This window comes from Eublepharis macularius, chromosome 6, assembly GCF_028583425.1.
Source record: "Eublepharis macularius isolate TG4126 chromosome 6, MPM_Emac_v1.0, whole genome shotgun sequence".
Classification (NCBI taxonomy): Eukaryota; Metazoa; Chordata; class Lepidosauria; order Squamata; family Eublepharidae; genus Eublepharis; species Eublepharis macularius.
This window is the reverse complement of record NC_072795.1, coordinates 49,764,749-49,836,837: the sequence shown is the minus strand read 5'-3', so window position 1 is coordinate 49,836,837 and position 72,089 is coordinate 49,764,749. Positions and strand designations below refer to the sequence as shown.

At 42.6% G+C, this 72,089-nt stretch overlaps 1 protein-coding gene across 1 annotated transcript; it reads left to right on the top strand.

Annotated features, from left to right (window-relative positions):
- The first annotated feature begins 28,567 nt into the window (after positions 1-28,567).
- On the top strand, positions 28,568-51,641 carry TRIM42 (tripartite motif containing 42). The gene is made up of 5 exons (XM_054983896.1): positions 28,568-28,968; positions 34,339-35,021; positions 38,392-39,206; positions 45,740-45,967; positions 51,561-51,641. The coding sequence occupies exons 1-5, from the start codon at positions 28,568-28,570 to the stop codon at positions 51,639-51,641; spliced, it is 2,208 nt and encodes a 735-aa protein (XP_054839871.1).
- The last annotated feature ends 20,448 nt before the right edge of the window (positions 51,642-72,089 follow it).

The window sequence follows — 72,089 nt, the reverse complement described above, 5'->3', positions numbered from 1 at the left end:
ATTGGATTGGCTAAATTCATTCATTCCCCACCTTTCTTCCCAGCAGGGACCCAAAGTGGCTTACATCAGAAAGACTGTGACATGGTGGAGGGAAAGAAGGCTGACTGGTGGGGAAGGATGTTTGGGAGAGGGGAAAGGAACAAAGATCTTTAGGATGGGGGGAGGGGAGAAAGGAACAGGGAAGCATCTTTGGGAGAGAGAAGGAAAGGCAGGGGGACTGGGATTCTGCCTTCCTGCAATTTCCCTGCTCCTACCATCACCATCACTACCCCTGGCCGGGACTCCCACAGCTCTCACTTTCCCCAGAATCTCCCCAGCTCCCCCTATAGGGATGCCAGACCCCTGGCGGGGGTGGGAGATCCCCTGCCCCCACTGCCCATCCCCACTTACCTGGCCAGTGGGGGGGGGTGCACCTTCTGTGTTCACTCCCTTGTGGTGCTCCGTGATCCTGTGCGCAGCAGCCACCAGGATCGGGCCCATTTTGGCCCGGATTGGGGCTGCTGCAGAGTGCAGTGGCCCAAAACAGGCCTGATCCATGCCAAAACGGGCACAGATTGGACCTATTTTCCATGGATTGGGCCCATTTTGGGCTGCTGTGGAGCACAGGAGTGCTCCTGCACTCCACAGCAGCTCAAAATGGGCCTGATTCACACCCAAATGGGCCTGTTTCAGGTGCTGTGGAGCGCAGGAGTGCTCCGATCCACAGCAGCCCCCAACCCAAGCCCCTGTGGAGCATGGGTGCGCTCCCAGGGCTGCGTGATGATGTCACTTCCTGGAAGTGATGTCATCACGCTTGCAGGAGTGCTCACTCCCCCCTTCTCAAAGGTAAGAGCCAGGCCCCAATCCCCCACTGAGAGATTCAAGGGGCCTGGCAACCCTATCCCCCTAACATCACCACAACACCATCCACAACATTTTGACACCCATCTTCTGAATGCTGGAAAGCAAAGCTGTATCTCACCCATCTTTCTGAAATGTCATCAAGGATGTAGAAAGCAACAGCATAGATTTGTAAATATTCTCATGAAGGATAACTAGCAATAGAGACTGGCATTGAGTTGCATGATATAGACCCACTTGTGAACTTCCTTGAGGCAACTGGTCGGGTACTTTCAGTTTACAGATTCATTAGTCTAGTGTGACTCAGCATGACAATAATGGTTACCTCAAGATGGGTACTCTTGTGCCATCCAGGCTTTATTATATAGATATACAACTGTGCAAATGTGTAGCTATAGCTTCATGATTATTTTGGTTCACAAGGTGAATGTCCTGTGACTTAGCAGATCCTTGAAGATAGAGTTCAGAGCTGATTTCTGTAATCTCTGAGCAGAACTACAAGTGACAAAAGGCACAGATTGGACACTTGTCAGCTTCCCTCAAGTTTTGATGTGAAATGTAGGCAGCTTGGCGGAATGTTGGACAAGTGACAGTTGAAAAGTCCATTGGACAGCAGTCAGAGAGCCAAGCTGCAAGACTAGGATGCCTACATTTCCCATCAAAACTTGAGGGAAGTTGACAAGTGTCCGATCTGTGCCTTTTGTCACTTGTAGTTCTGCTCTCTGTCTCTCTATTTCTATACTACATTTCCTTTAAAAAAAATCAGACAGAGTAGCATTTGGTTCCTTCCTGCTTGGATATCAGGATATTAAAGACCTCTCATCCTGGGAGCAGAGGCTAGACTTTCAGTCAGCAACAAGAATTAATATAATTTGGAATGTAAAATAGAAATCATGTAGCACCTTTACAACTAACCAAGTTTATTCCAGCATGAATGTTCATGAGTCAGATTTCACTTCTTCAGATGCAAATGAAATGAAAATTTTACACCAACATTTATAACCAGAATCTCAAAGGGGGAGGGGAGGAGTTGGGGCAGTAAGAGACCTGCTGTAAACCATTCAGGTGTGAGTCCAGTCACAGGTTCCTGCTTCCCATGGGGTTCAGATACAGAGGCAGAAACCAAATTGAAGAAAGGTAAACAAAATCTGTAAACAAAGTGTGAAGGAAGGTTCCTGTGAAGCACAAGAAAAGGAAATCAGTGTGATACATCACGATAGTATGATTATCATGAAAAGAAAAAGCAATTAACATTTCTAAAGGGAGGGTCATGCTGAACAGCTTCCCAATGATAGTGAGTAAGGAAACCCAAGCCAAGATGGGATGTGGTGGTTAATCTCTTGAGTTCTAATTCAGCAGCTCTTCCTATAATAGGAAAACAGTGATTTTAATATCTGCAACAGAATGCCTGGTTTCCACTGATTTCTGAATACTGCATGTTAAATGTTTGATTTATTAGATTATGTAGGGACTGACCAATGTAGATAGTACAAAGGAATTGCTGGTACATGATGGCATATATTAAATTGGATGATGAGCAAGAGAATAAGCCCAATATGGTATAGCTGTGTGGAAGAGAAGAAGTCAGATATATTAATGGATATTTTTAAAGCTACTTTAAGGATTTTATAGTTGAAAAGTGGGATAAAAACATAGTAAATAGATTTTTTAAAGCTCAGAGCAGTTTAAACTGTAGCAGATTTCCCCCCTGCACTATGTTAGTTGTGTGTGTGTTGGGATGTCTGCTTTCCTTCATGTTGCAACTCTACAAGGTGTTAAGCATTATTGGCAGTAATGTCCTCCTTCCTTTTAGCTGAATATTGAGTATGATTTCAGATTGTATGAGATGGATGGGGTAGTTATGAGAACGTGATCTGCTTAGATAAAAGAAATCTCTACCCTCTGGTGAGTGAGCAGCAGCTGTTCCAGCCTGCAAGGTAAAACTAATTAAAATATTTTTACAAGATGTGAACCTCTGCATATAATTAATAGTGTTTACAAAAATAAAGGTGCATTAATGAATTCCTGATGGTGTTATGTTTAGGTAAATTTGCTTTTTTTAATGGAAAAAATTAACAAGAAAAAGGTGACTACAGATCCATAGTTACAGGTTATTAGTGCTCATTCTGAAGCCATTCATCTGTGATTTCTATATGCGGAACACTGATGCAGGGAAGTCTAATGCTAGACATTTCCTGGTTGGGTTGTTACTCACTAATGTGGAAATCAAGGCAGGATTTTTACCCATGTATTCTGCTTGTCTTTTACATCTGGCTGTAAAGAACTGGGGTGCAGGTCCTGACTGTCCGCAAGCAACTGCTTGGGTCACATGGTAATTTGAAATAATGAGGTTATACTAGAGTACAGGATATGGTGGCTAAACACATGATCTTTAGGGATATATGCTTGGATATATCTGATCTAAATGTATTCCCCTCAAATTTTGGTATTTTGGAGGTGTATTTTGGTATCTGGAGATAGTTCAGAATACTGGTATCCAGGTCTTGTATATTTCCAGAAAAATTTGGGAATATCCAGGGCCAGCATTTTAAGGATCCCAGGCCTGATTTTTTTTTGCCTTTAACAGGTTTCCTGGGCACAGGGGGTATCTATTCTGGCCCAGCAAAGATGGCTCCCTACTGGTACAAGTCTCACCCAGCCTGGGGAAGGCAGCTTCTGGCCAGCATGAACCAGGCACAGGGCATGGCAGAGCTGTGGGTCTGGTGGGGTCTTTCTCCCTCCCTTCTTCCCTCCCATCCCTGTCTCTCCCATCTGCTTGATGCAGGGATGTGCCTAGCAACCCTATAGGGCAGGGATCAGGATCGGTAGCAGAAGCACAAGCTGCAAGGCTGGTACTTCTTCACCATTGTGCTGCCTCTTCATGGGCCTACTACCTTCTGTGCTCTTGCTGGTGGGGGCAGAACTTGTAGAGTCCGAATCCAGTCCAGGAGGAGTACTGATAGGTAGCTAGGGGAGAAAGCTCTTCTTAGACCGGAACAGAGCTACATGATCATCAAACTATGGCTTCCTTTCCCCTTTAGTCTCCCTGCTTTCACCATGTCTGTTTACCCAAACACTGCTGAGACAACTGGTACAGCTGCCACCAACCAAGTGAATGGGGACCAGGGAATTTACTGGGACAGGCCACTTGATAAACCCACCCTTTCTCATTACCAACCCTCCTCAATGGACAGAGGAAACAAACAAGGAAGTCAGGAAACAGTAACCCACTGAAGCTAAATCAAATGAACACTTAAATAAGATCTGCTAAAATTCAGTTTCCCTGCTTTGATTGAGCAGCCCCAAGCATCATGTTAATATCTGTGGCTTTGAAAGTCTGTTTGTCCCACCATGAAACACAGATATAATTTTGGCTTTTTAGCCCAGCCCAGGAACTTGATGGGGAAAAGCAGAAGCCCTCTTCCTTTTTGTTGGAAATGACACTGGAGACTGTATAACATTTAAAAAGAAATAACTTTATTTAACAGGCAGGGATTGAATAAGTGTAGTCAGGAGATGGAAATGCAGAGGTAAAACTTTGTTGGTATTACAGAATACATTTCATGTAACAGGCAAAATAGTATCCTTGAAACTTATTTTCTTATATTCTTGGTTCTTAACAGTGGGAGTGTTTTACTTAGTAATTTAGGTACAGCAACAATGTTTCTTCAGGAAGTTTCCTATGACAGTTCAGAGTTTCTGGAGTTAATCACTTTCTTTGTGCACCTAACTCCCTTATTTCTTGAATCTAGAGGGTATTTCTATCTCCTGAGTAGTCTAATACTGTTTTCTCTTCACAACAGGCCAGGGATCCTCCTCAGAACCCGCCCCCCCTGAAACTGGGCCAGAATTAATCTTTTTCTTCTCAGAAGATATAACCTCCTCTTCTTTTTGGCTTGAAAGGGAGTCTTAACCCACTACCCAATTACTCTTGCCAAAACACACTCCCAGTTCCCTAGTGTCTTTGTAATGTATGCTTCAGATTATGCTGACAGACTTTGAATTCTTAGATAGAATTCTTCCTCAGGACAGTAATACTACAGTTAAGACAAAAGAGTGTGAATCTGTCTGACTTTTCTTGTCAGATTCCCTGACTCCAAAATCCTGTTAGAAACCAACTGACTGCTGTCAGACTGCCTCTAACTGACCAATCACAGAAGAGGGAGCTGTCTGTCATTCAAGCTCTCCATTCTAGGGAATAGTTAACCCTTCCCTCCGCGCTCTCTAATTTTGCTGCACTTTGGAATCCTGCTGTTAAGTGCAATCCGTCACAGATGCACATATTGAAAAAGATAAGGGATGGGAGGGAAACTGGGCAAAAGCTGGCACCAAAAGTGAGAGAATACTGGCAAGGCAAAAGACGACTTTAAATCTAGCCTGTCCAGATATACCGTCCCCTAGAAATTTATACTACATTTCCAAAAAGGTCTTGGTTAACAGCTCTCCGGCAGATACTAGAAAAAAGGTCAGAATATTCCCAGATCTCAGTGTTCAGGTTCCCAAAATGAATTTACTTTTTTTAAAAAAAATCAAATTGGCCAACTGGAGGACTTTCTTCCATCAGTCCTTCCATAAACTCCACTTATTTTGACCCTAGAAAATAGCACCAGTTTGAGATCTGACATTGTTAAATGATCTCACTTCAGCTCATAGACACATTGCCTGCTACACAGTGCCAAAGTTTCGTACAGTTTGTTAACTTGCACTGGTTATAGTTCCTGTAGGCTTTTCCAGATTTGAATGCATGCAGTCATACAGTGAAGGTTTATTCATTTTTAAAATATCACTCCAGGCTAATGCAGGACTCCCCAAGATTCACTACATCAGCACTGACTCCATTGAAAACTCCATCTGCAATCTGAGGGTAATTTCTGCCCTTTGGTATTATAATAATAACTAGCTGTACTTCAATATTATAAACTCAAATGTTGCAAAAAGTGTGTATTTTGAAAGTTACGTGCATTTTAGGCTCCATTATGTTAATAACAGCTATTCTCTGACTGCTGGGACAGCACATACTGCTGTGCTGAGCACCTGCCTTTTTCCTTTAAAAAAAATCACATTAAAACAATTGCGTTACTCATAATTCAGAAAGATTTTTTTGCAGTAAATACAAATTAGGTCACCCAAATCACTCTTTAATAGCCTTTCTAGAATAAAAAATACCTTTAAAAACACTATATTGTTATTTTAATATACTGAACATCACTGTATGTGGTGTTTTACAGAGTAAAATGGGCGAGTAAATTTCAATAGTGAGGGAGATAACAAAGGAAAGTGTAACAAGTTATACCGGCAATAGCTTTGATTCAGCATTATATTCCTAGTCAATATAATATTGAGAAATAACACATAATATTTCCTAGATAATGCATGTCAATGTTTTCTTTTAATCTTTGTGTTTCATTATTATATGATCTCAGGACAGCATATATGATCTCCCCATTTTAACCTCATAAAACCTTTGTGAATTTGGTTATGCTAAAAAAGGGACTAAATCAATTCTACCTAGTTTGGTTATTGACTGAGAAGAGATATGAAACTGGGTACCCTTAATCCTAGTATTATGGTTTGTTCACTACACTTTACTGATAGCAAACAAGCAAAAAAAGGAAAATAATGAAATGGTGAATCAATCATTCATTTAGGGAGAAATAGTCACCACTGGTGAGCCAGTGTGGTGTTGAGGGATATTTAAGGTAATTTGTCACCTCAAGCAAAGTGTGCCCTCCTATGACAGCAGCAATCAAAAGCAAGACAAACCTCAATAGTACTGCTTGAACGCAGTGGCACAGGTCCGGGAGGCAATGAGAGGCATAGGCCATAATGCAGTAGTCAGAGTGGTGGATTGAGAACAAAGAAACCCATGCTTAAGTTTTCATTCAGCCATAAAATTCACTTGGTGACCTTGGAGCAGTTACTTATTCAGTCTAACCTTACTGGGTGATTCTGAGAGCAGAACTACATGAGATGAGTTACTAGATTTCTACATGTGTCTGCTTACATCAAGGTTTGATGGGAAGTGTAGGAAGTGTAGGCGTTCTTGCAGCTTTAAGTTTAACATTTACAGAGCGGCAGGGAGGGGAGTGCAGCCATTGGGCTCTTGCTGGGTGCCCCCTTTCACCTTCACTGGGTGTGTGTGGGGGTTTTGGGGCCCCTCTACTGCCCCCCCTTCTCTCGCCATTGCTAGTTGCTAGCGTGGCTTCGAGCGGGGGCCTGGCGAAGAGGTCAGCAGACAGGGTGCCCAAAGCATTGCTACATCTCCCCCCCACTCACCCTGCCTCTGGAGATCGCCACCGGGCTATGCAGCTCTGGGCCATACGGCACAGCTTTGGGTGGGGCCAGGTGAGCAGGGGGAAAGGCAGTGATGCTATGGCCTGACACCATGCCAGCCCAGGTGCACATGCTGCATTGCTGCATCTCCCCCCGCCCTGCTTGCCTGGTCCTCACACAGCGCCGCCAGGCTATGCAGCTCTGGGCCGCATGGTGCGGCTTCGGGCAGGGGCTGGGCAAGTGGGGGGGGGGAGATGCAGCGATGCTCCAGTGCCTTGTCTGCTGACCTATTTGCCTGCCCCCCCCAAAGCCGCACTGTGCGACCCAGAGCTGCATAGTCTGGTGGTGCTCTGCAGGGGCTGGGCAAGAGGGGGTGGGGGAGATGCAGCAATGATCCAGGCACCCAGTCTGCTGTGTGGGGAAGGGAAGCAGGAGGGGGCCCTGAACTCCCCCCCACACACCCAGCAGAGGGGAAGGGGGGTACTCGGCAAGAGCCCAACGGCTGCATTCCCCTCCCTGCCACTCTGTAAATGTTAAACTGCTTAAGGCAACTTTCCATGCTAAACTTTGCATAAGTAGCCTCCTGCTGCCTCTGCAGCTGCTGCAGGGTCTTGGGAGTGTGAGGCCCCACAGGGGCAATGGAAGAGCCTGGCCAAGAGGCATGGCCTGGGAAGCCACTTGCCACCAAGAGGGGGCCCGCTGAATGTTTTCTAGTGCCTGTTGTATTTGTTCACACAATGGGCTCTGTTGCTAGTTCAAACATATAATCCTTGAACTGTTTTTTTTAAACTGTATAACCTAAGAACACTGATCATATGTATCCCTTCCACTTCCACCCATATGAATGCAGAAATGTATAAGAACTTCAGCAAGAACAGCATGTGACTCCTCAATAACACATTACTGTATTGTTGTTGTTATTTTTTGAGAAGTTTGCCCCAGGATGGCACAACAGCCTTCTTTTTCTTAGACTACTCATTTTCAGCCTGACACAAGCTTTATTATGGGAAAAGAAATGCTAAAAAAGTAATGAGGAGAGAAACTGCTAGCATATCTTTGGACTCTTGCTTACATGCCAAAGGTTAGCTTTGCTGTTCAAGATGGTTTATTCTTGAAAGTGACTTTATGAATTTTATAACATGCCGCCAAAACACTGTTATAGCTGTGAATTAGTGGACCTGGTCAAAATAACCAATAAATATTTCAGACAATTACATATACCATTGCTTCCTCATCCAGGAGTTAGCTGTTACAAAGCCTTTTCCAGCCCTTCTCCTTACCTACAGCATATATTTAAAATTCAGTTTGGTAGAAAGTAAGAGGCTATCAATATTCAAGAAGGAGGTTAGCAAGTAGGTTATAAAAAAGAAAACAGCCATCCATAAATAAGCTTTCAGACAAGACAAAGAAATTTGATAGGCAGTTGATAGCAAACAGAATAAACAGACCTTCCCGGCCAGTAGCGTGGAGGATTACAATAACTGATAGGCATTAAATGGGCTCCCCTTGGCAATCTGAGATGCAGCTGTTGGTTGTATAATGCTTGGGAAGATGAAAACTGGCATTTAACTAAATATTGGGATTCTCTTCTATAGTCTCATTGCCAAACAGGAAAGCTTGAACATGAAAAGCTGAGCAAATTATTGGTGTGTTTGCAATTGTTATTATGGGGTGGTGTCTTCAAAAACCTTTCACTCTTTTAATATTAATTTTAGGGTTATTTATTTGAAATGCCATAATGCACTCATATTACCAAGGCATAGATGACAGTGCTCATCCTCTGGTGCCAATGGGAATGCTGTGATGTTATCATACCATTGCTGACACAATGTACAAGTATCTTCCCAAGAACAGAAAAAGCACCTTTCCTATTAGAGCTACCCATGGCTCAGAGGACAGATGGCAATATTTATTTATTTGCTTATTTCATTTATACCTTGCCTTTCTCCCCAGTGATGACCCCAAAGAGCTTACATCATTCTTATCACCTTCATTTTTATCCTCACAACAACCCTGTGAGGTAGGTTAGGCTGAGAGTGTGTGACTGTTCCATGGTAACCCAGCAAGCTTCCATGGATGCAAGGGGATTCAAACTTGGGTGAAAACTGTAAGTTATGCTGATGTGCTAAAGATTTTATAATAATACTATCTATATAAGGAGGATACTTTTTTGCAAAGGAGAAGTATTAGGGCACATGCTACATGAAGAATGTAAATTAGACAGGAGGAATCTTCAGTGTTTTTCATTTTGTGAAGGCTGTGTGCATGTCCTCACAACAGAAGAATTGTTTTTTTAAAAAATGAGAAAATGTACGGACATTTAAATTATGCACAATAAGAGCTTGTTTTAAACTCTATCCAGTTGTCTTTCCATGTAAACAAAGAACTAGAAAAGAGTAACAAAATACACCAGCAATGTATGGCGGGATAGGTAAAAACATCTTCACTCTATAGCTATAGGACACTTTACCCAAATCAATCCCTGTGGAGACCTGCCATCTAAGACCCTCTTTACACGTGAATAGCCAGAACATGTCTGGGGCTAAAAAGGAATTTTTAAGTATGTTGCATACACAACTCCCAGTCTGACACAAAAAAATCTCAGATAAATTAAAGATCAAAATTATACAAATACTTAAGCAGCAAGTAATTTTATTACTATAATCAAGACAGAATAGAAAAATAAGAAATCAGTATGAAAAAGAAACGGAAGGACAAACAATTATATCAAGAAAACTAATAAAAACAGTTATTTTGCAAAAAGCTAATGTGTAGTCATGTTATTTTAAGCTAAATAGCCAATTAAATTTTTACTCCAAATGATGTTATCCCCAGTTGGCTAGTCTAGAGGAAGCCAACCCAGACAAAGAAGTTAAGTGAGTGGTCAGCTGAACTGGGACAAAAGGATGCAATGGGATAAACAGGAATGGAATTTAGGGGAGAATGAAAGGAGGCCTTAAGCATGATGCAATGGGGAAGGGCTGGCAAACAATAAGGCAGACAGTCCTTGATGGGGAATGGAGAGGCTAAGAGAAGGTTAAAGGGTAAACAAGACCTAGAGGATTAATCTCGGGAGGGGAAGCAGAATAGGAGAAGTCACCACTAGACATGGGCACAAACAAAAAAAAATTAATGAATCAGGAGTTCGTGGTTCGGTGCCGACGACAATCCCGAAGTTGCGAACTGCAACAAACATTTTCCATTGCCGAAACGGTTCACAGTTCGGGGTTCGTGGGTGCCAGAACGGCCCCCGTTACACTTAGAGAGCCCATATTCACTGGGAGTGTGTAGCAGACTCTCCTCCAGCCAGCAGCCAAGTTTGGTCAAGATTGCAATAGGGATCTTGGAGTTATACCCTCTCCAATCTGAGGCCCCCAGGAAACCCCGACTCGATACAGTTAGAGCCAACAATTGACATTGGCCCAGTGGACAAGGGGTATACTCGAAGGTGGGCCACCTCCCCTCTAGAGGGCAGTGGGTATGGCCACTTGCTGGTGGCACCCTCCATGTGCCCGCCTGCCAGGCCTCAGAGGAGCGCGCCTTTATTCCTGGCACAGGCTGGAAGGCGGGTGATGTCCCCTCTCTTCCTTTTCTATCTCTATCATTTTCTACATACAATTCTCTAACTATGTAACATTCTCTAACTGTAAACATACATTGTCATGAGTCAGCCCCAGCCTCGACTGGCCACCTTACCTATTGCCTCAGAGTCCTCCTCAGAAGATGAGCAGGAAGGGCCAGCAGGAATTTCTCTAGAGCCAGAAGCCCCTGCAGAAGTGATTGGAGAGGAAGAGCAGTCAGAAACCACTGCTGCTGCTCCAGAGGGAATTCAGCAGGAACAGCCTGGAGCTTCTGCTGAGACTGGCATAGATGAGGAACAGCCAGAAACCTCCACAGAGGCTGTAAGAGATAAAGACTCCCCCAGGGCAAAAGCGAAACCCGAGCACCTGGGGCCAGCTGAAAGGAGGAAACATAGCGATCAGACAGCCCTCTTGCAGAGGCGGAGGAGTGCCTGTTTACAGGCACAGCACTGAACGGAGCTGTTAGAGGGAGAGGCAACAGCTGTTCCTCATTAGGACAGCATAAAAGGAAGACGCCAAGGAAACTACGCGTGGAAGCAACTCAGCTCGCCACTCCCTGCTACCAGAGCTCTACGCCTGGACGCTCTTGCCTTGCCTTGCCTTGTGCCCTGCTCTGCTGCTCGATTGGACTTGGACCCCAGCCTGCTTTCTGACTACCCTTCTGCCTGCTCCTCTCTCTGACTGGCATGTTGGACCTGACACTTGGCCTGACTTCTGGACCCTGGTTTGCTGCCTTCTGGACTACTGACCTCCTGCCTGTTGTGTTCAGCCCTGCAGTACCAGTGGGCCTCCTGCCTGCTGTGCCCAGCCCTGTGCGCGACATACATTCTCTAATGTATGTACACACATTCTAGTGTACGTTCATTATACTTATACATTTTCAAATGTTTGTCTCTTTCTCTGTTTTTGACTTTCAATCCTTTTATCTATGGATGTGTCATGTTCTGTTGGATTCAATATCTCTTGGTTGCATTCACATTCTGTTTCTAGATCTAGAACAATAGACATGTATGTACCCTTTTCTATCAGTTTCTCTGCATCTTTCTTACTGTCTATTTGTAACTTTCTTTCTCTCTCTGTTTCTTCCTATGTGTTTCCACTAATATCTGCACAGCACTGTTTCCCGTGGTGCAACCAGGACAATCTCTGCACTTCCCCCCATGACCACTCTTGTCCCCCACCCGAAGCCTCATAGTGCCCGCAAACAACAATTGAGGAGAGGAAAGGAGATGACACTGTGAGCCCTTAGCCGAGGTGCCCACCGAGCTTGGCCCCAGGGCCTGGCAGCAGCCCTGGCACCAGAGGGAGGGAGAGACTAGAGCCCTAGCCCACCACTCCCACAGACCTGACCTGATCAGGCACTAATGTGAGCCCTCAGCTGAGGTGCCCACTGAGCTTGGCCCCAGGGCCTGGCAGCAGCCCTGGCACCAGAGGGAGGGAGGGACTAGACCCCTAGCCCACCACTCCCACAGACCTGACCTGATCAGGCACTAATGTGTGAGCCCTCAGCCGAGGTGCCCACTGAGCTTGGCCCCAGAGCCAGGCAGCAGCCCTGGAACCAGAGGAGATACTTATCCCAAAAAACCCAGCTCAATTATACTCTCTGTCTCTCTCCCCAAAGGCTAGCAAGTGGCAAGCAAGAGCTCTGTCCCACTCCACTGCTTACTGAAAGTGAAACCAGAACTGGGAGCGCAGTGCTTTTTATAAACTGCTGTCCCATAGAGCAATGCAGGAGGTCTGTGTTTGGCCGTCAGAGCTGCCTATCAGGGTTTGCAGGGATGAGATTGGAGTGCCTGTGACTACAGAACACCCCATCCCTCCCCTGGGTATCTTCTCCCAACCTGTAACCACTTTGCAGCTCCATGGTTGGAAGGAAGACCTGCCGATCAAGGTAAGCTGGCCTTTGATTGAGGTTTCCAGGGCGACAGAAGGAGCGCAGACAGAGTTCAGACATTCCCCCGGCTCCGTTTCCAGGGAAATTGATTGCTGGCGCCTGACAGTCTGGCTTCCTGAACCGTGGCCAAACGCACTGAACCAGGCTTCTTCCGAACACTGGTTCGTTTGCCGCGGACAATCACGATCTGCCGGATCACCATTGTGTGATTGCCAATTTCGTGGGTTTTTGAAGTTTGTAATGCGGTTCATGCCCATTTCTAGTCACCACCTATCTTGAAGTGGAATGTCCAGTGAATACTTAATGATGATATGGAATGGTTTTGGAAGGGAACCAATTACAAAAATTGAGGAGTTGTAAAGACCTTCTTAATGTACCTGAATTAACAGGAAGAGAATGGAGAAGATCTTCTGTTGACCTATTTTAGTGCAGAATTAGGATCTTCTTCCTTCTTAATTACTGTTTTCATGACCAAAGTCATAAGCAGCGAGCCATCACCTTCTAAAAGAGAAACCTAGAGTTTACAGCCAGAGCTACAATGTAATTTTACTACATCTGCCAAAAATTTAGCCACACACAAAGTTCCTTGTTTATCTTCAATAGCTAAGAAGATTTAGCTTCAAGAGAAATAAAATCCTGCTTAAACAGAGGAACAATAAGTTTAGCTCGCCTATCTAAAAATTCAGGACTCTTCAAAAGAATATGATCTATAGTATCAATTCGGTTAGTACTACTCAATAAAAGAAATATTCACTGTTATTCTCCATTACTATGTATGGATGTGAAAGTTGGACAGTGAAGAAAGCTGACAGGAAGAAAATTGATTCATTTGAAATGTGGTACTTGAGAAGAGTTTTGCAGATACCACGGACAGCCAAAAAGACAAGTAAGTGAGTGCTCGATCAAATCAAGTCTTAATTCTCTATAGAAGCTAAAACTAAGGTTATTGTACTTTGGTCATATCATGAGAAGACAAAATTTTCTGGAAAAGTCAATAATGCTAAGAAAAGTGGAAGGTAGTAGGAAAAGAGGAAGACCTAAAACGAAATGGCTGATCCTCTAGTTTGCAGGATCTAAGCAAGTCTGTTAATGATAGGACATTTTGGAGGTCTTTCATTCAAAGGGTTGCCATTGGTTGAAGGTAACTTGACAGCACGTAACTCACATAGTACTACATCCACACAATCTGTTAGAGTATGGAATACAACAAAACCTTCCCAACAATACTGCCAATGGCAAGTCGTTCAAACTCACAAGCAAAAATGCCCTTCTACTGGGCCAGATCTAGGGTTGCCAGCACCCAGGGCAACCCAAGTCCGGCCCCTTGTGCGAGTGTGCAGCGTGAGCATGCTCCTGGTGCTGTGTGATGATGTCACTTCCATGACATCATCACACAGGGCAGAGCGTGCCACCTGCGCAGCAAGCCAGGTGCCCCAGAGCACCATGAGTTGGCAGAGGCAGCGCGGGGCCAGGCTCAGAAGCCAACTGCGCCATTTTCCTGCCCCACAGCACAGGGGACGGCCGGCCACCCCCTGTCCTGCAGGGCAGGCCAATGGCACAGGCAGCCTCCCAGCCCCCCCCCATGCTGCCTTTTGCCTGTCCCGCAGGACAGGGGGCTCGTGGCAAGCCACCTGCCCCCTGTCCTGTGGGGCAGGTGAAAGGCAGTGCGGGGGGCTGGGAGGCCACTCACATGCTCCCAGTGGCTGGCAGCTGTGCCCGGCGCCCCCTCCTTGGCAGCACCGGGGGCAGACTACCCCCCGCCTCCTCTCGATCAGGCCCTGCCCTTCTATACTTTGGGAGAGTTAACTCAAACAAATAATTTGGCATTTTCATCAGATGAGGGATACCAAATAAAAGAGAAGAGCATACTCTGAGAGCTCTAAGCAACATACTATTATAATCAAGCTCCCTCAAACATCTTTTGATTAACTTTTCCAATTCACTACAACTCATAGTTTCTATCATCATCATGAGTGATGTTCAAACATGATAATTTATATTCCAAATATTTACCACAATTACTCATATGATAACCCAGCATAACTAATTCAAGGAGACCTGGTTCTAAGTTTCATTTCAAAACCCTAATTTTTAAGTGAAATGCTCTCCATCAAGCCTTTGCTTCATAAGACATTTTCCCAAGCTCAGTTATCAATGGTATTTGTGACATGCATATTGTAGTTCCCAAGATATTGTGAAGGAACCATAATAATGGTCCATCAATGTTATCTATTACCACACTGATCCATATCCCTATAGCATACAGCAATTGCCCAGAAACTTTAGTGTTGAATGCTTTAACTGCTGCAGGAACATATTGTCCCTCTGAAAATTAATAGAATCTTGAAAGAGCCTTCTGAGTACTCATGGGTCATCTTACAACAAAATTCAAATGCACTTTCCAAGAAAGATTCGCTTGAAAGAGAACTCCTAGATACTTAAAGTGCTCTACTTGCTCTATAGACTGCCCTGCTACTGTCTACTTATACTTGTTCATCCATTGCTTTTTGTTAAAAAGAACCTCTGACTTAGAAACATTAATAGTTAGACCCTCTTTAGAACAATATTTTGAGAAGGATCTTATAAGTTTATGCAAGCCTACTGCAGATCTTGAAAGGAGGGCTGTGTCATCTGTGAAGACACGGCAATTTAATATGAGCTAGATAAAGCAAATGGAATTCATCTCTGGAAATACAGGCGCTTAAACCATTGATATACAAATTAATCACCAACAGAGCAAGTATACATTCTTGCTTCACTCCTTTATTCAATGCTATAGCACTGGTCAGTTAACCAGATGGACCATATGTTAGAACTAGGATCTGTGCTGCCATGGAACAAAACCTCAAGACCTGATTGCCCATTAAACTTTGGGTCATGCTGTGGTTGGTGCATTTTGCATTTGTGATCCTATTGGTGCAAATTTAGGGTATGAGCTGTGATACGATAGTGTAATCCTCCTATAGTATAAGAGCACTTGAATATGCATAGGAAATGGGCTTGTGATAGGTAAGAATATTAACATGGATCTGCAGATAGTAGCCAGTGGATGGGCAAATGATCCTTTCTGGGTTTATGGTTATATCATCTGGGAATTGCATTTACAAAGGAAATTTCTATCACTTTGATTATTTGTCCTGGAAATCTGAGTTGTGATTTATGGCCTGAAAAATCTTAGAAACTGTAAATTTTCAAAAGAGGCTTGATCAATTTATTCTTGATGTATCTGCGAAGTCAAGCTACTCCATGCTAGGAACACTTCTTATCCATTTTGTCTTTGACTGGCATGCTTTACTTTAATGTGAAAGCAGATATATCTCTCTCACTCTAGACATGTATTTCCCATTCTCATGACATCTTAAAGCTATGAGATTTTGGGGGTGCCCTCCTGCATCTCTAATGTAGGCTCTTGGAGGTACAGTCTTTGCCACTCCAGATGGAAAGAAGAGACAGACACAAGTGTTGGGAGCTAATGGGCCATATTTATTTGGCAAAAACATATAACTAAACATATCTACAGGGCAAGGGCCTAACTAGTGGTACAGGTCAGTACCTGGGATCACCCCTGGACCTCCTCCCTGACCTGTTTGGGTAAGTCCCGCTGCCCTGGGCTTGAACCATTCATGTGCATGGCTGGGACCTGGCCGGCCAGGCAAACAATTCCCCCCTCTAAGCCTATAGCATCTCGCCCTAAAGCAGGAGGCCCTTACTTGTACAGGGGAGCCACACAGCAGCCTGCCCTCTCAGCTGGCTGCTGTCAAGCAGTACTAGTGATCCTGATGATCCCTATTCCCCCCCACACCCCCAAATAAGGATGTGCCAAGGATGCTCAGTGGCCTGCTCATTTTCCCCATCCTAATCCTGCCATTTCTGAAATTTTTGCATCACTGATGATATGTCACTGATTTATAGAAATGGGATTCTTTTGTAGAAGTTCTGTTTGGTCTATTAAAGAAATTCTAAAGGTCTCATGAGTAATAACTTTTCATCCTCATAACATTTTCTGTGGGGCGATCTCTCACTCTCTCTTCCTAGTCATTGCCTGTGAGGCTGCTGGGCAAGACCATACAGCATTTTAGAGATGCTATGAGTATGCTGATTATACTTAGCTGTTTCCCACATTTTTAAAATTCAGGTTGAAGCTTCTTTATGCAAGTACTGGCAAAAGTTAAGGAAATGGTTGTACAGACCTGACTTTAGAGGATAACATCCTGTTGGTTTAGAATCTGGAGAGGCTTTGGTTCCAATATCCAGATACAAAATAATAATGTTTAATTAATTATGAAGCTACTAGAAATAAAGCCTGTTGTGGGAAAAAATACAACTGGCTCTAGAAAGGGGAGAGAGGGCAGGCAGGTATTCCCTCCTCATCCCTCACTGATCCCGGCTGGTGAAGGAGGGAGGTGGGCATTACCACCTGCTCCACACCTGATCTCAGCAACATGAAGGGGTGGTGGGCTTTGCTACCTGCTGCACATCTGATACAGGTCGGGTAAAGGGGGGCAGGCATTGCCACCTACTCCAATCCTGATCCCAGCCGGAAGAAGAGAAAATGGGCATTGCCTTCTCCTCTGTGCCTGATTACAGCTGGGTGACGGGGGCAGGCATTGCTGCCTCCTCCAAGCCTGATCTCAGCTGGGTGAAGTGGGTTGGGCATTGCCATCTGTTTCCTGCTGGGTGGAGCGAGCACTACCTCCTGCTCCTCACCTGATACCAACAGGTGAAGGTGGGTGGTGGGCTTTGCTACATGCTCTGCTCCTGATCCCAATTGGGTGAAGGGGGGAAGGCATTGTCACCTTCTCTGCTCCTGATTCTGGTAGGTTGAAGGGGGGCAGAAATTGCTGCCTGCTTGGCACCTGATTCTGACAGAGTAAAGATGGGGTGGGCATTGCTGCCTGCTCGGTGCCTTATTCCAGTAGGTTGAAGGAGGCAGGCATTGCCATCTGCTCCACTTCTTGTCCCAGCTGGGTGAAGAGAAGAAGGGAATTACTTCCTGCTCTGTGCCTGATTCCACCCACGTGATGGCGCTGGGCAGGCATTGGCACCTGTTCCACTCCTGATCCCAGATGGGTAAAGGGGGTGACTATTGTCATCTGATCTGTTCCTAATACCAGCTGGGATGAGGTGGGGGCTGGGCATTGCCACCTTCTCCACTCCTAATACCAGCTGAGTTAAGGTGGGGTGTGTGCATTGCCACTTGCTCCACTCCTAATACCAGCTGGGTTAAGGTGGGGGGTGGGCATTGCCACTTGCTCCACTCCTAATACCTCCTGGGTTAAGTTGAGGGTGGGCATTGCCACCTCCTCTGCTCCTAATATCAGCTGGGTTAAGGTGGGGGTGCGCATTGCCACCTGCTGTGCTCCTAATGCCATTTGTGATAAGGCAGGGGATGGGCGTTGCCACCTGCTTCGCTCCTAATACCAGCTGGGTTAAGGCAGCGGTGGGCATTACCACCTGCTCTGCTCCTAATCCCAGCTGGCTGAAGGAGGGTGGGAATTGTCACCTCCTCCTCTCGTAATACCAGCTGGGTTAAAGTGGGTGTGTTCATTGCCACCTTCTCTAATGCCAGTTGTGATAAGACAGGTGGTACACATTGCCACCTGCTCTGCTCCTAATACTAGCTGAGTTAAGGGGGGATGGGCATTGCCACCTATTATGCTCCTAACATCCGCTGAGTTAAGGTGGGGCATAGGCATTGCCACATGCTCCACTCCTAATACCAGGTGGGTTAAGGCAGGGGGCGGGCATTGCCACTTTCTCTGCTCCTAATATTAGCTGGGTTAAGCCTGGGGATGGGAATTGCCACCTGCTCTGCTCCTAATACCAGCTGGCTGAAAGGTGGCGGGCATTGCCACCTTTTCTGTTTCTAATACCAGTGGGGTTAAGGTGGGGGTGGGCATTACCACCTGCCCCACTCCTCTTATTGGCTGTGTTAAGGTAGGAGGTGGGCATTGCCATCTGCTCCACTCTTAATACCAGCTGGGTTAAGGTGGAGAGTGGGCATATCTATCTGTTCTGCTCCTGATCCCAGCTGAGTGAAGGGGGGAGGGCATTGCCACCTTCTCCGCTCCTAATAACAGCTGAGTTAAAGCAATGAGTGGGCATTGCCACCTGCTCTGCTTCTGATCCCAGCTGGCTGAAGGGGGGGTGGTTATTGCCACCTGCTCTGCTTCTAATATCAGATGGATTAATGCAGGGGGTGGTCATTGCTACCTGCCCTGCTCCTAATACCACTTGGGTTAAGGCAGGGGGTGTACGTTGCCACCTGTTCCACTCCTAATACCCGCTGGCTGAAGGGGGCAGGCATTGCCACCTGCTATGATACTAATACCAGCTGGGTTAAGGTGGTGGTGGGCATTGCCACCTGCTCCACTCCTAATATCAGCTGGGTTAAGGTGGGGGTGGGCATTTCCACCTGCTCTGCACCTAATACCAGCCAGGTTAAGGCATGGGGAGGGAATTGCCACCTGTTCTGTTTCTGTTCCCTGCCTGCACTTCCCACCACGTCATGTTTTCTGGAGCTATATGGTGCTTTTCTCTGCGGCAGCTCCATCTGGTGGTGCAGCAGGGTATAAAGTGAGTTGTCTGAAACATGCTTACTCAGTTATATAGTAAGATTTTCTCTTCAAAGTCTTGTAAGTGCTCTTGACCTGGTCTCTGTGTAGGAAGGGTAGAGGGCATGGTTTACATGCAAAGTCTTCAGAACTAATGTGACTTGCCTACTCTTGTATCAGAACATAAAGGTATCCTAAGAAGCAATCTTTAACTTCCAGCTTTTGGGTGAATGGATCGCGGAGGATTCATTCACGGAGTCTCTAATTCTCCTAGAGGCCAGAAATGCTTTTTACAGACTCCTCTTGGCAAGTAGTTGCAGTCTTTTCTTTCATATTCTAATGTGTAACTTATCAATAATTTGTAAGCCTGCTATCATGCTGATTCTGCCTGCCTCCCCCACCCCCAGCCATATCTGTATTACCTTGATTCCTGAAGGAATAAGTGGTAACATTAATTTCAAATCAATGTGGCATGATTATGATAATTAAACAGAAAAATATTTAAGATACATAAACAAAATACAAATATTTTTATATATTCCACAAATATATGTACTGATCTGTCCATGTCATGTCAGTAAACAAAGGTGGTCACTAACTACTTATATTTTGGAGGACAATGTTTTCAAGGCAAAGCCCAAAATAAAAAAAAATGATCAGTGTGGGCTGGTACCCAATGCTTCAATAGAAGCATTCTGTTGAACATTTTGTATGTTTAGATCTTCTTGTGTTGTTTGCTGGCAATTGACACTTACTGAATTCAAATGACAGTACTAATTAAGCTGACAGCTCCTTCTCAAAATATGAATACATGATCTAGGACATATGGTTGTTCATTGAGAGAGCAGTTTCCAATGATCTCTCCTTGCGTTATGTATGTTTTCAATGTGAACAACATATTTTCTATAACAGCAGGCAGGCCATTTAGTCATAAACAATGATAATTTGTGGTACTGAGGGAGTTTGAAAGGGAAAAAAAACAGGTTAAAGTGACTTATGGAAAATTGGTAGATTCCAGATTAAAGTATACCCCCTGAGCAGGTGTGTTACAGAGGTGAAATTGTTATTTACTTTTCAATTTATAATTTGATTATATGTTAATTTTCCTAGGATAGATGTTGCTTTATGACATCAAGTTGTCTTTAAAGTAGTGATACCGGCTTGTATTTTACCACTTCAGCCACTAAAACCTATGGAGACTTCAATGATCCCTCCTTGCATTATGAAATAACCAGGGCTTTTTTTCAGCTGGAACATGGTGGAACAAAGTTCCGGAACCTCTTGAAAATGGTTACATGGCTGGTGGCCCCGCCCCCTGATCTCCAGACAGAGGGGAGATCAGGGGGCGGGGCCACTAGCCATGTGACCATTTTCTCTGAGGGCAACCCACTGAGTTCCACCACCTCTTTTCCCAGAAAAAAAGCCCTGGAAATAACCGTTCCTTAGGCTTCAGACTTTGCTGATCTGGAGAATACGATGCCTGCAGCTGTGATCCTCGCAAATTAAATTTCAAATTGGAATCAAACTTATCCTGCTCACAATGCTTTTCCTTGAATCAAACACCTCCTTATTCATTTACAATGATGATTTAATTTAAAGCATACAGTATAAAGAGTGCATTTGCATCCACACCGTTGGCGGCACTGTTCTTTATCATCATCATACAAGATGAGGATGATAAACATACCACATTAAGGACTCAATCCTATGCACATTTATATGTAAGTTCCATTAAATTCAATGAGACGTATATGTATTTCTGAGTAAGGTTTGGAAAGAGATGAATAATCTGTAAATATCCAAGATCCAAAAGACTATGAACAATGCTCTGCATGTAAACTGTTGCTATTCCTCTCCCTCCACCTTGCAGCCCTAAAATGTTGCTCCTGGATGGAGTACCATCTAGTGAGGTACAGAGGAGTTCAGCTGCCTTATGTACATGCCAAAGTGCTAATTTCCACTAATACACTAAGCGATTTTGGAGAATGATCTTCGAGATAGTGTAATCTTACAATTGAATTTGAAATTGGTACTTTCTCTTAATGGAGGTAAGAGTTGTGCCAGGTGCAGCCAATATGAATTAAATGTAATAAGAGATTTTTCTAATAATATTACAAGAAAAATGGAATGTGATAGTGCACCCACAAATATGCTAGAGATAGTGCAATCCTTAAAAGAGTTATTCCAGTCTAAGCCAATTGAAACCTGCAAAGTTTGGAATCCTAGACAACAAAAGCATAGGCATGGTAGAAGTGCATGTTCAGTCAAAGGGGTTTTGCAAATTTTCATTGCCCCTAATCATTCACCAGACAGAATGTGTAATGTCTTTCCCACTAAAACTCTCTTGGATAATCAGCTGCAATAAAAACTTTTATAACATCATTTTGCATGCAAGAAAATGTTCTTGTCCCTGCACATTCTTTGTCTAGCTATGTAGAAATCTCCCAGATTAAGTTGCTATTATAAAAAGGATTCTAGAAAAGATCTTTCTTTCTTTAATTAGATCCAGTCTTTAGGACAACAGTGTCTGTGTTCTACTAGCCACTTATCAGACACATAAATTCTATTTTTAAATATGATCAGGCTGCTTATTAAAATGCATCATGTCTCAGTTTGCATCAGAAGTTCAACCTTGGTACAGTGAAGACTTGCAGTGCAATAGCTATAAATGTAACAACAAATAGAATATATCTTGTTGGTATAGCAACCTAAACACTAGTAGATGAATGACTTCCCATCTGTCCCTCTGAAAGAAAACTCCTCATAACAGAACTCACAGTTTTTTCACCTTGTCTAATTTTTACTGCTCTGTTATAGCTGATTGTCACAGATTTGATATAAAAGATCAATAGACCTTTAATTATTAAAAAATGTCTATCATGGACTAAAGAATGTAGAAAACCACAGTAAAAGAATGATATAAAATAAGCAACATATTGATGGTATGACAGAGAACCAAACTATTGATTACAATGTATTGATTATATTTGATTAGATTAATTCACAGCATACATAAAAGACTACTTACCATATACATACCATATACTAGTATTTACCATATGTTATTAATAGAGAACCTCCCTGTCAGGGTTAGTTGCTCCCAGGTTTATACCATGACTCAGGTAACTTCAGTCAACTGAAAAATCAATTCTAGTGTATAAAAAAGCCCATGAGTTTCATTTAGGTTTAGATTCTCGTGTGTGTTTGATTAATGGAAAGCCAATTCATACAATCCAATGGGTGTGTTAAGAATATTGCTTGAGTAGATCTGTATTGAGTTCATCCTGAGAAGTAGTTATATGATAGTCTTGGTGAGCAGTGAGCACCCAGCTTGTCAAACCCAAATGCACTCTGAATTATTCCATCCACTTACAGGAATGTTGTGGCACTGCATACAGTTCACAAATGAAACACTGACACTTTCACGCATAAATGGGTGGGGGATATGGGCAAAGGAGTACAGTTTCTAGAGGGAAGGACCAAGGCCAACATGATCTAGTTTCAGATATGTCATAAGCAGAAAGCATTTAGACTTAGAGTGTGAAGATTACTTAACATGGAAACTGACACATTTATTTTCATTGGCACATTATAAGGGGAAAAGTGCAGGCAGCATATTTCCTCTTATATCACTGCAATGAAAAGGGCTAGAAACGTATTTCCTAAATGAAAGCCGGGATTTCAGCAATCATGGCACCAGATCATTAGGAAGTTAGTCTACACTAGCTCAATAGTAATTACAGATTTAAAAAAAATTCAAAAAGCCCTCTGGTGACACTGCAGGGAAAATGGTTTCCATCTCCATATGAAAAGCCAATTGTGCTGTAGTGCACTGTTAAGGAGGAACACAATGAAAAGGCCTGTCAAGCAGTCACAAAGGGTCAGCGAATAAGTGAAAAGGTCTGTTAAAAATTGGACATGAGCCAAGCCATCAGATGTTCAAGCAATTTTTAAGTCTTTGCTGGTTGTTTAATTTAAAAAAAATACTTTGTGTTATGTTGGTTTTATTGGTGTCACTCACCTTGAGTCCCTGTTACTTGGGAGAATGGTGAGGCTAAATAAATTTCAAACAAATATTCTGTTAATATATTGTCGAAGGCTTTCATGGCCGGAGAACAATGGTTGTTGTGGATTCTAGGCAGGAGGATTGCTAGTCTATCCGGTGAGAAGAGTTCTTCAAGGCCATCTATTCTCAGACATATCAAGAAGGCATGAATAAACAAGACAGCCAGAGACAGATAAGGAGTGAGCAAGAGGTTTCCCTTCCCACCCCCACAACACACAGGAGCCCTAGGTAACCTAACTGATGTATGGCAGACATCTAGTAAGCATATCTGACATTTGGCTCCCCCAAAACCTACCCCACTTTGCTTGTACTTCGAGGCATTCTGGTAGCATGGAAGTTGCCAGCTCAAGGCTGCTACCCGGAGAGAGATTTAAGGGGATGTGACATACACATAGGCATTGTGACAATGCCACAATATTGCTTCCAGCACAAACCAAGAATTAATGTCTTTGTGTCAGCATCAGAAGTGATGTTGGAGCACTGGCATGACACCTATCCCCCTCCCCCCATTTTTCTCTCACTGCTCTCGTGGCAGTATACAATCAAGGCTGCTGAGTGGGAGCCCCAGGTAGCATTGCATTACAGGGAAGATGAAGTCAAATTCTACACTTGTTTCCTCCAGATGTTGGGCTGTGTCTGCTGTTTTCTTTTATTAATGTGTGTGTGGTACAATCAGTAACAAAGACTACAATGCCCCAAGAGATGTGGCTCCAAGCAGTAAAAACTCCTCCATTGACATTTGATTAGATTCACAGAACTACACATGGGAGTGGACCCATGCTTAGGAAAAGAAGGAAATCCTCCCACATCAGTGTCACAGAGTGGGCCAAGCTGAGTGGTCCCTGTACAAGCAATGTCCTCACCCATACTATTTCCTGCTTGCAGCATACCCAGTACAGTACAGAACTGGCCCCATATTCCTCTTAAGAATGTTGCCTACCTGTTGTCATTTATTTATTATACACAGTATTTGTACAGGCCTTGTCATTCTTCCATTTTTGGTGCTGTCGGATGCAAATCTCTGTGCCTAATCTGCCATATTAGAAGCCTGCTTGCTTCTCCAAAAGAAAGAAATCGAGGGAAAACTCCCATTCCTGGATACCTTGGTCATCCGCAAAGCAAACTTTCAGTTAGGTCACAAGGTCTACAGGAAACCAACTCACACTGATCGGTACTTACACAAAAACTCCAATCACCACCCCCGACAGAAAAGAGGCATAATGAAAACATTAGTGGATCGTGCAAGACGGATATGTGAACCGCACTTTCTCAATGAGGAAATTAATCATCTAAACCACGCACTTCAGGCAAATGGCTACTCCAGAAATGAAATCCAAAGAGCAATCAAACCCAGGATGAATCAAACAACCAAGGAAAAACAGTCTCCTACAGGAAAAGTGTTTTTGCCATATATCAAAGGAATTACTGATCAGATGGGAAAGCTTATGAAAAAGCATAACCTTCAAGCAGTATTCAGACCCACCCGAAAAATACAACAGATGCTACGGTCAGCAAAAGACAGTAGAGACCCCCTCACCTCTGCAGGAGTATACCGTATACCCTGCAGCTGTGGACAAGTTTACATCGGGACCACAAAGCGTAGCATCCAGACAAGAATAAAAGAACATGAAAGACACTGCAGACTTGGACAACCTGAAAAATCAGCAGTGGCTGAACATAGCCTAACTCAAACAGGGCACAGTATCTTATTCCAGGACACCAAAATACTGGACAACACTTCCAACTACTTTGTCAGACTGCACAGGGAAGCCATTGAAATTCACAAGCATAAGCAAAACTTCAACAGGAAAGAAGAAACCTTAAGAATGAATAGAGCATGGTTTCCAGTTCTGAAAAACACCAGGCTAACAAAACATTCTATCCCCAACAATAGCCCTGCAGAGAAGATTAGCACATCAAGTACCAATCCATATGCAAAAGAACCTCCTCAGGATACAGTGAAACCTCCCGCCATTAGCATTCCACACCCTGGGAAACTCTTACAGGATGACTCAGCTCAACCCCACCCCTCCTAAGTAGATACAAATGACCTACATCTTTTCCACACTGTGACACTGAGAGATCTCTGTCTTTTGGTGCTACACCTCTGAAGATGCCAGCCACAGCTGCTGGCGAAACGTCAGGAACTACAATGCCAAGACCACGGCAATACAGCCCGGAAAACCCACAACAGCCATCGTTCTCCGGCCGTGAAAGCCTTCGACAATACTCTCAGTCCCATTGCTGACAAATTCATGCTTGTTATGTATCCCTTTTGATCCTACCTTTCCTCCAAGGAACTCAGGGAAGTATAGATATATTGTCGAAGGCTCTGTCTTTTGGTGCTACACCTCTGAAGATGCCAGCCACAGCTGCTGGCGAAACGTCAGGAACTACAATGCCAAGACCACGGCAATACAGCCCGGAAAACCCACAACAACCACCGAAGTATAGATAGTTCCTCACATGAGTCATGGGCCAATTATGCTGCATTGCAGTGAAGTGACTGGCCCAAGGTTACCCAGTGATATTCATTGCTAACCATCAGGGCTGCTTGAGGCACCATGCTGACTTGGCCTGTCCCTTCCTCAGCCAGCCAGCCTCCTTTCTCCCCCTCTTTCTCTGGGAGTAAACTGCATGGACTATCTCTGACGTCTTTGCCGATCACAGCCCTGCCCCTAACAAACTGTATGAGGTAGCTCTTGGTGAAAAGGCCAATTTCCTTCCAGTTATGGACAGAGAGGGGAAGGGTTAGGAATCACTTGATTTCCTAGCCTGCCCAGATCAGTGCTGTCTCTTACACCCTCTTGCCATAACTGAAGGATCTTTGAATGCACCCTTGTTGTCAGAGCCACAGTTGTGTCTGCCTGAGGGCCAAGCTACAAGTGACAAATGACACTTGAATGGCAAGTGTATTTCTTCCTGTTCACTTGCCCTCCACTCAATCCACTTGCCAGGCAAGTGTCTTTCGTCATGTGTAGCTTGGCCCAAAGTCATCCAAGATAATCTTTTCTGGTTACAGCAAGAGAAAGGAGGTGCAACCTGTCTTGGAGCCACCAAGTGTAGCAGAGCAGGAGGCATAGCGCCTTTCACTCTTGCAACTGCCAGTCTGCAAGTAGCACCAAAAGAAGCAACTCTCCCCCCTCACACACATACATTCCTACCACTGCTGGGCTTACAAAATGGATTGCAGATCACCTTCCTTGAATTCCATACTGCTGTCATGGTGTCATGTATGTCTGTACCCATCCATCCATGCCAAATTTAATTCTGATTTAGAAGCTTAGTCTGATTCTTGTAAACAGAATCTTAAGGTGACTTGGTTTCCTAACTAAGGTGACTTGGTGCTCTAACTGTTTCTCAGGCTTTCACAGGTGGTTATCTGCTGGACTCCACTGTTTATGACCTTGCGTTTCCTCTCAGACTATGATATGTCTTTCATCCTAGCAACAAGTTGTGATAGCACCAATATGTAAAATGTTCTCACCAAGAAAGAGTGGCAAAAGATTATTTGAAATTGAGAGGGGGAGGAAAACCAGGGTAGAAATGAAATGTATTTTTCCCATGCTGTCATTCCTATCAAGCTTCTGCTCGAGCTGCTTAGATGCTTGCCTTGCTCCTAAGTAGATCTATGAACCTGAATATGGAAAAGATCTGATTTCTGAATAAAAGTCATTTAACCAAGGACCTGTATCTTGCTATAATGATCCAGAGATCTGTCTGCCATATCCTGTCACCCAGAGCCTGACATGTGGGAGCCATGCACTCTACACACCTGCTGTAGTTGGGATTGAAGACTTGGTGGTAGGGGAGCTCTTCCAGCTCTTCCTGTTGAGCTAGCCATGCTAAATGGGGGTTTGAACCTGGGTGTTCCCATTACTACCCCACACTGGTTTTCTCTACAGATAATTTGTCTTCTGGTTTTTTTAATTTTGGATTTTTTAAAAAGCAAACCTCAGTTGAACATATTGTTAAAAGTAGGAACTGCACTGTGAAATAGAAAAACATGTAAAAAGGATGCCTCATCAAATGCTAATTGATCCTTGGTAAGAATAGGATTTCTTTTTTAATTTCAGTATTATTGAACAGTATAGGGGTTTATCTTCTCATTTCTTTTCTTAGAAACCAAGACCAATCACAGAATACAACATTGTACAAATAAGCAGGTGGGAAAAGTGCACAGCTTGGTTGCTGATGTAACTGTGACTGAAATGACAGCTGTGTATTAAACCCCAACAGGATAATGCAGCAATCCAGGAAACCTTCTCAAAATCTGTTATTCTGGCTGCAGCTGCTGCTAATATATTATCTCTGCCAGCCAGGATGATTTAATCTTTCAATATCACTTAAAGGGAACAGAAATGTTAATCAACAGTAGTTCACTGTAGTTCCCAAACCCATCATAGAAGACCACTGGAAAGAACTCAAGGGGAAACTGTAGAGAATGCACACGTGGGCTTGAGTACAAGCATCTCTCAGGAGGGGAAATTGTGCAAATTCCTGACAGTGGATTACCATTTTGGCTACTTGATGTACATTCACATATCTAATATGTGTTAATCTTTGTCTCCACATTACTCCAACCACATGACCCCATAAGAAGTTTCAAAAAGAGCATGCTCCCTTCATGTTGTTTCCCTTTCACCCCTGTGATTTGTACCTTGAGGTTGTGGTAGACCACCACAACAACGTTGGACAAAGACAGGCGTTGGGACTCTAAGTATAAGATGTCCCTCTACTATTGCAGAAATGGATCTGTTGAATCCCAGGACGATGACGACGACGACGACGACAACAACAACAACAACAACAAACATTTGATTTATATACTACCCTTCAGGACAACTTAACACCCAATCAGAGTGGTTTACAAAGTATGTTATTATTATCCCAACAGCAAACACTCCGTGAGGTGGGTGGGGCTGAGAGAGCTCCTAGAAGCTATGACTGACCAAAGGTCACCCAGCTGGCTTCAAGTGGAAAAATGGGGAATTAACCCCGGTTCTCCAGATTAGAGTCCTGCGCTCTTAACCACTACACCAAACTGACACAATCCTAAATTACAGTTTTCCTATGCAGCTCGGCCATATTCTGTCATCAGATACCAAAGTATCAGGAACTAGTCATTGGTACACACTCTATGATGTAACTGAAAGGACACTTTCATATGCAAAGATATCCATATCCACATTGCTATAGCCCATTGTGATGTCATTATTCCTTCCCAAGAGGTCAGAAAGAATTTTCACAACACAGAACAAAAAAAAAGTTATGGGACAATTGCTGAAGGCATACAAAGCAAGACCAGTTTGTGAAGACCACAGGGCAGTGGGGAGGGACTGAAGTACATTGCCAGGAGATGGCTGGTATATCTTGTCAATGCTGCCTGACTTGTCCATGCTGTCCAGGCTGTCACTGTTCCCCCTGCTGCCCTTGCAGTCCTTGCTGCACAGCATTTGATTCACCAAGGTTTCCTGACAGAGATCTAGAGGACGAATGCTGCTTGTTTTGGCGTTTTCTGTGTACTGATGAACGGAATTGTGACTGTTGCTATTGTCCACATGAGGAAGATGAACCTTGCCAGTGCTTTCACTGTACGTGCTCAGAGAACCCCAATCTTCGCTGCTGCTGCTGCTCCTGTGCTAATAACCCACACTGCAAGTGCTGTTGCTGTACAATTGAAAACACGGAGTGTCAGTGCTATGAAAGCAGGTGTTGCACGTATGTCCCTAATCCTTACAGGAATCGACACAGAAATGAGTAAGTGCCATCAAACGGTGGTTTCTTTTAAATGGTGATGCTGTACTTCCTTATGCATTATCACTTGCATGAACTGTTTCTCAGAAACTATGGGTATAAGAAGAGAAGGGGGGAACCTGGGACAGTGCCTGAGGAAAGGAGACATAAAAAAGGGTGAGTAAGGAAAAAAAATCTGCTTAGTAAAGCAGGGTCTCCTGGTACCCTTCATCCCAACTGCTCATGCATTCTCCTCCTACAGTGAATAGTTAGCAACAGGTCAACATGTTGTGTACTCTGGCTGCTTCAAAGACCACTTGCGAAGTGCATGGAGAGCCCCTCTGGCCTAGCAAACTGTAACATCCTCCAGTCCGTGGCAAGTGCCCTCAAACAATATGTGGTACACATGGCAGAACATTCCTGCTAAATATGATCCAAGATGTCATGTTGTTTCAGGGTGAAACTATCAGCATATATATCAGCATATATATTTTTTCTCGTCTTCTTGACCGGGACAATCACCTCATGGTATGGCTAGTGATTCTGATGGCTGCTGCTCTCCCCAAACTAGTGCCAATGCCCCATCTTATCTCCTCTATGGTAAACTGGTAGGGGTGCTGGTGGCAGCATACTGCTTATCAGTGGGGGAGTCAGCCAGAGCCTTCTGACTGAATTCCCTCATTTGCCTTTGTCCCAGGTGGGAGGAAAGCACAGGTCCCTAATTTGTATGTCTATCTTGCAGCAGCAGAAAATACTAGGTGTAAAGGGGGCTGTAGTGTATTTGTTTGTGCATGGGTGAGGGAGGTGTTTTGTCTTGCCTTTTCCCCAGCACAAGTCCAGGAAAAGCAGCAAGGTGAAGTTGGAGCATTTTGAACTAGAAGGAGCAAGTGAGCAAAATCTTTTCTCAAAGACTGAAGAATCAGCTCTTTCCTAGATCCAGATATAAGTTCCTCTGCATCATCATGCAGAGGAAAATTCTCTTGGGATAGATTCTAGCAGCTCAGAAGCAAGACCTGTCAGACAACTGTGCATTAGGTCAGGCATCAGGGAAAGGCAAAAGTCACCCATTGGCCAGTTTTACAGATTCGTCCCTTCCTGGACGTTCTCCTTCACAGCAACAAATTTTTCTTTCCTTTAACGGTTAGCTGCTCGCTTACATCCTTTGTCCCCAACTTATTCCTTGTTTGTAGTGAACCAGAAATATTTTATTTGAATTTTGCTCTGCAGTTGTTGACAGCAAGTTTTAAATGGGCAAATCAGCATTTATATTTAAAAGAATATGATGCTATGTGCACAGTAAAAATGTATAGATAATATGCATTCAGCAGATAGAAATTCTGTTGAATTCATAAGGTGAAAAATGTAATGACGGCGGTTTGTATACAAGAAGCATGGTACTCACAGGATTTGTCTGGGGCATTTCACTTTCCTATTTGTCTTCCCTGAAGGCCCCCATAGCCTCTTCCGGATCCTGCTTCTTCTTCGTCTGCCCAACCACCAGCCAACCTATTTTTATCTGCTAGGGTTGCCAGGTGTCCAGTTTGGAACTGGACAGTCCAGTGTTTGCCCATCCGGTCTGGGAAATAAACAGAGAAAATATAGATGTCCAGTATTTTCTAATTAAGTAAGCCTGCAACCACCACAGCCAAGTTCTATGCATGTGCTTTCTTTCTTTCTTTCTTTCTTTCTTTCTTTCTTTCTTTCTTTCTTTCTTTCTTTCTTTCTTTCTTTCTTTCTTTCTTTCTTTCTTTCTTTCTTTCTTTCTTTCTTTCTTTCTTTCTTTGTAGGATTCTGTGGTAATTCTTCCAGTATGCTCATTGGGCGAGTTAAGCATATACTGTTTCTCTTTCAGAACAATGGGGATTTTAAAATGCTTAGCTTTGGAGGGATTGTGTGACTCGTATTATATCCCTTTTATTTTGTATAAAATATAATTTGCTAGACTATCTGTGGAATCATAAGATGTGGAACCCCTGTTCTGCTATGAAACCTTGTTCTGTGACCTTGGACTGTACTCTCAGCCTAACATAACCTCACATATCCTTGTGAGGATAAAATGGAGGAGAAGATAATGAAATAATCCACCTTCGGTCCCCATTGGAGAGTAAAGTGCAATATAAATAAAATAAAACAAACCTTTCTGCATTTAAGAGAACTAGATGTGAGGGAGAAGAGCTCCATTTTAGCATGCTAGCTTTCTGTACATGCTATGTGCAAAGATCTCTGCACAGGTGTTGGGTGCTGTATTATACCTCATGAAGGGGGGTGGGGAGAGAACCTAAAAGACCAACAAGATTTCCAGGATATAAGCTTTCAAGAGTCAAAGATCCCTTTTTTAGATACAAGTAGAATACTAGGATATTCCTATTTGTATCTGGTGAAGTGAGCTTTGACTCTTGAAAGCTTTTGTTGGTCTTTGAGGGTCAAGTCTTGCTGTCCTAGTGCAAAGAAGAGCAAGACTAGACTCAAATCTTGCTCCTCTACTGCAGACCGACACAGCTGCCCACTTGAAATTTAAATATAATTTACATTTTTTTACTTGTCCTCTGGAGACCATAATATAGTCAGGTGTGCAGTGTTTTTGCTTTTTAGAAACTATAAAACAGCAGTATAAAGAAAACTTAACCTATTATTCACTTTCTTAGTTAAATTTCTACCTGTTGCACAATCATTTAAACCCAGAAATCTCTATGTATTTGTATTTATTAAATGGGAAGTTTGGTATAGTAGTGCATAACATGTCACACTGGGTAGATCCTAGGGTTACCATCTACCTGGAGAAAAAATGTCTTTCCCCTTTAATGAGGCTTAATAGGATCTTATATCCCTCCATGCCATTAAAAGTTCCAATGACTCATTTCCACCCTCTTTTTATCATGTGTGTATGCATGTGTATATTTTTTGGTCAACAAATTTTCATCAAAAGAGTCAAGTATTTTTGTTGAAACCATCTGGCAACCTTATTATCAGCACCCGTCTCTTAAGCTTCCCCTCATTACTTCCCACAGGCAGCCTTTCTTCAAGAAAATTCTGGCCAACTTACATGGTGCTGTCTGAGCTGGACCCCAGTTGCTCATTGGGGAACCTGCAAGGGTTTCCAGGGGTACATCATTTCCCCCTGTATCCCCTCCTGATACTGAGAGCCAGTTTGGTGTAGTGGTTAAGAGAAGCAAGACTCTAATCTGGAAAGCCAGGTTTGATTCCCCACTCCTCCACTTAAAGCCAGATGGGTAACCTTGGATCAGTCACAGCTCTCTCAGAGCTCTCTCAGCCCTACCCATGTCACAGGGTGATTGTTTTGAGGATAATAATAACACACTTTGTAAACTGCTCTAAGTTGTTCTAAAGGGAGGTATATATATCAAATTTAAAAATCGAATGTTATATCTTCTTGCTTGTTCTGGCAACTCCCATATCCTCACATTTCTCTGCTTCTTTTTCTTCTTCCCACTCACCAATCAATCTACCTGCCCCCCATATTAAGTTATATTTACTATTAATTTACTTCATTTATGTTCTGCCTTTCTCCTCAACAGGGACCCAAAGCGGCTCATTTTCTTCTCCTCCATTTTATCCTCTCAACAACTCTGAGAGATAGGAAAGGGTGAGAGTGTGTAACTGACTCCAAAATTACTTAGTGAGTTTCCAAAGCAGAGCTGGGACTCGGGACAAAGTCCCGGATCCTAGGTTAATCACTATATCATATTGACTGTCAAGGCATAGTTGCTGTTGAACAGTATTAATCAGCTGGGCCTGGGTGAGTCATACAAGTTGCATGGTAGCAAGTTGCCCTGTGGTTGCAGCCAGGCCTGGCCCCAATTAATCCTCCTTCAAAGCCAAAATAGCCCCAGAAAGGACCTTGACCCCTCTACTTGCCTTTTCCTGACAGAAACCAAGCCTTGACAATACCATTGTTGTTGTAGAGTAGACATGGGCACAAACAAGAAAAAAATTAAAAGAAGACCCTGTTCATTGTTCTTTGCCATCCATGAACAATGAAAAATGAACAGAAGCGAACATGGCCCCTTAACGAACATATTCAGTGTTCGTGTTTGTGGCCCTTTAAAGATTCCTTTAAACTATCAGCTGGCAGGTGATGGTGGGGATTCCCCCTTGCTGCCTGCCAGCTGATAGTTTAAAGGGCCCTTTCCTGCCATGTGCAAGGGGCAGGGCCCTTTAAACACCCCACAACCCCCAGCCCCCACCCCCCTTCCCCACCCCAGTGCTGCCAGGCTGCTGCTGCCGGGCACGAGAGGGACGGAGAGATTCTCTCCATCTCTCTGATAGCGGGCAGAGCTGGTGCCATGCAGCCACTTCTGCCCACTGTCAGATGGATGAGGAGAGACTCACCTCGTCCCTCTGACAGCGGGCAGAGTCGGTGCCACTGCGGGACCGCTTCTGCCCACTGTCAGATGGATGAGGAGAGACTCCCCTTGTCCCTCTGACAGCGGGCAGAGCCGGCAGCACGAGGCTGCTCCTTCCCAGTGCCAGCAGGACAGAGAGATTCTCTCTGTCTGTCTTGCACCGGGAGAGCCGGCGCCATCCCCTTTGCTGTCATTTTCTCTCCACAGTGGCAAAAACTGTACTGCCTGTTGGAAGCTACTTTATGGGGTTACAAAACTGACCTTCCCAATGTCCAATACCCACCAAAGTTGCAGGGGAAATAGTCCTTAGTGTCCTCTGAAGCCCCCCCCACCCAAGTTTCAGAGAGATTGCACCTCAGGAAAGGTATGATCCATGGGTTCCCCCCCCCTTTGCTGTCTATTTCTCTTCTGAGTGGCTAAAACTGGACAATCTGCTGGAAGCTGAAGGGTTAAAGCCAGAAGGAAAGCCAGAAGAAAAGCCAGAAGGAGTTCAGAGTTCAGTCCCTGCCTTGCCAGGGAAATTGATTGAAAGGCACCAGACTGTCTGGCTTGACAAACAGCTGCCGAATGCAACGAACGAGGCTTGCGGCGACCACCTATTCGTTTGGAATGGGGACTCACAAATGGCTTGTTCATGAACAGATGAACAGGCTGTTTGTGGGTTTTTTTCGTTTGTATTGCTGCTCATTCTATTGCAGAGTAATAGACACTAAGACCATCCATTTCTAAAAGCGATAGGTGTTCTTTTTTCCATGGGGAGGGGGTTATCCCAATGGGTTTTTTTGTTTAGTTTTGTTTTGTTTTAGATGCTATGATTTTCTGCAAACCTGGTGTTTTCTTAGGTCTGCAGAAAGATGTCTGTCCCCAGCCATGGCCACAGATCTTAAGTATTAACAGATGGGGCCATGTTGGGAGAATTGAAGTACATGTGCCCTTGCGTGCTCCTCCTACCCAGGATCAACATCTTAACAGTCAGAAGTCTTTGGTTTATTTTTTTGTTTGTTTTCAGATACGTGTATGGCCATCCCAGAAGAATATCAAGAAGCAACACATCTGTCATTACACTGGAGAAGGATGCATCAGGACATGCTTTTATTGACCAGTTGACTTGCCCCCTGTGTAAAGAGCTGTTTCTCCATCCATTTATGTTGCCATGTAATCACTGCCTTTGTGAGAAGTGTATCAAGAGAAGCCAGCAATGCGCTGAGGTCATTGAAAACTTCTTTATCATCACCTGCCCAATATGCAGCAAGGCACATTGCCTCCCGTTTTCTAATAAAGTACAACTCAGGATGAATTACTTAAGAGCCAGACTGGCTAGGAGATATATGCGACGATATGGTTTCTTAAAGTGGAGATTTGACAAAAGCAAAATACCAATATATTGCCAAGTTTGTATTGAACGGCGACGAGCTGACAAAAGATGTCTGACGTGTCAACTGAATTATTGCAATGTTTGCTTGACAGCATATCATCAGGATGTCACCACTCAAAACCATGTCTTTACTAAAGTCAGTTATGAAGTCTGGGAAGAAAAAAACTGTTTAGTCCATCCTGATTCATTGGTATCCAGATACTGCTTTGATGACCATGAACTGTTGTGTGATTATTGCAAGGAATCATGGCACAATGATCATGAAGTAGTTACATTGCCAGTGGCATGTTCGAAACAATCCGCTGCATTATTCAGTACTATTGCAAAGTTCAAAAAAGGTTCCTGTTTGTATTTAAATTCTTCTTTTTCTGCTTGATTTGTACTTAGATAATTTAACATGTCTCACAGTGCTTTCTCTGTGGCCATATAAGTCCATGAGTACAGATGGTAACAAGCTGGTGGATTCTGACCACAAGAGGAGAAGCTGTACAGCAATGTGATCCAGAGATCAAGACTTGGATAGTCTAAGGGAAACCTTGGTCCAAGTTCTACCTCTGCTATAGTCTTACTAGGTAGCTTCCATTTCTAATTTGTGAATGTGGGGAACGCCATACCTGCATGTTTTCCTGAAGGCTGCCATACCGCCTCCCTTAAAGATCTCTGTTTGAAAAGGGAGGAAGTAAGGTCCGCTTTCTTGTATTCTCCTCCTCCCACCCAGTACAAATGTTTAATTAAGGGCTCCTCCTTCATCTTGACCCTCAGCATCTAGTTCTTTGGTTCCTTCTCACCTGGCTCCATTGCTGGCAATTGTAATGTCTCTCAATGACCTGAGATGGGGATGAGGCCTCCTATCTGCTGTCAGAAGGGATGCTATTAGAGGGCTTTGAAGCAACTAGGGGGAGGAAACATCACCGTTTGGAAGTGGTGAATCACTCACACTTTTCAGAGGCATGTTCTCCTTCCTTCCTGAAACCATGCACTGGCAGCAGTGGGAAATTCAAATGCACTCCCAAAGGCTTCATTCATATTCATGTGCACCTACCCCCGCCCCGGCAGCTCACAGCACAACTATTACTCTTTTGTGCATTTCACAACTATGCCATGCCCAGAGTAATTGGGGCTCATGCTTCACTGAAATCAATGTAGAAAACAATAAAAATAAATGCACTTCAAATACTAATTATATTTTTGCATAGATTAGGAAAATGAAATGTCTCAATGGCATTATTATTTTGATGCTGGTGCATATACAGATTGCTGAAATAAGAGTATTCATACTTGTATGAGTGCAGTAATGATGGCTAGAACCCAAAGATCTCCATGTATATATCTAAACTTCAGCCTTGTTCAGATATTTGACTGGTTACACACTGAAATCATGAAGGCAAGAGTTGGAATGCACCCAGTATGCCAGCACTGTATTTCTACTATTTTCAGTGAAGGTTTAAACAGTATTTCTACATGTGTACATCTGTGTATGCATAGTCTCTTCCTTGTAACCAGGAATGATGCAAAACCTAGCATCCTAATTGTATCTGGAGTATACAATACATAAAAGAGGACACTATTCAGGCGTTTCACTGAACACATGATGATTGAGTGTGGGGTCAATGGGCATAATTCTGCTCACCTCCGCATGCTTTCATTTTACATGCCACTGAACATCTGAACCAGAGTGTTACCTGCATGCGATTGTGGAGAGTGCTGTCAAGTCATAGCTGACTTACAGCAACCTCTGTTTCCAAGGCAAGAGACTAAGAGAGGAGGTTTGCCATTGCCCGCCTCTGCAACCCTAGTCTCCCATCCAATTAATAACTAAGGCCAACTTTGCTTAGTTTCCGAGATCTGATGAGATTGGGCTTGCCTGGCCTATACAGCATAGGTAGATGGGGATTTTGCTGATTCTCATTTAACTGCAACTCCTTATGCTGTTTCAGATGTACCTCTAGAGAGGCTTCAGGACTAACTATGGCTTTACTCAATGTGTCTGAGTAAAGCTATGAGATCTACCTCCAAGATGATAACTTAGGACACAGATGTAAGGTTGTCTTCCACAGACCAGCTAACCCTGAATTTTGGTCTCAACATGGTTTTAATGGCAACAATATCCTTTCCATTGGAGCGTAGATTAGAATACCTAGATTCTAAATAAAATAAATAATCTCTTATTTTAATTAATGGGCAAATAATTCTATTCTAAATACTTGGATGAAAAACAAAGGTGAAATTCAACCTTGATCCGTGGATCTATTGCAAGCACTGTTTGCTTTAACATGTTCACAGATTTCTCTGTCTAAAACATTGCATCAGTCCAGAGAAAGATCCATGAATACATTTTCCCTGGAACTCGCTCCTCAGAGAAATTCGTCTGTCCCCTTCAATTGCCTTCTTCCACTAGACTTTTTTGTTTTGTTTGGTGTGCCCACAGTGACCCCAGCTTCATGCCCAATGTTTCAATTGTTTTAAATGTTTTAATTGTTGTTTTTATGCCTTTGTATATTTTAGCTCTGATTTTAATTGTTTTAATGATGTGTTTTTGTTGGTTTAAATGGTTTTAAAATGTGATTTAATTATATACATTTTAATTTGATAGTTGCTGGCCCTCATGAAGGCAGAAAAGTGGAGTATAAATTTTGTTAAATAATTTTTTTAAAAAATTCTTTTACACTTATGGATCAGGTCCTTAATGCATGCACATGAAGTCCAAGTGTGCACTTGAGTGTACATGGGTCTTAGGATAGAGATTAACATGTTTGGAATTTGTGTGAAACACAGGATCAATCTATGTTTTAAACCATGTGATTATTTTTGAGAATACTTTGCATCTCTTGATATGAGGGAACAAAGTCATCTTAATTGTAAGCCACACTGGAGACCTGAAATGGTAGAAATGTAGAGTAGATTTCCCCCCCCCCCATAAATATATCACTAAAATTGGCAAAACAAAATTTCAATTTAACAAATCTACTACTTTTTGCCATTTAATCTTGAAGATGCCCATGAACAGGCTTTTGTAACCTGCTATGGCCCCCATGATTCTCAGAACAGTGCTATTATGCCCATGGCCTAATTTGACTCTGACCTGTGGGATTCATACCATGCTGAGTAACCACCTTCACCTCTCTGCAATGCACAGTCTGAGTCAGTTGTTTGAGTAAGTGATGCCATATATTTCCAACTAAAAATATAAGAAAATTCTTAGCCCACTATCACCCTCCATATACACTTTTGGAGTTGTTATGAGGTATGTGTGTGTGTAAACATGCTAAAAATAATGCTCAACGGGTTTTACAAACAAGCATTTATTTTTACATGCATTTAGATTTTTATTTCCAAAAATGCAGATGTTCATGTTTGGATGATTTATGGATGGATCTTCATATATGGTCCAAAGCAATGAAAAATCTGAGTCTTGCTTTGAGGCAGGTGGGGTTTTTGTTTTGTTTCATTTTACTCCCAAGAGTAGCTGGCATGTGTATTCTATTGATAATGGCCAATGTGTTACCTGTACAGGATACATGTCCTTGAAATAAGCAGTGATGTTTCACCTTCATCTGGGGGTTGTTGCCCTGGAATACAGGAGCTCTACAGGAGCTCTGACTGAAGTCAGCTCCCCAATGTCAGTTTAGAAACCTTCTGTATTTTGTGAATAAATCACCAAATCACAAGTATATAATTATAATTACTGTCCTTATTTTTGTATTGCAGTCCGCTATGTAATTGATAATGATCTAATGGAAATCCTTGTATTAAAAAGCAATTTTAAGTCCTACAAAGAAGCAAAAAGGAAGGAGATCAGGGATGGATTCTTCAGGTTACGGAACATACTTAATGATCGAGAGAAAGAAATGATGGAAGCAGTAGAAAACCTTGAGCTTCAAAAACAGAAGAGACTAGTGGAGTATGCAGACTACACAACTAAAAGAATTGCCCAGATGGACAGCCTCATGCAGTATTCTAAGGAAGCTTTGAAGGAAAGCAGTCAAATAGCATTCCTGCAGTCTGCCAATTGCTTGATAAATGAATTAGAAGACATACTTGAAAATGTTTACCAACCGAGCCCATGTCTCAAAGAAGATCCTATTAAGCATCTTAAAGTCGACTTTGAAGAACTTTCAGAAACCTTTCATAACCTTTTCCCATCAATTAAAAGGAAAATGTTAGCTGACAAATCAAGCAAACGCCCCTACCCTTGCAGTTCTGATATAATGATTCCAAGGAGTGTTTCCAGCACCCACATTCAAAAGCCATTAACACCAACACGAAGTCAATCTTTATCAACACTAACTTCACAGAGTGAAGAAAATCCAGTTGAAGCTGAAAGGCCAAAATCATCACCTCCTCCTAATTTTAAGGACCGTGGATTGTATGCTTTTTGGGATGCATCTTTAGATAGTTCAAAAAATGAAAGAAACTATCAAACCCAGAGTTCCTATTTCAAACCCGAATCACTTGAAGAATCGACTACAGTTCCTGGCACTGTTGTTATTTACCAGACACTTGTATATCCAACTGCTGCTAAGGTAAGGACTTTATAAATGATTCTTGCACCCTGATCCACCTAATTGACAGCATCCTTAGATAGATAGCCCAATCTTTGCAATACTGGAAAACCTTCAGACTGAAGAAGCATGCCTATTTTACAATCTCTTTTCTCTTTGGGGTTTGTCTATGTATGACAGTTCCAAAAAAAGTGGTTACAAATGTCAAAAATGTCATAACGAAGTCAGCATCAGAATTCTCCCACGGTGTTCTTTCCATGAGAAATGAATCTAAAACCTCGTTTTTGAGACCAAACTAGGGATGATGGCATACTTGTGGCTACCATAAGGAAACCACCGCGATTTTAAAAGCATGTAAAAATACTGCAAGGTCCTCCTGATCCTAATTGGGCATGCAACACAGCACTCTTGTTTTCCCATCACATCTTTCCATGTTCTGAGACAGTTGCAGGGAGCGTGGGTGCTGCAGCTGTTTGGGCAGTTGAAAAGGCATGGGGGTAAGAAACCTCAGTTGTCTGCAGGTCTAATCGGGATCAGGCCCTCATGGCATTTTATAATGACTTTTAAATGGTGCGGGAATCTTCATGGTGAACACAAATACACTATCACATCTAGTTTGGTCCTGAGAGCCCTTTCCTTGCTCTTTGAACAGGTTGATATGTTCTTTGTTAACATATAGGTGAAAGGACCATGATGGCAGAAGCATGGCATTGTTTCTCCCCATGTCAGCATGACTTATCTTGGGGACTAGGGGGATATCAATATGGTTCCTATATGGAGTTGCCAACTCTGGGCTGGAAATTTTTTTGGAGATTTGTGGGGCAGAGCCTGGAAAGGACAGAGTTTGGGGAGAGAAGGGAGCTCAGCAGGGATGTGATGCCATAGATTCCACTCTCCAAAGCTGCTATTTTCGCCAGAGGAACTGATTTCTCTAGTCTGAAGATCAGGTGTAATACCAGGAGATGTTGGCAACCCCATTCTTAGAGTGTCTGAGCAGCATGGGAATATGAAGAAGTAGTTCTCATTCATTCCACATGGATGAATTAGGTTTATATGCTATATCATTGACTGTTATCTCTGCTCCAAGTGTGGAGACATTCAGTAGTAAGGAACCTCTATGTTCTGAGGCAGTGTACCTCTAAATACTAGATGCTGGTGACAAATGGTAGGGGATTCTATTTTCATTTTGACCTACTACATACAATGTTTAAACTGCATTTGGCTGGCAACTGTAGATGGAGGCAAGTGATTTGCCCTAGACCACACACTCAGTATAAGACAGAGGTGTGGCCTGAATCCTAAACATCCTATTGCCATTTGCTGACATGGAGTGCACCAGCAATTTAAACAATCACCATATTCTCAAGGTTTACATCGGGCTTCAAATGAGTTCTCAGAATAAGGTGGGGTGGACTACTGGCTGGCTGCTGTGTGGAACTGGTCTGTTTCAGCAGGGCCCTTAGGTTCTTATGACTAGCCATTTAACTTACAGGGAAAGTTCCCGAAAGGTTGCTGTCCTGAAAATCCACTGGTAGCTAGGAGCAAGCAGTAGCTCTGCCAATGGCCACTTGGCTCAGTGACTACAAAGACTGTGGCAGCTCAGCAGTAGACTCCTCCTGTACTGTTGGCAATTAGTGGTAGTGCAGGAGGCAGCAATGCATGAGCTGATGTACCATTGGTGTAGTTGGCTAGGTCTGCGCTGAGTGCCCCCTGCAGTGCTATAGCACCCCAAGGTGCCCAGTTTGACTTCTGTCTGGGCCTTTTTAAATTCCCACTCAACCTTTAGAACAAGCTTCAGTGCCCATAAGGAGCCCTAGTCACTATGCAGATCCCAAGAAGGATGCTAATACAATCACCTCTCTTCACCAGTGTGTCAGGACTTGGGCAAAGAACAAAGTGCAACTCCCTGCTATTCAGTTGGGAGTTTAACACAGGATTTGAGCCAGCCTCCCTTCCTCCCCCTCCTCCATGAAGAACAGTGCAGGCCCATTAGTCTCTCTGGTGCCATATGTGAGTAAAGGTATGGAGCAAACCTTACAAATACCATGTTTGCATTTGCATCTGTTTACTGGTGCCATCAAGAGCCTCAGAATTTTTGATTAGCTCTGAACTGACAAGTTAGGGCACCCCCAGTAAAAATCAATCAATAATTATTGTTACTGTCTTCTTGCATTTAACATGGTGATTGAGCATACTATTCACAATGAATAAAAATTGCTACTGCAATCATCACTGAATGCCATTTTGAAAAATAATTCTGTACAAAAAAGTCATTAATTTTTGCTGAGTGATGCCGAGTACTCCTCATTATGCCACTCAAGTACATGTGCTCATGTAACTTGTTAAAATGGGGTGGGGGGGAGAGAACTGACAAATAATAGAAAGACCATCTTTTCCCCCCATATGGCGAACTTTCTCATCTCTTTAAATTAATTCTAACCTTTATGTCCTGCACTGAATGCATATAACATGGTTTTAACAAGTACTTTTAGATCCTTCCTCCATTTATCCTTTTTTTAAAAAAAATAGATCAAGATGTGTAAATCTTCCTCTCTAGTTCTAACATGAACTTTCATCTAGGAATGGGTGAACATTAACAGACATTTAGGAGTGTTCACCAGGAATGTTCACAAACATGAACAATTTTGCTCCTGTGCATATGGGAGAAGGAGGCTTTGAGGATTTTACTTTATTCTGTATAGTTTACATTTTGATTAGTCAGTCACCTTGAGGAAATATGGGAAATGAACAAACCATCAAATAATGGACTCATTAACCTACAAACCTTATGTTTCCACCAATGGATGGGAATAGCTAAACAAAGCCAGGGAGAAGGCCAAGAAATCTACAGTTCCAAACTAACCCAACAGGAAAAGATGCTGGGCAAACATTGGAAGAGAAATGTCCTTACACAGCCAATACTTCTCTCCTCCTTGGCAAAGACAAATTTTTTAGTTTGGAAGAGGGCTGATTAGTGCCAACAGGCATTTTGTGAGTGTTTTCGAGTAGAATCAAGATTCAAGGGAATCTATGTTCAGCTTAAAAGAGTGTGAGCTTTTCAGAGCTTTTCAGCAAGGGAAGTTTGTGTTTTGAATTTCCTGCATGTAGTCGATTAGCATCACTACTTTCCCTTTTTAAAAAATCTTTAGTTTCACATATGATATATGACAAGTATGTTTGCCAGGCCTCATACAATAGCCTGCCACTGCTCTGAGAAAGAAAAACAGCAAGATCACTGATGTTGCTGTCCGGTTTTCTCCCGGGTGCTGCTGCATCGGGCACCAAGGTACCTGGCTTTGACACCCGGATGCAGCTAGGGATTATGCAGGGTCCTGCTTTGTGGAAGGAGGGGAGGTATATATCACCCATGCACCCTCTCAAGCCACCAGCAAACCTGCTCAACCTAGCCCTGCTCCTGTGTCCGTCCTCCTCCTTCATCTCCTTCGCCACCTTCTCTCCTTGCTCACTCATTCTCTCCATCCAACCTCCAACACAACCCACCCTGTCCTGTGGGTGGATTTCCCTTATATCCTTTCCCTTATTCCTGGCTCCACTTGCCAGTCACAGCCCCTTGTTGGCCCTCTAGCCCTGGCCTTGGTTGCCTCAAGCAGCTGCACCTGGAATAGCTAGTCGGGCTGCTTTGGGCAGTTACACTTGTGCTCTCTTGGCTGGCTGCCAAGCCTCCCCTGCTCAGAGCTTCCAGCTGGTCCCTATTATTCCCTTTCTCCCTGTTTGTAGGTTGGGGTGTGGCCCTGGGCTGCTTTTGATGCCTTTCTCCCTCGGCTGGTAAGTTTCCTGTCTGGCTGGCTGATGGCTGTCTGTCCCTATCTCTTGGGCCTTCTTCCTTGGCCCTGGCCCCCTCTGGACTGTCCTTACTTTCTCTTCCAGAGCTCCCCACTTTCCAGCAGAGGTTGGGGCTGGCTGGCTTCCACCTGCTCCGTCTAACCCCCTGAGGCTTGGGTGTCTCTTCCCTTCCCTTCCCTCTGTGGTTGGCCGTTTCTAGACCTGACTGTCAGTTGAGGCAGCTGGGCAGCTGTCTCCTAAGGGTCTCCTGTCCTCTTCTCCAGGTAAGTCTGGGGGCTGGGCTGTGGACCCCTGACAGTTGCTATGTCTAGGAATCTTTGGAAACTATGATTTTGCCCCAAAATGACATAGCAATGTAGCCAGTTTGGTGTAGTGGTTAAGAGTGTGGGATTCTAATCTGGAGAACCGGGTTTGATTCCTCATCCTCATTCCTCCACTTGAAGCCAGCTGCGTGATCTTGGAGCAGTCACAGCTTCTTGGAGCTCTCTCAGCTCCATCAGCCTCACAAGGTGATTATTGTTCTGGGGATAATAATGACATACTTTGTAAACTGCTCTGAGTGGGCATTAAGTTGTCCTGAAGGGTGATATATAAATTGAATTTTACAATCTTTTGACCCACCGCCTCGCCGACGTGGGAATACAAGGGACGGCACTACAGTGGCTTGTCTCTTTTCTCCACGGCTGGAGACAGAGGGTGGCACTTGGGGAGGAATTGTCATCCCGCTATCCACTGGTATGTGGTGTGCCACAGGGGGCAATACTCTTCCCACTGCTGTTTAGCATCTATATGCGCCCCCTTGCCCAGCTGGTGCGGAGTTTCAGGCTTGGGTGTCATCAGTACGCTGATGACACCCAGCTATATCTGTTGATGGACAGCCAGCCTGGATCAGCCCCGGCTGCCCTGGAGCATGCTTTCGGAGCTGTGGCTGGATGGTTGAGGCAGAGTCGCCTGAAGTTGAATCCCTCAAAGACAGAGATCCTGTACATGGGCCACGGGGGCGTGGATTTGGGACCCCGGCTCCCTACTCTCGAGGGGGCATTGCTTACACCAGTACCAAGGGATAGGAGCCTGGGGGAGATCCTGGATGCCTCCTTAAAAATGGAGGCCCAGGTCACAGCGGTTGCCAGGTCTTCCTTCTTCCATCTTTGGCAGACCAGGCAGCTTGCTCCCTATCTTTCGACCCATGACCTAACTACAGTGGTCCAAGCAATGGTCACCTCTAGGCTAAACTACTGTAACACGCTCTACACAGGGCTTCCCTTGAACATGATCCAGCGATTCCAACTAGTCCAAGATGCAGTGGTGCATGTCATCACCAGAGTGCCTTCTTATGCACATATAACACTGGTATTGCGCCAGCTGCATTGGCTACCCGTGGAGTACCGAATCAGATTCAAGGTTTTGGTATTGACATATAAATCCCTCTGCGGACTGGGACCAATGTATCTGTGGGACCACCTCTCCCTATATGAGCCCCAGAGGATGCTCCGATCTAGCGATAAATAGCTGTTAACAATCCCTGGCCCCAAGGAGGCCTGCCTGGCATCAAGCAGAGCCAGGGCCTTCTCGGTCCTGGCTCCAGCCTGGTGGAACACTCTGTTGCAAGAGACTAGGGCCTGGCTGGATGTGATATTTTTCCTCCGGGCCTGTAAGACGGAGCTGTTCCGCCAGGCATATGGTTGATGCTGGCTAGGGCCTCCCTGCCGGCCGAATTGAGGAAAATCTGCCCTCCCTATCAGATGTATTCTCCACCCAGCCTCTCTGTTAAACATCTGTGGAAAGGACTGGGTGTGGATTCTTTTTTGAGATGTGCTGCCACACTGTTTTAAATATTTATAATGCTTATGTGATTTTAATTCTGTTTTTAAGTGTGTATGTGTGTGTGTATATATATATATATATATATATATATATATATATATATATATATATATATATATATATATATATATATCTTCATGTTTTATATTGTATGTAATCCACCCTGAGCCTGCTATTGTGGGGAGGGTGAAATATAACCCTAAATAAATAAATAAATATTATTATAGGGGATTTCGCCCTCCCCCCATGTCCCCTGCTCCCAGCCCTCCTGCACATTGCCAGGCTCAGCTTGCCAACCCTAATCACAAATATTATCCAAAACAGCAAGTCTTAACTTTCCACATATAGTCCATGGTGTGTGTATGTATATGTGCTGGATGGAGTTTCCTTAATTTAGAAAGGCCTTAAGCTAGAGTTTATGTAAGCAAACTTGAGCATATTAAGGTCATCACTTAAGCTCATTTCAAGTCAACAACTGTTTTTCTTGTAGTAAAGGTCCAATATACAGAAAATCCAGTGTTTCCTAGAAAAGGTTAGACTATATTTTTCCCTGACATATGATTTTTTGTTTGTGTGCAGTGCTTTTTATATGAGCACTCATTCAGTTATGCAGTTCGTAAAGTCCAGGAAGAGTTCTACTATGTGATAAGCTATTTGGCATTGTCTCATCACAGTATATGACCCCATATCTACATTACTTAGGAAAATCTCTAACAAATATGCTGCTAATGTCCTTTATTAATTATAGAATATGATGAAAACTGAACTGGAAAATGTGACAAAAATCAGTTTTTAAAAAAGGAATCTTTTTTTTTTTGGCTACTGATTTAGTAATCAAAACCCTAATTGTCTGTGATACTCATGCTTGTAAGTAAATTAAAATGCAGAATGAAAAAGTTCCATGAGACACATCTTTGTCTCTCTAGATTTACTGGACGTGTCCTACAGAAGATGTAGACAGCTTTGAGATTGCTTATTATGAAGTGCTTGAAATGACAGCTGACAATCTTGTCCGGACCAAACTAATAGACGTAATAACAGGGGTTGGACAACAGAATCTGGAGATACGTAATCTAACACCTAATACAGAATATGTTTTTAAAGTTCGGGCTGTCAATGCTAATGGACCAGGCCAGTGGAGTGATGTTTGTAAGGTACTGTGCCACCTTCCTTCTACATATTTCTCTTATAAATATTATAGATTTGTTTTCCAAAGAAAGGCAATACCTTTCTCCAGTTTTCTTCTCTCCTACCATCAACACTATTCAATGGAAGAATGTGCTTTTCTGAGTTAGGTTCCGTTCACTGGGCCAAGTTGAAGCTGACATGTTCTCTATCAGGCTGGCCTATTGCTTACATTGAGCCACTGATTATGCAGCAATGCTTAATTATTTGTTACTGAAAAGAAAACGTTACTCACGTAATGACAAGAGCTGGAATATCTGTGGAATGTGTGAGCTTCCTTTTCTACTGGGTAGAGTTGCTGGGTAGAATTGTCACAGATCTTCACCTGGAAGGACATACAAAGCAAATTGTATGGTTTTCTTCAGGCAAAAGTATTTGATGAATTTTGAAGCAAAAGGTTTTATAAGACCTGTTAAATTTCTCAGAGAAGCTTTGCACATCCCTATCAATCACCAATTGAAAATAATGTGTTATTAGTCTAGCAGGGAAGGAACAAAGGAATGTAATAAGCTCGCAGTAGAATCACTCTGGCCATGCTTTCATGAAGAAAAATGTCAAAGCACCTGTAACATTTCCGTTTTTTTATGAAGCTCTAATAGAAACAGACGCTTTTGCAGAATACACTTTGAAGTACCGGCTCTTTTTGCTGTGTGTGTGTGTGTGGGGGGGGGGGGAGATTACTTATCATCCTGCTCAGCCAGCACTTGGGGCTGTCTGATACCAACATGTGTTCATGTAGTGACAAAATGTTTGCCAAATCCAACATGCATAGGCTCTATATACAAAGCTGAACCCATAAAATTAGTGAAGAATTTAACCTTGACATTGGCCCCATCCACAATATGCTAATATGTTGATGCCTATTGGCATCAAAGATGGAACTATCATGCTGGGCTGGCATGGAGGTGAAGCATATCCCCCCCCCAGTATATTAGGCCAGCATAACATCCACACTCCTATTAGGGTTTGTTTGGGTTTCAGAAGGACTGGAGGCAGGCAATAAAGCTGAAAGCGCTTCTGGGGAATGACTGCAGGGCAAGAACAACTATGGTTAGTCACAGATCTAAAATCTGTGCATATAATCAGAGTATATTTTCTTCAGTGTATAACAGCAGCAAGTAACGTAAGAAAATCTGAAATGATTACAATTGTCACAGAACAAAACATGCGCATTCAGTTTCAAGTTTTTTAGCTTTTTAAAAGCCAATAGTCCTATTAACCAAGATGAGATAGAATAGAATCTTAAGAAATTTTGATTCCAGGGCACAATTTTTTTTTAAGAATTCACAAGGTATAAAAGAGGGGGGTGGGAACTAGAAACAAAATTCCTCAGCTAGTCTTGGCACATCCTAGTGCTGACATAGATTTTTGTAACAGATTTGGCAGATCTTTGTTGTACTTTCCTTGACTGACATGCTGGAATGCGATCTTGGTTTCAGGCTGTCAAGCTATATTAATACTCCTGGAAAACACAAACTTAACATCTGTCATAATTTGCATATTTCCATAGCAAATGAAAAAGAAACTGTGTTCAACATTTAAGAAAGGTCTTTTAAAAAAATCAACTACCGTATCTCCTTTTGCATGAAATTATAATAGATACAAGTTGGAGACCCACAATGACTTGTGGGGAGAATCATCTTATTTTCTCCTCCCCCATTATTTCCCCTTCCCTGAAAGCCTCTCCCCTTTTCCTGCTTCCTTCTCTCTCCTTCCCTGCCACAAGCCAATCTACCTGTATCTGCCCCCTTGTCTTCAGCTTTCCCTCCTTCCTTCCCCTTTGCAACCTCTACCCAGGAAAACTATAGCCCAATTACATGTTGATGACCATCTTGCAGTGCCCAGTAATGTAATGTCAGCTGGGCCTAGTTGTGTGGTGGGGAACCTGCAAGAAATTGCACGGGGCACCTCATTGTCCTCTGGATTTCCCTCCCCTCACTATTTCCTCTTTCCCTCCTCCTGGCAACCCCCATATCCTCAACTTTCCCTGCTTTTTTCTTAGCAGCCTTCTTAGTATATTTGCATTGCCTAGCTGTTCTTTCAGATATGTCTTTGCAGTATTAAAGAGCAAGAGTCCAGTAGCACCTATAAGACTAACAAAATTTATGGTTAGGTATGAGCTTTCGTGAGTCACAGCTCACTTCTTCAGACACCAGGTATGTGAAGAAGTGAGCTGTGACTAGAGATGGGCACGATCAGAATCACTATGTGAAAAAACCCCAGATAATGGTGTTTGCGCCATTGGGACTCAGCTAATTGGTTCCATCCATGGTGACCAATCGAGCGTTCGGGGGGGGGGGGTTGATCGGGGGGGGGCATTGTGATCTAATTGGAGAGCCAGACACTCAGGCGCCAATAATCTATTCCCCTAGCAACGGAGCGAGGGGGATGCCTGAGCTCTGTTTGCCCTCCTTCTGTCACCCTAGAAAACCGAATGAAAGCCCAGCTTTCCTTGATTAGCAGGCTTCCTTCCAACCACGGAGCAGCAACCCAGGGGAGGGAGGGGGAAGGGGGTATTCGGAAGCCATGGGCACAAAGGTTTTTTGCTTTTTTAAAAAACAGGGCTTTGTAGGAGGACTGGGTGTTTTTCTGTCTGTCACTCTCTGTTTTTAACCTGCTTTTAAAACACTGTATTTTGTGGGAAAACCTCATTCACAGTTCTGTGAGTGTGTTTAAAATATACTTTTGGAAGACTGGCTGCTTGCTTTTAAAATCGGGTGGGGAGGAACGGAGGATTCTGTCCCTGCTTTTTTTAAAAAGCTGGCTGAAACATGTTGACGGAGTGTCTCTCTCTATTTGGAGAGGCAGGGATAGATCCCCCCCTCTGCTCTAAGTGTGTGTGTGTGAATCAGGGCCGGATTGACAGGGGGCAGGGGGGTAGTCTGCCCCCAGCGCCGCCAAAGAGGGGGCACCGGGCGCAGTTGCCAGCCCCAGGAGTGCGCCTGGGGAAAGTCGGTATTTTTTTTTGGATCATGCCCACCTCTAGGTGTGACTCACAAAAGCTCACAACCTACCACAATTTTTGTTACTCTTATAGGTGCTACTGGACTCTTGCTCGTTAATGTTGCTACAGAAGACCAACATGGTTTCCCATCTTGGTCTTTGCAGCATTTCATCTAAAAAACATTTCCTTGTGTAGTCTTTTGATTTACTATCAATTTTATCAATGGATTATATTTGTCTGTTTTTCTATAATAAACATTTAAATAATGAAAGATTTACTGCATCTTTTCCAGGACAAGGAGGTACAATTCCACTGTAGCCCTTATTGCATTATTAGATTGATTAGTTTTGATTCTAATGGCCAATGGCAGGTCAATGAGTTTACACCACAAAGGTACAAAGACAGTGTGATATACATACTACAGTCAAATAGAGTCACAACATCTTTCATATTAGTTCTAAGCTTTCCTATTAATTCTGTCATTCCAGGCTTTTCCTTATCTATGTTCACTTCAAGTTTTTTTTTTAAAAAAAATACAGACTTACCATGCTTCCGATAGGAATACATATTGTTTGAATGATCTATCACATAAATTTATGAGATTTGTACAGCAGAAGGGTTTCTCCCTCTTTAAACTATAGAATAGCAATATTTGTGTCTTATGAATTCTAGACAGTGAGCAATGAGGAGGCACCATTCCAAAAGATGATATAGTCTTCTGGTTCTCTTGTGATTATCTAGTTGAGGGGTACCTACTTAACTGAGATAAGTGCTAAGAGAGGCACAAGCTTCCCTGTGTTCCCTCTCCCTGGGAGGGGTAAATAATGGAATCCTTGTTCCATCGTGCCTTGATCCTACACAGTCACTGCAATGCAAATGATGCTGTAGGATTTTGGGTTTGACTGGAGATCAGTTAGAGAAAAATTTCTATTTTGAATGAGATTGTATCTGCATTTTCCTCTTAAGATCTTTGTCTTGTAGTACCCTCTGCTAAAGATACAAACTATACTTTACGCTTTTTGGCATGCTGTGTCCGGATTCTCCAACTTGAGTTTGAATCAGTCAGTCACAAATCATCTGCCAGTTACCTCCTGGGTACTCATTTTCCAAGTCTGTGGGTCCTAGATTTGGATCAGGACCACTTTATATGGGGAGAAAGTGCTTCAGCCTCCACCCTGCCATTTTCTAGACGCCAAATGAACACAGAGACATGTCAAAATCATAATGTACGGTTTGGCCCTAAGGCAGCTCTTGACAACAGTATACCCCCCATCAGTCCAAGCTTCCAAGATGGTGGTTGACTGTTTCTTTCTTGAGCTCTAACAACATGCCTCCACAGCATTTAACAGGGAAAACTCAAATAGTATGCCCAAGCTGTTGAATGGGTGTTCCCTGCAGACACAAAGGTGATACTTCCTGGAATCTTTTCTGAAGCACCCCCTTTTCAAGAGAATGCAGAAAAGCCAACATTGGCTCTTTACTTTGCTTTGAGAAGGAAGGAAATATATAACAGGAAACATCAGCAGGCACTAAACTGGAGATCACTGTATTACAACCTTCATTCTCTTCCTTGGCTGTTTGTGCAAAATGCGTTTCTCAGGGGCTTCCGTCACTAAAGTCCCCCATGCATGTGCTAAGTTTGCATGGCTTGAAGTCAGACAGATGTAGCCCCTTGCTACATGCCTTACGTGGTGGATGATGCTAAAATAATGGCAGAGAATGATTATTGAGATGCACTAGTTCCTTCCAAATCATGGAATACATTTTTTTTTTTACTGAAGGACAACTGGATAATAGTTAACCAAAGGGGATTGGTAGCTTACAAGGTGATATCCAGGGACTGTCACCAAATGTTCTAACACAACAAAGGCCAACAAGGATTTAAGGAAGGAGAGAGTCTCCCTTCAAATCCTCATTGCCTCATTGCCTTTGTTGTTTTACAGAAGCATTAGTTACTACTACTACTTCATGGATGACTTTCATTATTGCTTTTGTCACTGCAAAATGTACTTTATACCCATACTGTAACTGCATGACTGTGAAAGTAAGAGAAATGAATGACAATCACATTCGCTGCAAAAGAAAAGGGAATATTTGAAGCCGTCTGCCGTCTTCTGCTCAAAGAAATGATCAGAAATATTGGGATACCAATCAAGGGAGTTTTATTGATTGATTGATGAATTAATGAATGGATGGGGCAAGAGTGTTTCAAAGGGCGGTAGTGCTGGGATGCCTCACTAGCTCTCTTAAAGTCCACATTTGGATGACTGATAACGAAAATCTGTAAAATTGTGATAAATATGAATATAGGCAGAAAAACTCTTCAGTATTAACAGCCACTGTCAAAATTCTCAATTAAAACTGCATGGACACAGGTTAATTTCAGGTTATACAGCCATATGGAACTAATCCTTCTCAACATCCCACCACCAGCAGCATTGGTCTCACAGCCAATGCTAATCACATGAAGCATTTTTGCAAATATATCCTTAGATATCTTTAATAATAGCTGCAGTGGGAAATATACCATCATTATCTTATTTCCTGCAACATCTACCTCGTGCAATTACTGATTATGTTTTAAAAACCTCTGTGGATTGCATTTTGTTTTCCGCTAGGTGACGACTCAAGATGCTCGCACAAAAGCCAAAGCCAGATGGGGCTTGCTGCGACATATTCAATCTGCTTTCCACAAATAACTTTGAACTGCAAACAAACCAACTACCTTTTGAGAGAGAAAAATACAAAAGTAAGCCACTGGAGAGAAAGCAATTATATTTTTCTCATATTCTTCTTCTCTTTTTTTTACCAAAGTTAGCTTGCAAGCTGAGATTTGAGAGTAAGCCCTTCAAAATAAAGATCTCCCAGCAAATTAAAGTCTTGGCCCTTGTATTTTATTTGTTCCGGACATTCTTCGAAAACCGGAGGAAAACATTGCACTGTACCTGAAATATATAATGAAAAATCCCTGAAGCTAACTCTCTGATGTAACAGGCCTTCAAAGGAATGTAACTAATTTGGGGGGGTGGGGGTGAAGGGGGTAAAGTTTGCCTAGCTGATATTCTGATTACTTTCTAAGGGGCCAATCCTGATTTCATTTGAGGCTGATGGGATGCATGAAAATTACTTCCTAGAGAAGCACTTGACTGTGCCTAGTGTACTTTGAACTTTTCCTACAGCTCATTGACTGCTCCATCCCTACATCTTGCACTTCACTAGAGAATCATACCAAATTCTGCCTTCAACATTGTCACTCAGCTTTCTACCAACTTTTATATTTTCAATATGTAGCCATAGCCTTGCCCCTTGAGCACATGCTTTACATGCAGAGAGTACCAGGTTCAGACTCGGGCATTCCCCTTTATTCAAGAACCAGGGGTTGGGAAAGACCTTACTCTATGAGACCCTGGAGACCTGCTGCCAGTCAGAGTAGACAATATGAAGAAAGGTGGACCAATGATCTGATTTAGCTTAAGGCAGCTTCCTGTGTTCATCGGTGCATGCTGAAAAAAACAGAAAATTACATAGGCTAATCCTGCTTGTATTCTATGTTTTTAATAGGGCTATTGACATATTCCTATTACTGATGACTAATACTCATATTTATCTCAAACACTAAATTCCTTGGTATTAGCAGAATTCTCTTCTCCATTTGTGTAATTTATTTCTTTATTAAAATATTTTTATCCCACTTTTCTCCTACAAAGTAAGACTCAAAGTGGCTTACAAAAAACAAAAAACAACCCCCCCAAACCCCTATAATCTAAAATTACAATACAATCATAGAAAAAGCAGCCAGGAGATGAGGCTGAACAGCTGGAAGATCTAAGCCCTTGATAAAATAGTCTCCCCTGGAAAGCAAGTATAATTGGATTACATATTTTGAGGATCCATAGAAACTGAATATTTCCAGCTCCTTTATGGGTAGTCCAATGCAGAGTGCATTCCAGGAATCCAACTGCAAGGTTACAAAAACATGGGAAAGTTCAGTCTAAGAAATGAGAGAGTGGATGACCTGAATGCAGTGTCACTCTTGGCCACTATACAAATGTGCTTTTCAAACAGCAAGGTTGGGTCCCATGAGTATCCCCAAAACTCTTAACATGCCCTGCAAAAGCCAAGTCCATTCCATCCAAGACAAGTGGATCTGGTCCCTCTAAAACATCAGCCTTCCTGACTAGCATCCCTTTGATTGGCCAGGTATTGTAGGGTGCATTATTGAGATTGTATGCCTCTATGCAAGTGAATTAGTCGCTCACAGAAGAGCCCAAGACTTTCTCATTCAGTCAAATGATTTCTTCAAATGAATACAGGTCATTTCTCAGGCTCAACAGAATCTCTGTGGCTGTTGCCCCCTGACAGATAAGCTGAAGATAAGGTGTGAGACACCAAATTCCACAGCACATCTCTAAACAGCCAAGAAATTATTCCGTTTACAAAGGAAGTACTGTTAAGTCTACTTTTTTCTTAGTTTTCTTTTGTTTGTTTGATTTTGGAAAAAGAGTATTTTTCTCATGGGGAAAAAAATACCTCTGTATCTGCTTCGAAGCAGGTAAAATTCATTTTGCGGACAAAATATGATTTACTTATAAACAAAACAAATTAACCCTGCAGACTATAATAAATTTGTTGGGTTTTGTGTAAGTTCTTTCTGATTTGCAAGATGTCATTCACCTTGCTGGTTGCTGTATCCCAGTTCCAATATTTCCCATCCATTACTGTTTGCACTAATCATTTTTTTCTTGATTTGTCAGGTGAGATGTCCTGGATTCCTTTATTGCCTGACTTCCTGAATTATTTCACACTCTGTATCCAACCAGTTGTTTTGTCCCTGCTCAGTATAGCCTTGAAATTTGCCTTGCCTTAAATACTTCAAATAATTTACATTTATAAATTGGAATATTTCTGAAATTCTCCTCATTCAAAATTCTTCCTAGATTTTAGAATTCTGAATTACCTAGCTTCTGTTGAAAGAGAACACATTAGAAACCCTCTATTGTTCCATTCTTTTCAGAATTTTGAAGAGAATCCCATACAGTTTTATTTAATAGTTCCCAACCATTCCTTCCGTTCATTTATATCTGTCCCCTCCCTGTTGTTACCCTAATAGGACGTCTCCTTAATTAGCTGGGGGAATTAGCATTAAGAAGGCAAGAGGGGGGTGACTAGGAATCTCTACCAATGTTTATGGGGTTTATTCCCTTAGATAACTCTCAGATACATAAGGCAGATGTTGAACCAGAAAGTGTTTTTTTTTAATTATTAAAGAGAAACAAAAGGCAAACGTACAGAAAATCATAGACAGCACACATCCAAGGGTAACTAGGAGAATCAGGGAGGAAAGAAGGAGAAAGCAGTTCAGGGAGGGCAATAATTACCAGTCTCAAAGATAGGAGGGCTCCATGGAGGTAGCAGTGAAAACAACCAGTGTTTCAAAGCAAGAAGATACCCAGATGGATTTGGGAGTGTGTGGATGAATCCAGAGAAACAAAAGGCAAATGTACAGAAAATCACACACGCACACATACAAGGGTAACTAGGAGAATCAGGGAGGAAAGTGGGAGAAAGCAGTTCAAGGAGGGCAATAATTACCAGTCTCAAAGATAAGGAGGGGTCCATGGAGGCAACAGTGAAAACAACCAGTGTTTCACAATGAGGAGAAGATACCCAGATGTATTTGGGGGCATGTGGATGGATCCAGAGCACACAAACAGAGAGCATATGGCTAGGGAGCCCAATTATAGGGTGAAATGCTCCCTGGGGCAAGCTGATGTCATGCTTCCAAAAACAATAACTTTAAGGCTTTTATGGATGTAGAACGAGAGGCTTGAAGTGACTGTCTGGGATAGACTATAGGTGAAAATATTGCTTGATTAACTGGTAAGCACCCGATGGGAAAGCTACCAGGTTTGTTGAATAGCTTTGATTAGGATAGGTGGGTGAGGGGGAAATGTTGATGGAATTAGACAAGGGTTTTCTTAGGAAACATTTCTGCATCTCTCTGGGGCATGGAGGGACCGTCAGTCAGTCAACTGCCTCTGCCTCATGTTCTAGTACTTTTCCAGGCTTCTATCCAGTTGACATTCACTCTGACCAGGCATTACTTTGAACTTATGGCAAATGAGTTTATGATACTCCATCAATAAACTGCCCTGTCAGAATGAATAGGAGTCTGACTGCTAACATTGCTCCCCCCTCACACACTAGTTATCTTGCTCGAGGCAAGCATCCAGGCAGCTAAAGGACCACAAAGATCATCACTGAACCTAGACTGGGCATAGCAGGAAGATTAGAAGCTGTTCTAACAAAGGCTAATGGTGAACTGAGGCCTTAAGCGCTCCTGCAAAGAGGCAGGGATGCAAACCCTACCTCTCTGGAACAGACAGCTGGCCATTAAGAACATTGCACCTGGGCATGGCAGTGAGCGCTCAGTGCAGGAATGCCTCTTAAGAGGTCAGTTGAAAAGAGCCTTCAGAGGCTGCAGTTGGCTGGAGAGTGGAGTTGGGTTCATAGTCTGAGTTGGAAGCATCTCTAGATGTTGCCTGTTTTGTTGACTCCACCAGGACCTCAACCTCCTTCTACTCAGAATTCTTCACCCAGTGAAGAGGAGTTAGTGCTCTGGTCTATGACACCAGCTGGCTCATGTATATTGAAAACAACAACACTGCACAAAAGCAACCTTGATTTGACTGTATATATGGCTATACCTAGACCGTGTGTGTGTGTTTTGTGGACAGTTTGTGGCTAGTAACATATCTCATAAAATGGGATCATATACACAGTCATATTGACTGCTTTTTGTAATGTCTCTCAATATGTATGCTCTTCTTGAACACATAGGAGAAAAAAGACGCAAAAGAAGTATTCTCTGCAGCAAACTGTGCCCACTTCGATTTGGAAAGAATAGAATACAAACTAGAGTAAACCTATGGAATGATAAAGGATGAAATGAGGGGGATCTGTTCATTTCTAGCTGTTACCTGCTTTTGTGGGTTGTTGGGTACATGGAAGGGTTCAGCCCAACAAATGAAACACCCAGCTGCCTTGTCATCTTTTGTAAATGAGAAATGGAAATATTTTCGTCTTTCCTAGACCTGATTCTCAAATGCAGTGTGACTGCATGAGTAGAGCTCCACCGGATGAGCCCTTAGAGTAATATGTATGCATCAGGTGTCACTCTCATACACAAAGGAGCACCAGGGAAGTGCATTGGATGACCCTTCACCAGCCCATCTCCTTGTCCAGGGCCCTGCTCCCCTAGTTCTTCTCTTCAAGTTCTAGTGACATGCCGAGCAACTACTAAGCAAAGGCAGTGGCTATCACATGGCTGCTCACCCAGTTGATTGACCACCCCAATGGCTGCAGCCTCTAAGTTCTACCATCAATTGTTATGGAGTCCAAGGAGCCCCAGCCACATGCCCCCACAGCCTTGGCAGTCTGTGAAAAATACATCTTTCCACACTAGTTCTGTTTTTGCTTCATCTCTCCCACCTCTCCGCCAGCTATCTGGGTTTCTTTAAACAGAAAAATGTGTTAAATTTCTTATACACAGTTCAGCAACTGCCTTCCATGAGCACAGCTAAATCCCATGGTGATTGGTTGTCTGCGGCCCAATTTATTGTGCTCCTTTCCTCAATAAACAGTCAAGGTAAAGCATGGAACAATTTTTCTTATCTATTGCTAGCTGCTCAGTTTCAGTGAGGGTGGTAGCACTACCTCATAGCTGGCACATATGTTTTTTTTTTCCTGCTGCATGCTCTGAAATTGAAATTTTGAGCTGTTTATAAATAAATAAAACCCACAGTAAGATATTTGCATAATTACTTTTCAAGGTAATGAGTGAGACAAGAGGCCAAAACAGAGATGCTGAATATCTTCCGAGCAGTCTGTGCTTGCTAAATAAACACACAGCTCATGTAAGTACCAAGCTGTAGGGCAGTCTGAGCAGCACATAATTTATTTAGGGGACAATGAGCAATCTATTTGAATTAGATGCCACACCAAAGGGAACACATGAAAGACATATAGGTAATTGAATATTAGATGAAGCATTATTGCAATTCAGAAATGTTTGTCTCTTGGAATCTCTATTGCCAGCCACATCATTAAAGAAGGTCTCATATATAACAAAGGTGTTTATAACATCAAGCCCACTCCAAAGCGGTGAGCTTATTGGTTAAAATAGTATGCCTGAATGAGGCAATCTCCATTGAAAGGAAGTAATCAAGAGCTTTGTGATGTGCTCAGATAATCATTCGCACAAGCCTTCTTGAGAGACGGTAGCTTTGATTCATTTGGCCTGAATTGACTGAATTTAGATAACCTTTTTGCCATTTGTTCTCATGACTGGAATCTTCTTTTTGAGCTCATGTTGTAACATTCGAATGTTCATCTGCCTTGTGAATGAAGTATGTATCTTGATTTCTTATCTCTCAGGAAATGAAATGTGCAGTTTCCCACTTTGACAACCACAACAGCAAACTGAAAAGAAGAAATAAATCTTGGGGAGACCTTCTTCCGAGTAAACATTAATTGTGAAGAATGTCTGCTGTGTTTTGTAGATAGTGTTCTCTAACACACATTGATGTACATCCAAAGGATTTAATTGCCTTTATTTGCAGTTACACATCTAATCATTAATGGTTGGATCTAACAATCTGCCAGGGAAGGTGGTGATGGCAGGGGATATTCCACAGTTTCTCCTCATCAGCCATTTCCATCCTTAGGAAAGTTTATTCCTGGGGGTCACAGGACTTGCATGGGCAATTTTATTTTATTTATTTAAAACATTTATATGCCACCTTTTCACCCAAATACAGTTCCTAAGCAGCAAATAGCCACAGGAGTTTAGAGGGTGCAGTGGAGAGGCAGAAGAGAAGGAAATGGGCCTTCCTGTGTGGAGCTTCAAGCCTGTCATGTTGTTCTTCACTCTGAGCCTGCTTGCAAGGCAACCGGGCTACATAAATAAAATTAAAATAAATAATATTATTCCATGCGAGTCCCAAGATCCTGAAAATAAAATGGCTGGGGGGAGAGGGATGACCCATGATCCTTGCACAGCCCATTGTCTTTGTCAGTGAATATGCTACAAGGCACTTATATTTGATGAACAAAATTTAGTTGATCTTTGGGCTAAAAATCAATGAATGCCTTGATGCCAAAATTTGGGGTTAACTGTGGTTAGTACTATGTCTGCTCTGGTAGTCTTAAAATATAATTTGAAATCAGGGTTTAACATTGGTTTAAAACATGATGTAAATCTCAGCGCAAACATTAGCACTGAAAAGGGACGGGAAGTTGGAATTTTGAGGGGATGACAGAATAGGGAAAGAAGGAAAAGTGTGTCAAACCCAAGGTGGAAGCTGGAAGGCAGAGGCACACGTGAAACTTACAGATGCTGAACCATGATAAAGAGATCAGGAAGCATTATATCTGCTCTGGGCCACAGTCACAGAATGTGGTTCAAAGTCCTGTATGTTTTGCATGTGTATCTTTCCTATGCTTTAGGAAAGATGTGAGGCTTGTTCCTGTAGTATGTAAAACTCCCTTAATTTTCCAGCTGCCTGTGGGAGTCACCAGAGAATATCCAACAAACACCACAGGGAGTGAACTCAGCATTTGGACTCTAAAAATTCTCAGAGCCAAAACAAGATTCAAGTCATTTACAAAATATGTTTTAAATATCCCAAATTGTTTAAAATTTGACATGAAAGAAAAAGTTTAAAACTTCAGTGCTAATGTCTATCACTGTCTCCTATAAATAAATTTAAATGATGGGATTTTAGATATTAAAAAGCTGCAATCTGGAAGCCTTCATTTTAGCCTTAATTCTAGGAAAGTACATAGTTCAAGGCTTAAATATATGGGTGTTTATTCTACCATGACCTAGAGATAGTGAACAGAATACTCTCTGATTGCCCACTGCTCATATAAATGCAAGTACATGTCTAGGAGTTTATTATTTGCAACTTGAAATCTCCTACAATTTATAGACTCAATGTTGGTTATTTTGGTGGAGAGAAAATCAGTGAACTCCATTAAAATGACTGATGAGTTTACTAGAAGAGACAAAGAGAATCAAGGTGCTTTTAATATATGTTTATATAAAACCCTTAGAATGGAGTGGGGGGAGAAATATTGTTCCATTTTTTAAAAGCCGGTGACATGCAGCATTGATTAGGGATGAGCACTGATAAAATGTTCATTTCAGTTCCAAATCTATAGTTTCCAAACTAACTCTGTACCATTATTAGTCCCCACCACCACCCCGAGTGAGCATTACCAGGTTAGATCGAAACCATTTTCATTATCATGAGATTCAGCCCTCTTCTTTGCAATAAGGGCTTCCAGGCTCTTCAGAGCAGCTGCTGTTGCAGTTAATGGCACCAAAATCACATAGAACACAGTCCTCCCCCTAAACCATCAGCTCATCAAGTTTGAACACAATCATCAAAGGAGTTTGGTGTTTATGGACCCCAAAGAATGATTGGGGAAGGTGTATGTTGGAAGCACAACTGCACACTGTTCTTTTCAAGGGGTGGGTGGGTGGGGAAATAAGTAACTGGTTATAGTTTTCACTCTTAACCAAACACTTCATCAACCATTAGTTCCCTGGCCTTGAAACCATCTATCCTCTGAATTTTTACTGAATTTTTACAGTGCACACACAAGAAAAGACACCGAAGAAGGCAAGTATTGGAAGAGAGTACACTATGGCAAAAAACTGGCAGGCAAAGCAGTAGTGGAATGGCAGCTAAAGGTGTGCAACCTAAGATTTGTGAAACAGCCAAATATCTGGACTTTTGCAAAACCAGCATGATCTGGCTATGCTGGATCATACTGAAGAATCCTGGATTAGATCCAGGAAGACTAACTCTAATGAGCTGGTCATCACCTCACAAAGAAAAACAGGCAGTCAGCCCAGCAGAGGCAGAGCAGCAGTGAGTGAGACGGCAGCAGTGTGAAGTGAAGCGGTATGGCAGTAGAGCGATGTGAGGCTAGAGGTGGATAGGAGGGAGCAGGCAGAGTGGACCCCTATCCCACCTTAAACTTCTATCCCGCCCTCCCTGCAAGTGGGCTCAGGGCAGACTACAACAGTAAAACACAAGTTACATTATAGTAAAAAACAAGTTACATTACAGTAAAACCCAAGTTACATTTTAAAACATTGATAAAACAGCAAAAATTCCATTGATACCACCCCCAGTAAGAGGCCTTACAACACAACTCCCACCAGTAAAACACAAAGGGGTGGGTAAAAGAGGGGGACAGACCTCTCCAATCAAACTATAACTCATATGGGGGCCAGATGATCAACTATAACTTATATGGGGGAGCAGATGGTCACATGCACCCCCCACCAGGAGGCTGGTTGGGAGGCTTCCAGGTGACTACTGATCTGGCCTCAACCATATGCCCACCAGTAGATGTTCATTGGCTGATCTCAGTGCTCTCCGTAGCACATATGGTGAGAAGCAGTCCTGCAGGTATGCCAGTCCCTGTCCACTAAGGGTTTTAAAGGTGAACACCAACACCTTGAATTTTATCCGAAACTCCACAGGGACCCAGTGTAGCTGCTGCAAGATGGAAGTAATATGCTTGTGTTCCTTGTCTTCTTTATCTCTGCTCTCTGAATCTTCTATTTTCTACTTATTCTTTTTCTTCTCTTTCCTGTTTCTTTATATTATCTTTTGTTTGTAGTTAAACACTTTCTTATATTTGATGCTTTCTGTTTTCGATCTTTCATTAACCTTTCATTTTACTTGTTTTTATTTCCATTTTTGAAAACAAAACAAAAACTATTTTCAGTTTTTCATTAACTTTCTCTTCGATCTTTTATTTAACCTGCTTGAATGAGTTTTCTCTCAGTATTTAGATAATCCTTTATCTAACTCTTTTTTTTCAGTCTGATTCCTTTGATTACTATTCAACATAAACAACATTAATTAATTTTCTTTATCTAAAGAACAGCACTATTATTTTCTTATTGTTTACTACTTACCCTTAATTTTTTATACCGTTGAACTTTTTTTCTTTCTTTTTGGAAAATCTAGTTTTCATGGATCTTTTCTGATTTGATATCCCCCTTATCTTCCTTTGTGTTTATTATGTTTTCATTAATTGTTTTTTATTTTCTTCATTTTGTGAGACCATTAGGGTTCTTCTTTGCTTTTAATTATTCATGAAAAATAATACAACAGTTTCTTGTATTCTGTTTTCTGATATTATTAATGATTATGTCTGTGCTGATAATCAGGTATTGTTTGCTTTGAACTCTTTCTTTGGTTAACCTTTTATCTTATTATGTTCTTTTTCCTTTTGGCTAATCTTCTAATGTTAAATTTCTCAGTAACTAGATTCCTTATAATTCCTCTTAACATTTCTCTTTCCAGTTCTTCTGTTTCTTTATTCTTTCTTTTCCCTCTCATGCATCATTTTGCATTTACTTTTTTTTCATTTTCTATTGTCAAAATTGCTAATATTTGTTCCTTTAGTTCTATTGGTACTGGTTATATTTGGTTCATTCACTGATCCTGATTGAAATTACAGTAATACCCTTTTAGTTGGTCTTCCCTGTTCTCACATTAAGCATTTCATTTCTGTTTTGAGTTTTGTTGCCTGCCCTATTTTTTCACATGCATATATTATTGTATTTTTTCACTTTTGATTCCTCTTTTCTGGTTTATCTTTTCCTTTTCTTATTTAAGTTAAGATTCTGTCACTTATCTCCTCTTCTACTTATCCTTTATTTCTGTTTTCTCTATATTCTCCTCCTCACTCCCTGCATTTTTCTGGTTCTTTATCATGTATTAAAACCTATAGCGCTACATATAAGTCACATCTTTGTTCTTTTCCTCTTAGAGTTTCTTATCTATGATGCTATTTATTAGGAGACACTTATTCAATTGATTCTCCTATTCATGGTGGTGGGGGAACACCTGTAAGTCTCATTTATCTATACATTCTGCTGTTCCACCTTCAGTTCTTAGGGTTTAAAAAATATTTTAAAAATGTATTTCTGTTTTAATTAATTTGGGTAGAGTTTTTCATGTGTGTTACACAATGTGTTATTTTAGTGAGAAAGTTGGACTATAAATAATGTAAATAATAAATTTCAGAAGGGTGCCAGTATGTTGCAGCCTACAAAGTCCTGTGGTAGAGGACTACAAAGGACTACAAAGCCTTGTAGCACTCCAGTCAAAACAAATATGATCCCATTAAAAGAGTATATGGTACATTCAGCGTGGAAGTGGACAGCTTCTAACAAGTGATATATTACATAGACCTCCAAAGAGGGATTAGTTTTTGCACAGAAAATGCAGCCTGGGTATTGGTTTTTCTCTCTTGGATTACTGGGCCTTCTAGCCTTTCTAAAGCACTTTCTTCCTTTTGTATATTTGTATGTGTGTTGTATTTTGCCTTTCAATTCATGGTAACACATTGAGTTTCTGATGAATTGTGCTTTATCTCACCAAAGCTTCCCAGACCATAAGTTTGTTAGTCTTTAAGATGCCACAAGTTTCTTAATTTTTTTTTGTTGCTTCACAATTTCTTATGATGGTCGTGACATTCCACCTCCAGTTTTGTCCTACTTATCTCCTAAAATGCACTTATTTCCTATTGCTTTGCACTTCTGCAAACATGTGCTATCACTAAGGGAGCAAGGTCCTGAATTGGTCATTGTGTTCCCTCCTGCTCTCCAAAAGTCCATTTTCTCCAACACCATTGCAAAAATGCAAGTGTTTGCACCCCCTCTGCTTCAGTGGGTGCGGCTGGCTCTTAGTCTAAACAGCAACATTTGGGATGCTGGTTCCCAAATACCTACTCCAAGAGCCTTGTGCTTCTGCTGCTTTTACCCACCTAGCATAGAATTTATTTATTTAATTAATTTAAAACATTTTTATGCTATCTTCCCATTCAGTTTACTGTCCCCAGGGCAGCAAACAATCAAAAACATCAAAGCAAGCTTTTAAAATACATAATATAAAACCAATTAAAAACAAGAATTAAACAAAAACACATAAAATAAGCACATACATAACTGAAACATATATACAGGAAGGAGAGTCAGTGAGGGAACACCATATGAAACAGTGAAGTTTTCACCCAGAAGACAGAACTTGGCCAATGGTACGTTCCATTATTATTTAAAAGCATATATAACAAATAGAGCAATCATAAATTGAGTTACTCCAGTCTAAATCCATTAATTTCAATGGGCTTAGGCTAGAGTAACTTTGCTTATGATTGCATTGAAAAATGCCTTGTCTGTGTTTAGGTCTTTCTGCTAATTCACCAGAGCAGAGCCACTGTTTTATCTATTGACAGAGTCTTCAAGAGTCTGAAATGCAAAGGTCTGATCTATAGCCTATCACTGAGCAAGCGGCAGCCCACTAGGAATTCACCTTGGAAACAAAAGTCTTTTGCTTTATGTCTGTCAAAAGATCCTTCCTTCGACAGTCAGAAAGGGAAAACAAAATCATAATGAGATACCCTACCTTTAATATTTCTGTAATGCATAAATAAGTTATCTGGGAAGAGCTCAAAAAGTCAATGCTGATCCAGCTCAGAGTTTTTCCATTGCACCAGACTGAAATAACATACTGCTAGCTGCCAGTAAGCGAAACCCATTTCACTCAGCAAAATCAGCACTTTCAAAAACTATTCTATTCTATTCTATTCTATTCTATTCTATTCTATTCTATTCTATTCTATTCTGCTTCCAGCAATAGTCTATGAATTTGAAAACAGGCAGGGAAGCTTGAATGAATATCAGAATTATATAATTCTTGGGCAAAAAATCTTTAAAAGGCAGACTTTGAGAAAAGAGGAATCTCAAATAAATAATTATAATTTTGTGAAGGGTAGTACTGGAATCCTTTCCTACCAAAGGCTATGAACAAATAGACATGAAGAGGTGAAAGGGATTCTACCTAGTGCCCCCCTTCCTGATTTATTTGCATTAATTGGCTGTTCTACAAAGACCGTGTATACAAATCATGCATGTACTTTTGGTATTACCTTAGTGATACACTCACACAAGTGTATTGATGTTGTTAATTGGACCAGTGATATCCAGATGTGAATGAAATAATTGAAGTCTGGTGTTTTGTTACAAGAAGTTCAAAATATATGCCAAGTTTTTAATTTGTTTATCTTACTTGTTCTTGTCATGTATTGTGTTTTTCAAGGTGTGAGTGAGATATGACTGTGCTAATTATGGTAATAGTATAAGCCGCTGATGAAAGCTTTGTGTCAAAATGTGTTTGGCATTGTGTTTGATCTTACTGGATGTGCACATTTGTATTCTATTTTTGTGATGCTGTCAGCATATTACATTATTTTATGTTCTGTGCACACAGTTAATTAGTTTTATTTGTATATTGCATCATACTTTTTTGTCTCCACCCCCCCGTCAACTTTTTTCATTTACTGCATATCTGTGATACAACATCCCCATTCCATGCATTCATTCAGCTTCTCTATGTATAGGGCTTGTTTATACTTCGCTTCTGACCTTTTCCCCCCTCCACCACCAAATCAGTCTGACTAATTATTCTGGTTTTGCAGTCAATTCTTTCATTGTTCTGCAGCACGAATATCTGGAGCAATTTGATTGGCACTGCACTTCCTATTGCTACTGTATTTTCCACGTGCCACATTACATAGTCTATACTCTGAATAACAAATGGTGATCTGAAGTACCCTGTGGATGGAAAAGCCTGTACTGCAGCAAGAGATTGGACTAAATGGCCTCTTGATTATCTTCAGTTCCATGACTGTGATGTTGTTGTTTTTGTTATATAGACTTATGTGGGAGATATAATGGAACAATTATTTCATATTATCTCTTTGTAGCATAACCACCTTCAAGCCACCCACTGTACTGAATGTGTCAAAAACACCTCTGTAGGGTAATTCAGAATGTAAACATTGGTAAACAGCAACTATTCCTTAGCTGGAAGGCTGCCTCTTTCCTTTCTAACACAGTAGGGGATGAATCAAATGAGTGTAAACACCATTAATTGGACAAGGTAAAAGTGCCAGGAATTTTCGAGGAGAACAGGTGACAATTTACTTGATAATAATTGAAGGTTAATTATTTTGAGCTGGCAAATGGTCACCAGGTGGTCTATACAGCCCCGAGAACAGCCTTCAGGAAGAAGCATGAGGTAGCTTTTTTAAAGTTTAAAACTCTGGTTGAATAATCCACAGAGAATGTTGTCCTTGTTTGCTTCTATTACAATTTTGTTTGATCCCAGACACTGGGTATATTGAAGAGCATGGATGAGTATTCACTGTCGAGAACTTTTATTTTTGCATTTTCCATCATGGATTACAGATAAATTGTTCAAGTTCTTTCTGAAACCACTTTTTGAGATGCTTCTCCTTCATGACACATTGTCTGCTGCTCTGCTAGAGGGCTATGGTTCTTTATCAATATTGCAGCCTGCAGAAAATGCTTCATATTTTACAATACTCACAACTTCAATTTTCAGGTTTGGCCATTGTTTGTGAAGTGGCTTTTACATTAAATAGAATAATCTGCCACAGAACAATATTCTTGACTGAAAGCATGTAATATGATACTGCTTGCCACCAAGTATGTTTCTGTGAATTAGATGGGGCCAATATAATGGAAAGAGACAGTGTTGTCCTAGCTATGGGGAAAGAATATACTAATATGCCTTTTTATTTCTTTTTGTGTTACTATGTTGTCAAACCATTTTTGTTTTGCCTATATTTGTTGCTGATGTTCCTGGATCATTTGTTTCTTTTGTGGCATTCTCATATTACATTCCATTTATAGACAATTTACACATAACATTGTATACAATTTCATGTCATTTATACACAACTGAAAAAAAAGCAGGGATCAATTTTATTATCAAAATTTGTTAATATGATCCAGAAAAGATGGCTGCATTTTTTATACCAAGTGCAGAAAACTCATATTAGAATTTTTTTTATCAAAACACCTGTTCACAAAATGTGTTAATCTAATGAGATTTGATAATTGAGCAGAAAAGCCTCAATACATCAAGCAAACAACAACCAGAGAGGAAGGTTCTTCTGAATCTGTAGTCAGATGAAGGGGGACACAACTAACTGAAGAAGGGACTAGTGACATGGCAACCCTCCAGTAAGTGCCTCCGGTGCTATCACAACATCTATTCCCACAGAAATATGCAAGGGGCTGTTATGTTTTGGACCAAACGGCTAAATTTATCCTCAGGATGCCAGGTGTCCGCCACTGGTGGGCAATCTCATGGAAATGCCTGCCTTGGTCCACCAATCACCAGCTAATTGGCAATAGGAGGAAGGCCCATGAAGTGGGAGGGAGCATACACTCTGCAGCCCCCTCTTATGATGTCACTTGTGGTATGATCCAGAACATATTGAAAACACAAACAGGTAAGTCACCAGCACTCTCACCCCTGCCTAGGGATCCCCCACCCCCCCACCCCCACTTACCTAACTGGCAGGGGGCACGCACCTTCCCTGCGGGCTCTCCCGTGGTGCTGCACGCTCCCACGCACAGCAGCCACCGGGATCAGGCCTGTTTTGGCCTGGATTGGGGCTGCTGCATAGCATGGGAGTGCTCCTGCACTCTGCAGCTCCTCAAAAACAGGCCCGATTTGTGGCAGAATGGGCCCATTTTCAGGTGCTGCAGAGCGCAGAAGTGCTCCTGTGCTCAGCAGTGCCTCAAAAACGGGCCTGTTTCAGCGAGGATTGGCCCGTTTTGAGCCCCTGCAGAGCCTGGATGTGCTCCCAGGGGCTGTGCGATGATGTCACTTCTGAACTGACGTCATTGCGCCGGGGGGGGATGAGCGTGCTCCCCCCTCTCCCCCAAGGTCAGTGCCAGGCCCCAATCTCCTGCCTGGAGGTTGAGGGGACCTGGCAACCCTACCCCTGCCAGTTTCTGAGGGATTACCTAGCAGCCTTGCTCCTAATCCTTGGTATGTAAGGCCTGGATGTGGGTCACGAGCATATTGCACAAGCTCAATATTTATTTCTCCTGTTCTAGGGTACAGCCATAGTGTTAAAAAATGTTCCAAAGGGAAGCAGAACATTGTTTTAATTGAATAAATATTTTTGCCATTGCTTCCAAACTGGAATGTTTATCTTTTTTCTTGATTATGTCAAAATATAGTAGGCATAGGTTTCCCACCCATTGAAATGAGGTGAACAGCGCAGAAGCACCACTCTCTCAGCAGGCTGGCATAGGGAATTGTGCCCTTTGGCTTTAGAATGACATTCACTCTGTACTGTCACACTTCCTTTTGCTTTGATTTACAAGATACCCAATGAGTATTAATGATACATATTTTGCTCATTCTGGGATTTCAGAGATGAAGCCAATGAATAGTCACTATGCAACAACAATTACCACATGATAAATCACTTTAACTTATGTTATTTCATGAAAGCAAAAGGATGGTTTAAATTAAATGTCACATTATGGCTGTGTTACCAGGAATTTTTTCATCAATCATCAAAAAAAATTTGGAAGTAGAAAAATAATGTGTTTCTGTTGCCAAGGCAACAGAACTGTTGCTTCCTTGCTCTGAACCAGCTACACGTATTGGATAAGGAATGAGGATGAATGTGGATGGCTTCATTCTTCCAAGAGGCAGGAAAAGCTGGGATCATGGCTCAAAACCGTTAGGAGATGTGTGCATTAAAGTGATGTCACCCAACTGGAAGACTTCTCACTGAACAGCATCACTTTTGTGCTCGGTATACCCAGGTTCTGCTAAGTTCAACCATTGCACCTTCTAATGAGCTTTTGTGGCTTGAAGAGGGCTTTGTGAAGCATTTTATTTTCTGGGGTTATACTCGTTTTGGCTAGGTAGAGGGAAAGAGGAAATGCTTCACTTTTATTAGCTGGTTAAAAGGCAGGGCAGATGGGAGAGAAAGTGCTATTACAGCCCTCCCAGCCAGCAGCTTCCACTGATAAGGTTGGGGGCTGCTCTTTGGCTCCCTGGAAGGAGACAGAGCATTTCCATGGTATCTGGGTCTCAGGCTGGAGGGGTGGAGAAAGGAGTCTTATGAGGCAATTCCACCCAGCCAGCTGGCAGTTGCTCTGCATGCTCAGCCCACCCACCACACCCTGTAGTAGTGCAGGACTAGCTGGCTGCTGTTGCTAGAGCCAGGTAGGAATTTTTTCCCCCTCTTCCCTAATTGGCATGGGGAACAGGTGGTTTTTTGCCTACCTTGTACTGCTTGCAGAGATTTAAGGTAATTGGCAAGGTGGGGCCACCTTAGGATAGTCACTGGCAGGATACAGACTTTGGGAGTATGGAGAGGGACGGTGAGTACCCTAGGCACATCTCCACTGATGGGGAAGAGGGGTCTGCCAGGAGCGGATGGTACTGCTTGTGATGGCTGCCATGCTGCAAGGGCAGACTGCCTTGGGGGACCCTATGTGCAAGTCCTTCCCTCTCTGCTGTACGGCTGAGGCTTAGGAGCGTGAGCTGGGGGGATCCATTTTGCTGGCTGGCTGGGTCTTAGCCATCCATAGGATGGCTCACACCTGGGGCTTCGGGGCTCGCCCAGACAGGTCAAGGCGGAGGTCCAGGGGTGACCCCATGGCTTGACCTGTACTGCTAGTTGGCCCTTGCCGTATTAATGGTTGATGTCATGTTTAATAAAGTAGCCCTGTAGTTCCAAGCCTTGTGTCTGTCTCATTATTCCAACTAGGGTGGCAAAGGAACTACTGCTTGCTACCCTCCCCAACATCAAATAGGCTCTATTTTTAAATAAAACCAGACCACATCCTTTCCCACACTGCATTTTACTTTGGTGCTGAAGCATATTTGTCCTCAGCCCAGGGGAGGTGGTACCTGAACCCTTGGAGGAGGTGGTACCATGTACTGGGTACCCCTAAACCCATAGTAGTAAGAGACATGGTTGCTGTCAGGGTATCAGCTTCCCTGTTGCAAAATGTGTTCCAGGAGGTGATATTTTAGCTCGGTACTTTAGCATATTTCATTTAGATGGATGCTGTGCCATCACAGTATGGCAGAAGAATTACCTTTTATAAATAAAACTTCTCTTTATATGTATTTGATTTCTTTCAAAAATCTATGCCCTAAACTCAATGCCTGCAAACAAGATACCATCTTTTGTCTCTATTTTGCCACACAAAATATCCTACTACAAAGTTCCATGCTATTAGGCTATAAATCATTTAAGTTTTCTCACCCAGTCCTCTTTTTCTTAATTAATCATGAAAGCTGAACTTCTCTGTCATAATTGTCTTGGCAATCAGTTACCCTCTAGGTGTCCTATTGGCTGATTGTTGTATGCCTCAAAATAAAATCTTCAAAGACCCATTTCATGACTGCCTCAGTCTTTGAAAATATGATTCTGAGAAAATAACTCATACCCAAGAGCTTTAGAAAAATCTGGTTCTCCAGAGCTTCATTTTGTTTCTCCATTGATTCTAATTAACTTTGCACTGACTTGCTAATATAGTCCTAAGTAAAAATATATTCTTGCCATACTCTTGTTTCAATGACCTTAATAGACATGTACTATTCAAATCTTTCGTCAAATAAATATGCAAATTGGGCACAACAGAAAAAAGGCCTCTTCTGTATTTCAGCTATGAAGAATTTGAAAAGTAGTACTTATATGAGGGTAAGAACTAATGAATCATGACTACAGATTCTATTTTAAAACCAGTGATAATGTGAAAGTATGTCAACCAGTCTGGGGATGCAAACTAATTCTTGCAACTTGATATAAAATAATGAAGCTTTTTAAAATGGAGAAGCAATTATCATTTTATTTGCTTTCTATAATGCTTCAGAAGATTTCTTCCCATTTTTCTCTCCTTTGCATAGCAGTTCTAAAATGACAACACATTTTGTATAATTAATCTGCATAGTCAGACTACGTAAAGTGATTATAAATATTCTGTTTATCTTAGTATGATATTAGTAGCTATCAGGCAACTATTGTAATGAATTAGGATTTTTTGAGTGAATAATTCATTATTGCTGACAAATAAGAGTGTTTAGATGGGACAACAGTGAGCCAAATTAGATGTGACAATGTCCTCAAGTGCTGCCATTTTAAAATGTTTAAAATACTGCAAGCCTAAGATAGTTTTGTCCCGTTTCTGCACCTTTTTAAGTGCTGCAACATCAGGAATGGTTGCTGATAGGATGGCAAAGCCAGGAAGATCATCAGTTCTTGCACTGAATCCCATCCAGTTTCTGGAAAGATTAATGTTAATCGTAGGGCCTTACAAACTGCTTTGTTATAAAATAAGTTCGCAGACTCACTTGTGGGCTGTGTTGTTACTGAGGGCAAGGAAGAGGTGGAGGCATGGCTGAGACGGAAGAGGTGGAGAGTCCATGTCCTCTTCCGGGCCAGCAACATGATCAGTGCCATTCTGGAAGATCCATCGGCAGGAGCAGACTCAGGTCACCAGGTTTCCACCCCATGTGTATAATTTCCCATCCCTGAGCAGCTCTTCTCACCACCACTAAGTGGGTGGCATGGTTGAAATGGGGGGAGGGGAGCATGATAACATGACTTTCCCCATGAATTGAAGTGATTACATTGTATCACCAGCAAGCCCTTGCAATTCCTTTGGAAACAATTCTTTGATGCAGATAGTTACATCCTACTGGTTAAGTAATGTAAAAGAATTTTAAGACACCAAAAAAATAATAATCAAGTATTAAATTGGAACGGTCTCATGGACAGTATATTTATCATCAAAACAGGGCTCTGCAGTTCCTACATCATTCTGCTGCAGTTGGTTTAGTTTCATGTTCTATCAAGCAACTACTTATGTTCTGAAAATGCCAATAATGACTCCATGAAATGAATGCAAAAAAAGAAGAAGAAGAAGAAGAAAGAAAACTACAACCAGTTGTCAAATGCAAGGACATTATTATAAGTCTTTTGTTCCCAAAGCATTTTGTTCTATTGTTGATATTCGGGATATCTACAATTTATCAGGAGAAGGCTCTTAAAGTGTCCGGTATGTCAAAGATGAATGGGTATGGCTGCTCCTTGGTTTGCCTTGTATGAACTTGGGATATGGTTGCCAACCTCCAGGTGGTGTCTGGGGATCTCCCAGGGTTACAACTGATCCCCAGACCATGGCGAGCAGTCCCTTTGGAATGGTACGGTGGGAGATCTGAGCCAATGGCATCATGCCCCACAGTGGAGATCTGGGGAGCTGCCAACCTCCAGGTAGGGGACTGGAGACCTCATGGCACAATGGGTTGCCAATCTCCAGGTACTGGCTGGAGTGCTCGCATAGTCAGGGCCGGATCTACAATTGCCAGTGCCAAGGGCAACTGTAATCAGGCTCTACGCGCGCGCATGTCGCGCTCCTGGTGCTGCGTGATGACATCACTCCCGTGACATCATCATGCTGGGGCGCCCCCTGCCCCCATGGCAAGCTGGCTGGCCCAGTGTGCTGCAGAGCTGGCAGCAGCGCAAGTGGCTCGGAGGCTGCTCGTGCCATTCACCTGCCCCGCAGGACAAGGGGCGGCCGGCTTGCCATTTACCCCTTGTCCTGGGGAAAGGCGAATGGTGTGGGCAGCCTCCCAGCCACCCGTGCTGCCTTTTGCCTTTCCTGCAAGCTGGTTGCCCCTTGTCCTGAGGGAAAGGCAAAAGGCAGCGTAGGTGGCTGGGAGGCCGCCCGCGCCGTTCGCCTTTCCCCAGGCGTGCTCCTGGGGCTGGCAACTGTGCCCAGTGCCCCCTCTTTGGCGGCATTGGGGGCAGACTACCCCCCCTGCCCCCCCATCAATCTGGCCCTGCCCATAGTATATCTGGCTGGAAGGGGAAGTTGGGAAGCTTCTAGATCACAACTGGCGGCCAACATTCAGGCAGGGGCTGGAGATCTACTCATGTACATCTGGCCAGAGGGGGTGGCTGGATGGGAGCCAGGGGCTTCCAAACTCCATGTGGGGGACTGGAGACCATTTTGTGGTACAACTGGATGCCAAGCTCCAGGTGGTGGCTGGAGATCTCCTATTGTACATCTGGCTGGAAGGGGAAGTTGGGAAGCTTCTAATCACAACTGGCTGCCAATCTCCAGGGGGTGGCTGAAGAGCTACTAGAGTGCATCTGGCCAAAGAGGGCGGCTGGAGAGCTTCACATTTACAATGGGCTGC

Excerpts from the sequence above, each read along its gene's own strand:
- TRIM42 (XM_054983896.1), top strand. The coding sequence starts at position 28,568 with ATGGCTGGTATATCTTGTCAATGCTGCCTGACTTGTCCATGCTGTCCA. Across the intron at positions 28,969-34,338 it reads AGGAATCGACACAGAAATGA|AAGAATATCAAGAAGCAACA; the intron begins GTAAGTGCCATC and ends TGGCCATCCCAG. Across the intron at positions 35,022-38,391 it reads TATTGCAAAGTTCAAAAAAG|TCCGCTATGTAATTGATAAT; the intron begins GTTCCTGTTTGT and ends TTTGTATTGCAG.